At 42.5% G+C, this 72,089-nt stretch overlaps 3 protein-coding genes and 2 long non-coding RNA genes across 16 annotated transcripts in view; 1 reads left to right on the top strand and 4 right to left on the bottom strand.

Annotated features, from left to right (window-relative positions):
- Nucleotides 1-3,081, bottom strand: part of rffl (ring finger and FYVE-like domain containing E3 ubiquitin protein ligase) — an 18,543-nt gene extending 15,462 nt beyond the window's left edge. For 2 of the 6 annotated variants that reach the window (XM_071356510.1, XM_071356511.1), the window contains exon 1: nucleotides 1,111-1,348. The gene's annotated coding sequence lies outside the window, so the exon portion shown is untranslated. Of the gene's footprint in view, nucleotides 1,091-1,110; nucleotides 1,349-3,063 lie in introns of those variants that run through there. The other 4 variants (XM_071356513.1, XM_071356509.1, XM_071356508.1 and 1 more) reach the window with 4 other exon arrangements.
- Nucleotides 3,082-14,310: 11,229 nt separating this feature from the next.
- Nucleotides 14,311-23,258, bottom strand: eif4h (eukaryotic translation initiation factor 4h). Of its 5 annotated transcripts, none has more exons than XM_071356515.1 (8): nucleotides 23,084-23,239; nucleotides 20,525-20,706; nucleotides 20,373-20,437; nucleotides 19,513-19,609; nucleotides 18,622-18,681; nucleotides 17,911-18,066; nucleotides 17,357-17,472; nucleotides 14,311-16,331 (listed from the first exon to the last, which is right to left on the bottom strand). In XM_071356515.1, the coding sequence occupies exons 1-8, from the start codon at nucleotides 23,146-23,148 to the stop codon at nucleotides 16,305-16,307; spliced, it is 768 nt and encodes a 255-aa protein (XP_071212616.1). In that variant the 5' UTR covers nucleotides 23,149-23,239; the 3' UTR covers nucleotides 14,311-16,304. The 5 variants fall into 5 exon arrangements, with proteins under 5 accessions (XP_071212616.1, XP_071212619.1, XP_071212618.1 ...); XM_071356518.1 differs by having other exon boundaries at nucleotides 20,525-20,712; nucleotides 23,084-23,179; XM_071356517.1 differs by lacking the exon at nucleotides 18,622-18,681.
- Nucleotides 23,259-24,366: 1,108 nt separating this feature from the next.
- LOC139547584 (uncharacterized) lies at nucleotides 24,367-24,951 on the top strand. The gene is made up of 2 exons (XR_011669550.1): nucleotides 24,367-24,450; nucleotides 24,600-24,951. It is a non-coding gene; the product is annotated as an uncharacterized lncRNA (long non-coding RNA).
- An 18,447-nt stretch (nucleotides 24,952-43,398) lies between these two features.
- On the bottom strand, nucleotides 43,399-54,300 carry LOC139547586 (interleukin-8-like). Its single transcript, XM_071356519.1, has 4 exons — nucleotides 54,023-54,300; nucleotides 47,888-48,020; nucleotides 47,356-47,490; nucleotides 43,399-45,062 (listed from the first exon to the last, which is right to left on the bottom strand). Exons 1-4 carry the CDS (start codon nucleotides 54,090-54,092, stop codon nucleotides 45,050-45,052), a joined length of 351 nt encoding a protein of 116 aa, XP_071212620.1. The 5' UTR covers nucleotides 54,093-54,300; the 3' UTR covers nucleotides 43,399-45,049.
- A 17,381-nt stretch (nucleotides 54,301-71,681) lies between these two features.
- LOC139547587 (uncharacterized) overlaps nucleotides 71,682-72,089 on the bottom strand; it is a 3,958-nt gene continuing 3,550 nt past the window's right edge. For all 3 annotated transcript variants that reach the window (XR_011669552.1, XR_011669553.1, XR_011669551.1), the window contains exon 3: nucleotides 71,682-72,089. This exon is cut by the window's right edge and continues 670 nt beyond it. This is a non-coding gene — a long non-coding RNA (uncharacterized lncRNA).

Raw genomic sequence — 72,089 nt, forward strand, 5'->3', positions numbered from 1 at the left:
TGTACACCACAGGAGGTTGGTGGCACCTTAATTGGGGAGAACGGGGCTCGTTGTAATGGCTGGAGCAGAAATAGGGGAATGGTATCAAATACGTCAAACATGGTTTCCATGTGTTTGATGCCATTCAATTCCAAAAATTATTATGAGCCGTCCTCCCCTCGGCAGCCTCCACTGCTGTACACGGTTTTAACTGGCAGTTAAAACAGAAAATATTTTCTGACATTCTAATAATTAACACAGTCTTCCGCAAACACACGATGTAACATGGATAGATGACCGTGTGGGAACAATAACTATATAATAGGTGTGTATCAATTTAACGTTTAAAAAAAAAATAATGTTTCTCCCTGATATGAAATTAGTCCTTCTGCTTCCAAAACCGTACCGAATGCGATGCGTGTTAATGTTCAGCCCGAGCGTCGGAGCTCTTAACGAAACTCCATGTACTTAAGACGCATTCGTCCAATGACTATGACTTGTGTACTGTAATGGAACTGAGAAGCCAGAGTAGACTACTCAAAACCCCACACAGCAAGTGTGTCTCAATTGTCCCAGTTTGCACTACAATAGGCTTTACGTATACCTAGTTAGTTAGGTTTAGTGGACACTTATTCAACTTTTGAAAGTTACATTACACTGTGACAGCAATAGTTACAGGGTCGCAAAGTCCAACACAACAAAGACATAGGGTCCACAATCAAAACCAATATAGCCACCCATATATACAGTATGTAGTTAACGTTAGCCACCACACTCAGAACGAGGCACAGAACCAAAACAATTGTGGGGGATGTCCCCGTACAGATGGACACGCCATCATCTTCCCAAATAAATATTTAGTACGACCGGAAAGAAAGCAGTAACGTTAGACTCGAAATCAATGTAGCTAGTTTTTCTCATAATACGTTTTCCCATTAATCTGCTGTTAATCTGCCCATTAGCAGACCACAAAAAGTAAATTCACTACGTTGCGTTACAAATACATTTGAGCTGTTCAGATACTAGCGAACGCAGACCATCTGCCCACAATAGCTGGCTGGTAAACTAACGTTAGTAGCTAGCTAGCTCCTGCTGCTAACTTTATCGAGTTGAAATGATCGACATAGCTACCTCGACACGAAGCCCGGGGTCGTGAGACGCGTGCTAACAGCAGCTGGCAAGTAGCTCGCGAGCTATGGATGACTTTTGTGGAGCTAATGTTCTCAGACACTCACAAAATGACAAGGAATAAATCGAAGTTAGCTAGTTGGAGTGAAACAGGAAGAAAGTGCTTCTAGCGAGTGACACTCCCCCGGCCAGTTTCTATCGCCCCAGAGAGTTGCTGATGCGTGTGCACGTACATTTCGAATCGCTAGTTGAATGCAGACACGTACGAAAGTTTTCATAAGTTTTGCATGCATTTTATTTCCAGGGAAGTAGTGTCCTCTGGTGGACACTAATAAAACGACGGGAATAATGAATAGAGTCCTCAACAATTTAAAGTTATTACATGCTATCAATTACATTGCAAATAAATATCACACATTGTAAACCCATTGGTTTATCCAGAATGTCTCTGCCACTATTTGATTGTAGCAGTAAAACATAGTACTGCAAAGGATGATTATCACGGGTATATCCCCATCATACAGTGCCTTCAGAAAGTATTCATACCCCTCGACTTATTCCACATTTTGTTGTTACAGCCTGAATTCAAAATGGATAAAATTTTCCCTAACCCATCTACACCCAATACCCCATAATGACAAATTGAAAATGTTTAGAGAAATTTGAGCTATACAAAAATATCAAATTTACATAAATATTCACACATTTGGTTGCGATTACAGATGTGAGCAATGTTCTCTCTAAATGTAGCCCCGAGACTGCCGCGCAGAAATATCTCTCATCCCACAGAGAGAAGCACGATATTAAACTTCACTCAATTTTCTAGAGCAGTGGTCACCAACCGGTCGATCTCCAAGCCATTCTTAGTTGATCGCCAAACATTTATGTATAAAACCCAACGACAAAGCCATGTGTTTCTATATTTTTTGTTGTTCTTCTCCTCCTGTTGACGGTAGGTGCACGCGATTCAGCTGCCCTGAACTGTTGCCATTTTGAACCATTTCATGTCTGAAGGTACAAACGTTGCCTTCCCTGCGGGCCCAGAGAGCAAATCAAATTCACTATAGTGCAACCGCTGGCCAAACCGATGGCTCAGATGACCGTGTCTGCAGTAACGTAGCAGGCATAAAATAAAGCTACAGCAAAGTTGATACTGTGAGATTTCCAAACGTTTAAAACCATGACTAGAGGGAGACTGTCAAGGACTACAGCAAAGCGATTCTGTATTTATAAGTGAGTTTAAGTTGTTACTCAGCACTGTCAACACTTTGTATTCAACACTTTTATAAGCCATAAAATGTACATTCTTACTATTTCCACTCAGCGCTACAACAAGCACTGCAGCAGTAATGAATAAGTAGTAAAGTGTATCTATAGGCTTGCATTGTTGTTATTATTAGCGGCTTGGTTCTTTTTTAATATCAAGGAATATTTCACTTTCTCTGTTCATAGGAGTAACAGCATGAATTTGTGCATGAGGCAGAAATAATGCGGTGCGACTCGACTTATGCCATCAGCTGGAAGTCAGTGTCCCTTTTTGGTCAGTGTCAGTGGAGGAAAAGGAGAGTGGAAGGATGTCTCCCTCCACTGAGACTGACCAAGCACCATCAGCCCAGTAAAATAAAAATATTTAAATGTATACTCACTCAGCTGTGCTTCACAAGTAATACTACAACAGATGTGTTACTGGTGTGATCATAGAGCCTACCTCAAATTTTGAAATATAATTTAAAAACATGTCCTGAACAACAATGCATTGGCAGGGCAATTCAAGCAAAGCCAATATGTGGGGATAATGTATTGGGCCTATAGCTTACTTCACAAACCTAATTGCTACAGTACTGTTTTTAATTGGTTAATGTTGAATACGTTTTAAGTCAAGTTTGAAAAAATCTGAGCGGTAGATCTTGGCAATGCATTTGACTCAGCGATCTTTAGTCAGAAGAGTTTGTTTACCTCTGTTCTCGAGTTTTCCCTGTTAACACTCAACGTTTCCCTTTCCTGTGGCAATTGCGATTCAATCAACGAAATATTAGCCACTTTCAGTGCAACATACCGAAACAAAACAAAGTATGCAAGAGATTTTGTTGTAGGCAGAACGCATCTGAGTTTTGAGCTTCCTATACAAAAGCACAAAACGTGTACATCTTTGTAAAGTGAGTCAGGTAAAGAGCTTTAAAAAAAAAAATAATAATAGTCTTGAATAAGCTAAATAGCCAATAGGCAGGGGGTAGCATAATTTGTCCGATTCTCTGTAATAATTTTATGGGAATAATAATGCATTTTATTTTGTAAAGTAATTTCTTGCACCACACAACACAACAATTTCAATCACTTACTTGTCTAAAGGACAAGTCGATAAACAGGTTAATGTCAAGCCCTGCATGTTTTTTTCAAAAGTGTCATGGAATGTAGGCCTACATTGAACACCACACATTGGCTGCTACTGTAGGAAGAATGATAGAACAGCTATTTCCATGTTAAAATGTTATGCAATGCATTTTCTCCATTGTTTTTAATGGTAGGCCACTCTGGTAGGCCTGCATTATGATCAAATTGCCACAGTAGTGTTATATCTAGCTTAGCTGTAGAAGAACGCACATCTACAGGGTTTCACATTGTACATCACTCTGACATTTAATGACATGTGCCACTCATTCTGACAACCCATTCATACGTAAAGCAGCACACTGTCGTAAACCATAACAACGTACAGTACGACGTACAGCACGTCGTACCATACATAACCCCCCCCCCCCCCCCTTTCCAAAACCAGGGACTGATACCATATATAAAAATGTCCATAGGGAAAGAACCTAGAGTGATACCTGTGAGAAAAACATTAACCCGGCAGGGCGAGTTCATGCCCGCAAAGGCCGTTCTTCAGCCACCACCGCTTTTGGCTCTGGCCCTTGGGGAGCCCACAGAGGCTGGCGCTTGGGTTATAGTAGTGGGTGTATGTACAAAAATGTATGCACTCACTACTGTAAGTCGCTCTGGATAAGAGCGTCTGCTAAATTACAAAAATGTACATGTAAAATGTAGTGGAGGAGGTCCATCAGGTGCTGTCCCTTGCCTGTATGTCTGTTTTGTACTGGCCTGTGAGAGAGGAGTGGGAATTTGTATTCCTTGAGGGCCAGGGACTTTTCTGAGGCGGCTGGCGTGCCAGCGCAATCCATTGCTCAGCATGAAGGTGGCGGACCCCAGTTGTCGACTGACCTGCAAGGGGTCCGACCAGAATGAGACCATTTTGTTGCACCGCTGAGGCCGTCGGGCCAAAACCCAGTCTGACACTTGGATGATCGGATTCTTCACCCTGTGTGCCCTGTCGAAACGCTGTTTCATTGCTCTTTGGTGCCTGGTTACTACCTGCTTTGCTTGGGTGTTCTGAGTCTGTCCAGTGGCAGTTCCATCTCATGACCTAGCATGAGAGATGCCGGGGAGACCTGTGTTGTTGCGTGTTTGCTTGCTCTGTAGTGCATTAGCATTTGGTTCAAGGCAGTTTGGAACGTGCACCCCTGGACCAGATGCGCTTCGATACCGTTCTTCAGTGTTTGGTAGAAGCGTTCCACCCCTCCGTTAGCTTGTGGGTTGTAGTAGGCAGTGCAGATCTGTTGTTGCTGAGATAGGAGGAGAACTCGACAGAGGTTAGTTGGGGCCTATTGTTCATGGTGAGGGTGAGGGTTAAGCCCCACCTTGTGAAAAGGCTGTCTAGGATGTCCACGATGGTCTGTGCTGTGACAGTTCCAACACAACTTCTGGCCACTTAGAGTGGTGGTCATACGCCACCACCAGGAAGCGCTGATAGTGAGGGACTGCGTGTCCATGGATCTTGCCAAAGATGTTCAGCTGGATGTGTTTACAGCCGCAGAACAGCCCTGTGAGAGGCTGCATGGGGGGGGGGGCTTTCCTGTATTTCCACTGAGGAGGCATACAGCACAATCCCTGACCAGGGCTTCAATATCGTGGTTGATGCCTGGCCACCACATAAGGTCTCAACATAGCTGCTTGACCTTCACTATGCCCAAGTGGCCTTTGTGTGCCATGGATAGAACATGCGCACGTTGGCCACTCGGGACTACAGTGCAAAACCCTCGAGAGACACAGAACTCTTCCCAGCAAGAAAGTTTGTGCTTCACCCTGGCGAAAGGTACCAGCTCTTCTTTGCACATATGCTGTCCATCCAGTGCATATGTAGGGGCACAGGGTAGACCGTGTGGGGTCCTGTTCCAATGCTTCAGCTCTTCCAGTGAAACAGTTGGCTGAAGGGGAGCGTAGAGCATTTGTACAAGCTCTGTTTCGTTGTCGTCTGGCAAGACGGTCGGAGTAGGAGTGTCAATGGCGCGTGAGAGAAGGTCTGCAGCCGTGCTATCCCTCCCCGGAGTGAACATCAGCAGATAGTCATACTATCTGAGGCGGTAGTCCCATCTGTGCAGTCAAAGTGGCTTGTGGCCAGTTCATGAGGCTGACAGTAGCGTCGTGAGGGACAGGTGGTCGGTTCGGAGCGTGAACAGCCAGCTATACAGGTAGAGGTGCCCCCTTTTGCACACCCAGACACAGGCCAGTGCTTCTCGTTCACCAACAGTGTACCGTTGCTCAGTGGGTTTCAGGGTCTCGAGGCGAAGGTGACGGGCCTCTCAATGACATTCTGCAGCTGTGAGTGCTCCAGCTGAGGAATCACAGGTGGCATTGGTGGGGCAGACGGTGTCAAAGTGAGCCAAGACTGAGGCTGTGGTGAGCTGGCTCTTCAGTGAGCAGGCCGCAGTCCAGGCCCATGGCTCGTCCTTGAAGAGATGGCGAAGGGGCGCTGTGGTCTGAGAGTAGTGGGGCAGAAACCGGAGGTAGTAGGCTGTCATGCCCAAGAATGAGGCCACCTGAGAGGCTGAGGTAGGTTCCGGGATGCGGTGAACTGCTTCAATGTTCAGCATAAGAGGGGCAATGCCTTTGGCCGACAGGCTGAACCACACAAACTTGACGGCTGGAGCTGCAAGGGTGCACTTGCACCATTCAGGGTCAGATTGTTCTGCAGTAGAGTACTGAATAGTCTGTGGAGTCGATGGTCATGTGGAGGTCAGGGCCATGGAACACGATGTCGTCCAGACAGACTGCCACCCGGGTATTCCAGCGAGGATGATACTCATCACGTTCTGGAAGCAGCTGGGGGCGGAGCTAAGTCCAAAAGGCATGTGTGTGTATCTGAACACACCAGCGTGTGTGACAAAGGTCTCTGCTGGCTGGGTGGAAGGGTACCTGAAGATAACTCTGACGTGGGTTGAGCTTCGTTAAGACCCTGGAGCCGTGAAATTGTGCGGTCAGCTCCTCAGCTGTAGGCAAGGGGTACTTATCCGGGACAGCCTTGTTCAGCGCATGGAGATCCACACAGGTCTGGATTCCACCGGATTTTGGTTGCAATGACCAAGTTTGAAATCCAGGGGGCAGCGTTGACTGGCTCAATGATGTCTGCCTCCAACTGTGACTGGAGATCTTTTGTGACATCATCACACAGTGCAAAGGCGATACGCCACAGGGGCTGCATGACTGGGGTCACGTCCAGGTTCAGTAGGGGCCTGTGAGTAAAGGTTGTGAGGCAGCCCAGTTCATCAAACAGAGCTGGCCAGTTCTGTTGCCATGTGCAGGTAGCCTGGTGGATAGCAGACCCCCTGTCATCTCTCAGTGTAAACCCCAAGCCTGTGAAGAGGTCGAGGCCCAGGAGTTTGGCACCGCGCTTTGCAACGTAAAATGTGAATAGAGGTAGTAGATGCTTGGCGCTGTAGTGCACTGGGACCTGGAGGGTGCCGGAAATGTCTATCTTGGAGATACAGTACCCACACAGGGCAGTGGAGAGCTGTTGGAGTGGTAGGTTACTGAACAACTTGTAGTAAGTGGCAAGGTTGAGCAACGACACCGCAGCGCCAGTATCCAGTAGCAAAGGCCAACCCACCTCGCTCAGCTGCACAGTGCATGTCTTGAATGACACATGGTTGGTGGAGACAGTTCGGATTTCTGTGTGTTTATGTTGAGAGCGAGTGGAGAATATGGGCCTGTTCTGAGTGGAGCTAGTACCTGGGGCAGAACGACACACTTTTGCAATGATGGTATTTTGAACCGTTCTTGCATATCTTTCCATGGGCTGGGCAGTTTGGTAATCCGTCTGGCCCAGTAGCCTTGTGAATGTTGACCTGTTTAAAGGTCTTACTCACGTCGGCTACGGAGAGCGTGACACACAGTCGTCGGGAACAGCTGATGCTCTCATTGCATGCCTCAGTGTTGCTTGCCTCGAAGCGAGCGTAGAAGTGATTTAGCTCGTCTGGTAGGCTCGTGTCACTGGGCAGCTCGCGGCTGTGCTTCCCTTCGTAGTCTGTAATAGTTTGCAGGCCCTGCCACATTCGACAGGTGTCGGAGCCGGTGTAGTACGATTCAATCTTAGTCCTCTATTGGCGCTTTCCCTGTTTGATGGTTCGTCGGAGGGCATAGCAGGATTTCTTATAAGCTTCCGGGTTAGAGTCCCGCACCTTTAAAGCTTCACCTCTACCCTTTAGCTCAGTGTGAATGTTGCCTGTAATCCATGGCTTCTGTTTGGGGTATGTACGTACAGTCACTGTGGGGACTAATTGCACTAATTGATAAAGCCAGTGACTGATGTGGTGTACTCCTCAATGCCATCGGAAGAATCCCAGGACATATTCCAGTCTGTGCTAGCAAAACAGTCCTGTAAGTTTAGGATCCGCTTCATCTGATCACTTTTTTTATAGACCGAGTCACTGGTGCTTCCTGCTTTAATTTTAGCTTGTAAACAGGAATCAGGCGGATATAATTATGGTCAGATTTGCCAAATGGAGGGCGAGAGAGAGCTTTGTACTCGTCTCTGTGTGTGGAGTAAAGGTGATCTCTAATTTTTTCCCCCCTGGTTGCGCATTTAACATGCTAATAGAAATGAGGTAAAACTGATTTCCCTGCATTAAAACCCCCGGCCACTAGGAGCACCGCCTCTGGGTGAGCAGTTTCCTGTTTGCTTATTTCCTTATACAGCTGACTGAGTATGGTCTTACGGATTTCGTCAACGATCATCCGTCATTGACGGAAACCCTCTGGAATAGACAAACACATGCATTTTATAGGCCTATTATGAAAGCCACTGCTATTTAACAGAGAACAGATCAGTAACTCAAATATTTGACATATTGGTGTGTAAAAGAAATGGGGACAGAATGAATTAAGTAAGAAAAGTAAATTATCTTTCAGTCAGATAAAGTGAATATTCGTTTGGGTGAGCTGATGCCTATAGAATGTTCACCCTGTAGTTGAGGGCAGTGCACCGGTGATTCCACAAAGTCCAGACACTGAGAAGAAGAGTGTTGGTTAGGGCCCTTGCTCACCAGTTACAGAGATTAGTGTCTAACAGCATTAGCAGCCTACTGGTGCCTGTATTATGACACCATCAGAAATAGTAGAAAAACATTTAAACATTTAACTTACCCACAAACGATGACACTACTATTCTTTCATTGTTGCTGAAAAAGCTCAAGCAAATGTGGTTTTGTTTGTAATTACAGTAATGCCATTCATCTAATCCCACCAATGATAAGAGCACAACACCAAATTCATTAGGATGAGTATTCAAGGAAACAGACTTGACTGCCATTGGCATCTCTCAATGACAATAATACATATTTAAGGATATATATTTTAAACAAATTCATTAGGCTCTCCTTTCAGAGCAGAATAGAATACCTAGCCTGGTCCATAGTGCATTTTCTCTGGACCCAACTTTTCTATTGTATCTACAGTATGTTTGTCATACATTTGGCATGCGAACACAGAGGAGTTGGCTAAATCACAAACATACTGGACAAAAAGGCTACAGAATACCTACTACCACTATTACACTTAACACATTTGTGGATAAAATATTTTATTCTCTTCATGTATTCAGTGGCAATTTTAGCATGTAAATCTTGGTGGGACTAGCCCTCAAATTTTGGGGGGGATGCATAGCCACAACACAACACTGAACATGAATTGCACTATAACGGTGACAAACGGTGCCCACAAATTGTTAGGGCCTACATAAAGTTGTCCAAACAACAGAGCTTTCTTTTCAGCACCATGGAGTGAATCCTTACCACTGCTACACCTGGCTATCAGCGGAGCCTTGTCTGGCAGCGAAACAGTTAATTCAGCCTCATTTACTGCTTAAAAAAACATGGCTGACTTGCTTCAACAAATGTGGTTTCTACTGACAATTCAGATGTACAAACTATGGCATAATGGAACGATGAGCGGATAAGAGGCAATCCATAATTTCGATTATGACATTAATGGGCGAGCGACGACGGACGTAGTCAATATACATACAGTGCATTCAGAAAGTTTCACATTTTGTAACATTACAACCTTATTCTAAAATTGGGTGCCTTGGTCAGTGATGTGACCAAGAACACGATGGTCACTTTGACAGAGCTCCAGAGTTCCTCTGTGGAGATGGGAGAATCTTCCAGAAGGACAGCCATCTCTGCAGCACTCCTCCAAATCAAGCCTTTATGGTAGAGTGGCAAGACAGAAGCAAATCCTCAGTAAGACACATGACAGCCTGCTTGGAGTTTGCCAAAAGGCACCTAAATACTCTCAGACCATGAGAAACAAGATTCTCTGGTCTGATGAAACCAAGATTGAACTCTTTAGCCTGAATGCCAAGTGTCACTTCTTGAGGAAACCTGGCACCATCCCTATGGTGAATCATGGTGGTGGCAGCATCATGCTGTGGGGATGTTTTTCAGCGGCAGGGACTAGTCAGCGGCAGAGACTAGTCAGGATCAGAGAGCCTTGAATCCTTAAAAATCCTTAAAGAGATCCTTGATGAAAACCTGCTCCAGAGTGCTCAGGATCTCAGACTGGGGTGAAGGTTCACATTCCAACAGGACAATGACCCTAAGCACACAGCCAAGACAATGCAGGAGTGGCTTCGGGACAAGTCTCTGAATGTCTTTGAGTGGCCCAGCCAGAGCCCAGACTTGAACCCGATCTAACATCTCTGGAGAGACCTGGAAATAGCTGTGCAGCAACGTTCCCCATCCAACCTGACAGGGCTTGAGAGGATCTGCAGAGAAGAATGGGAGAAACTCCCCAAATACAGGTGTGCCAAGCTTGTAGCGTCGTACCCAAGAAGACTCAAGGCTGTAATCGCTACCAAAGGCGCTTCAACAAAGTACTGAGTAAAAGGTCTGAATACTTATGTAAATGTCTATTTCCTTTTATTTATAAATATATATATACATATATAAAATATTTCTAAAATCCTGTATTTGCTTTGTCATTCTGGGGTATTGGGTGTAGATTGAGGGGGGAAAAACTATTTGATCAATTTTAGAATAACGCTGTAACCTACCAAAAGTTTGGACACACCTACTAATTTCAGAGTTTTTCTTTATTTTTTTTACTATTTTCTAAAAAACTATGAAATAACACATATGGAATCATGTAGTAACCAAAAAAGTGTTAAACAAATCAAAATAGATTTCATATTTGAGATTCTTCAAAGTAGCCACCCTTTGCCTTGATGACACCTTTGCACACTCTTGGCATTGTCTCAACCAGCTTCATGAGGAATGCTATTCCAACAGTCTTGAAGTAGTTCCTTCAAGACTGTTGAGCACTTGTTGGCTGCTTTTCCTTCACTCTGCGGTCCAACTCATCCCAAACCATCTAAATTGGGTTGAGGTCGGGTGATTCTGGAGGCCATGTCATCTGATGCAGCACTCCATCACTCTCCTTCTTGGTCAAATAGCCCTTACACAGCCTGGTCATTGTCCTTTTGGAAATCAAATGATGAAGAATGTGGTGGTTGTCAGGACCCGGTTACGAACTCGGGTCTCCGGTGTGAGAAACAGTCACTTAGTAAACTGAGCCACTAATAGTCGGCAGAACCCAGAAGATGAGGCAGACACAGCAGTACTAGAGACGGTGATTTAATAAAGTAAAAAGGAAAAGATCTTCAGGCAAAAAATATAAATCCACAACGTCAAAAGTAATTCCAAGAGAAAAAATGTATATCCTCCAAGACACAAGGAAAACAGCATGGATAAAACAAACCTCAAAAGAATAATCAAAAATAAACAAGAACAAAACCAGAGTACCTCAAGAAAATCCAACTAGAGAAACAAAAGTTCACAGCATGGCTGGGGCTGGGTGCTAACATACAAACACAGAGCAAAGAACTGAGGAACACTAAGGGTTTAAATACTTTCAAGGGAAATGAGGCACAGGTGCAAATAATAACTGGAACAAGGGAAAAAACAAAAGGGTCAAAAAAGCACAATGGGGGCATCTAGTGACCAAAACCTGAACAATCCTGGCCAAATCCTGACAGTGGTAGTAATGCTGGTTAAGTGTGCCTTGAATTCTAAATAAATCACAGACAGTATCACCAGCAAAGCACCACCACACCATCACAGCTCCTCCTCCATGCTACATGGCGGGAACCATACATGCGGAGATCATCCGTTCACCTACTCTGCGTCTCACAAAGACACAGCGGTTGGAACCAAAAATCTCAAATTTGGACTCACCAGTTCAAAGGACAGATTTCCACCGGTCTAATGTCCATTGCTCGTGTTTCTTGGCCCAAGCAAGTCTCTTCTTCTAAGGGGTGTCTTTTGGTAGTGGTTTCTTTGCAGCAATTCAACCACGAAGGCCTGATTCACACCTTCTCCTCTGAACAGTTGATGTTGAAATGTGTCTGTGTGAAGCATTTATTATGTGTCTGTGTGAAGCATTTATTTTGGCTGCAATTTCTGAGGCTGGTAATTCTAATGAACTCTGGGTCTTCCTTTCCTGTGGAGGTCCTCATGAGAGCCAGTTTCAAATTTTCCGTATTGACTGACCTTCATATCTTAAAGTAATGATGGACTGTCGTTTCTCTTTGCATATTTGAGCTGTTCTTGCCATAATATGGACTTGGTCTTTTACCAAATGGGACTATCTTCTTGTCACAATACAACTGACTTGCTCAAACGCATTAAGAAGGAAAGAAATTCCACAAATTAACTTTTAACAAGGCACACCTATTAATTGAAATGCATTCCAGGTAACTACCTCATGAAGCTGGTTGAGAGAATGCCAAGAGTGTGCAAAGCTGTCATCAAGGCAATGGGTGGTTACTTTGAAGAATCTCAAATATAAAATATATTTAGATTTGTTTAACATTTTTTTTGGTTACTACATGATTATATATGTGTTATTTCATAGTTTTGATGTCTTCACTATTATTGTACAATGTAGAAAATTGTTTAAAAAAAAGAAAAACCCTTGAATGAGTAGATGTGTCCAAACTTTTGACTTGTACTGTATGTATACTGTAGCTAAAAAAGTAATACTAAGTGTATGTTGTGTAGTAAGCTGTTAGTAGCCCATGTGCCTCACCCTAATAATTTAGTCCCTTTTAGCCTACTGTTCTGACTTGGTGGTGGACATGTAGCCAATAGCCTGTTTTAGAGAAATGTCATTGAATATTGTCAGAGCTTTCTTTGTCTGCTTATATACCCCCTTTATTTATCCTATGGTTCTCACTTAGTGTACAGGGAGAATACTGTAAGAACGGCCCATGTTCTGAATTCTGTCGCTGTACATTTCAAAAGTGCTGAACAAATAGTTATATTGACTAATCGAAATTACGGATTGCCTCTTATCCGCTCATCGTCCGGTTATGCCGTAGTTTGTACATCTCAATTGTCAGTAGAAACCACATTTGTTTAAACAAGTCAGCCATATCAGAAATGTTTTTTAAAAGGCAGTAAATGAGACTGAATGAACTGGTTCGCTGCCAGGCAAGGCTCTGCTGATAACCAGGTGTAACAGTGGTAAGGTGTTGGGACTGCTGTTGGGACAGCTTTATGTAGGCCCTAACAGTTTGTGTGCACTTTTTGTCACCATTATAGTCCAATTAATATGTTATGTAGTGGCTTTTCTGGCATGCATTAAAAAAAAGACTGCTCAATAAATCATTTCTATTTAAAGTGCTATATCCAGGAGTATTTACTCTAGGTACAGGAAACCGTGCACCAAAACCTCTGGGTTAAAATAAAGTCATGTGGTCAGATAATTCTTGCTTACCTCTGTTTCCACTGGCTGGGTCTGGGTCCACCTCTGTATCCATGCCTGGCTGACCAAAGTGACTGAGCCAAAGAAGCAGAGCACACTTCCTCTTTCACATTGAACTCCACGCTACATCTGCGGTCCACTACAGAGCAGACTCTCTCAGATACTTCATTAACTGTATGTGTACCTGCCTAGTTTGATTACCAAAGGACCTGCAAGTTGATCACTGAACCAGTAGGCTATATAACTCTCCTTGCACTTTTATGCAAACACACTGTTGTGGGGTTTACCTAGAGGTTGCGATGCATCCCCATACATCTCATTGGAAGTGTGCAATCTGCCTTTTATTGCATTTTCAATTCCAGGCCGTCCACCATAGCCGATGACAACCAGTTTGCATTCAGCAGGACACAACGTTGTGCAACATTCAGATGGAAATACAGCATGTAGAACAAACATCCTTCTCAGATATGTAAAATAAGAAAGTGCCAGACCTATTCATGACATTTGTATCTGCACCTTTCCACGTTTGCCTATTTGTGGCCCCGGTATTGTGCATACAAATGTGTACTCTGAGTGCTTCACATTGGGTAGGCCTATATTCACCATAGGCTTATTCAAAGGGTTTGAAACTAGCAGAACATAACGGCTTCTCATGCGGAATATACATCTGTCAAACATTTCCATCTAGCCTGGTCCCAGATTTGTTTGTGCTCTTGCCAATGCCAACTCCATTGCTGTATATTTTGTCATGACAATGAGTTAACATGACAGCACATACTGGCACTCAGGCTAATTTTAATCTGCAAAACTGAACTATTTGATGCTAAATATGCATTAGGGATTCATCTTTCAGAACATTGTAGACAGGAATAAATAAAAAATACAGCAAGACAAGTTTATTATTTCATACTACCTCAACTCTACTGCATCCTTCCGGATATTCATTGGATCCTCTTTCAGCCAGCCATTCAAAGGTTTGGCAGAACATATAAATTCTTAACATTACAATCTCAGTATGGTCCTCACTCAGATGTCACCAAGAACACAATGACATTATGCATGACAAGCCATGTAGGTTATTGGACAAAGAGTCAGTAGGCAATGAAATGTGTTGTACTTGACACACCAAAACGTGTTTAGTGAAGATTTATTGACAAAATGTGGTCAACACAGTGGCCTAATACTTTGAACTGTCTCAAGATTGTTCCCCAAAGGACTAAATGTGAAATTGTTTTCCATGCTAGAACATTTGATACTGGTACTTCCTTCAGATAAAACAAATACCCAACCTTTTCATGTAAGCAGTGACAGACAATTCAATTGTTTTATTAAAAAGACTGTTCAAAACACCAAACCCTGTAATTTTCAAGCTGTATCTACTCTGCAAAACAAAATGGCCAATTTAAAACCAATATTGGGTTATTCAAAATAAAGCAAACATTCTTGCTCGGGGGCATATTCATTACACCGATTGTTGCAATACGTTTCTTAAAACGGAAGCAAACAAAAACAGGACGGGACCTACCTGAAATTTGTCCAATAGAAACAATTGTTTCACTCAGTTTGCTTCTTAAAACAGTTCATAATGAATACACCCCCTGTTCTCAAAGTTCAACTAACCATGAAATCAGAACAAAGATTCTGTCTGGCATTCAGACACACACCAAAAAGGATCCGATCCCTGCACCTCGAGCACAACAGCGAGGCCTCCAAACGGTATTCTACATATACTCTGCATTATGTTGTAATCCTGTGGGGAAAGCATTGAGGATGAGGAACTAGGTTCTCTGCATGCAATACATTGTTTCTAAATGTGGGCAGAAAGACACGTGCGAACATAGAAAGAATGTGTAGGGAATAATCAATAACTTAAAATGGTCTGAAACTGAATATGTATGCATGTTCCTTACAGAGCCAACTTTTTCAAAACACCTGCCCTGCTCCATTAAATTAAAATGTTTTTCCTTCTATGTTCACATTGCTTTGTGTTCTCCGAGAACTACTTCATTGCCTTTACTTATTCACCCATCCCATTCAAACACATTAAGAATTAATGTAAGATGATACATTTTATTGCCATAAACAGTGTAGGAAAAAAACTAAACAAAAAAAAACAGATCTTTCTATAGTACAGTAAGAACAAGGTATCACTTACTAAAATTTCATAACCAGTAAAATGTAAATAAAAATGGTTGCAACACATTCTCAAAAGCATCCTCCTACACAATCTACTGGTAGGCAGACTAGATTTAGCCGGTCTCCATGGGACAAATGAGAGCAGGTGATTTTTGTTCAGTTTCCTGTTAAAGTAGTACATTTTGCAGTGTTTAAGTGATCCATTTTTTTGTTGATAAAATGCATATAACTATTAAGATGTGGAAGTCAAAAGTTGCCAGACATCAAGACCGTTGCAATAACCCATGTTTCTGATTTAATCTAGTGTGCGCTTCAGCCACTCCTCTAAAACACTTTCGGCATCGCTCCATTATGCAGGAAGCCATTTTGCCTGGATTTAACAGACTAAGATCAAAAATCTTTCAAAATCAGGTTCCAGAAATACACATTGAGAGACAACAATAAGGATTCAGTTCTCTTGGCAATGTTATCATTTAATATTTAAGACAGTGGAAATTTGAAGCTGAAATGATAGTCATTTCACAAATAGAGCAGAAATTTTGGAGGAAAAGATATAAAAGACACCAAAGGAACAGCCCTTTTGACAGCTGTATGTCTAAAACGGAAAATCATTTGGTGAACACAAAAGGATGCCTTGGGAAAGGTAAGAGAAAATTACACAGCAAAGTCCTTACCCAAAGGCAACAGAACCAAACTGAAGCCCCTGTCCCGAGTTCCTTTTGATGTGTGTGGGGTACGGGTCAGGTTGACATAGTCCTGGCCCCTGCCCCTCACAGCAGCCTTGGGTCCAACTGCTTTTTTTACCAATTAGATGAAGGCCTGCCTTTGTGTTAGCGAGCAGAAAGAGGAACCCAGCGCCCGACTCCCCAGCGAGCTCTTTGGGAGAAGTCTTTGAAAGATTTTTGGTAAACAAAGCCAGTAGATCCAGAGTAGACTTCCAGAATAATGCAGCCGCGTGGATATATCTATTCCTTTTCTGCTTCTTTTTCAAGCTTTGAGAATGGGAAACAAACAAAAAAAACATTATGGTTAGACAGGTTCAATTCCAGGGGAAATGTCAAATGATTTAATAGGAGAAATAAAATAGTTTTAACAACTTCTACACCACAATTGGATGGTTAAGCGGATACAATGACCTTAACAGCTCCACGAATAAAAATGGTTTGTTACTCTCTGCACTGTTCCCAAACTGAACATATGGCTGAACAACGTGTTTTAACGTAACGCCAATTTACATTTGTAAGTCAAGGGGGTAAAACTGAAACAAAAACAGCACATTTCTGACCAAGCTTTCTTGTTGGTGTGTGTGTGTAGGAGGGGAGCAGACAACGAAGGCGTTGTGTAGACCAACAGTGATAACAAAACCTTCTGGACTCCCTACAGAAGCTCAGCCACAACTGCCATGAACCAAACCACCAGCGCAAACCATTCTATTCTAACAATTCATGTTATATTGATTTTGTAAACAGGGGCAGACTTCTTGTGGGGATCAATGCCTACCCACATGGAAGCATAGCAACCACTTCAGAGTTGGGGTCAAAGACACACTTCGATTCCAACACACAGAGGGTCGAATATCGTAGTGAAATACACTACTAAATAAACTGAAATGTTGGTTACTTTTCAGCTCAATTGTATTCATTCTTCACTGCAATCAACATGTGAACGGACCTTCCCAACAGAGCTACAGACAACGCAGGCACTAATCACAGAAGCAGAGGTGTACGTAAAACCCATTGTAAACAGTTTGACATGCATTCACAAGCTGCTCTTTGGGTGTTGGTGTGTTGTATTATTTTTCCAAGAGTATGTGTGTTCTCATCGTTTTTTATTCCGTCTCGAATAAACATTTCACTCAGAGTATTGTTCAGTTTGTCATCTCCGATAGAGGATTGCTAACGGAAGGCGTTAACGTATGCCATTGGCATCGTTTCATTTTTCATACACCGTCCCCTGCCCTTCCCTCCCGGGCTCTTGAGGCCTGGTCAATCTCTTAAGGTTTGTCTTTGGGAATTACCTCCTCTCTCGGCTTGGCGCCGCCAAATATGGCAGAGTTGGGGTTGGCGACTTGGTTTAGCGGGGCAGCCACCGTGCGTGGTTTCAGCTGAAGTCGCGGTCTCTGTGCCCTCTCCTCTGTGGAAAGCAAAGGGGAAAAAATGACTAACATGATTAACTGGTCAAGTCAAATGTTATCACATCAAATAGGTGGCCACTGGGTTCAGGGCTTTTCGGTAGATTAAATGAAGGGGGTCAATATTGACACCGTCACAAAAAGCTGTACTGTAACAAAAACACAAAGTCTTCAAAAATCCATTTAAACGGATCCATTCTTCCATGACTAAACATTGCCTAGGGTGCTTTTTCTCAAACCTTGATGCCAGAAGTACTGCTTATTTTCATTTTCTCCTCTAAATCAGGCATGGGACACCAGTTGAGGAGTCTGCCCAATCAGTGACATCTATCAATCAATTAACCAACCACAGTGGAGAAGAATAAAAAACCTCTAAACTCCACACTTGGGAGTACCTCTGGTCTAGAGTGTTTTATATGAGATAAGAGAGATTGTGACACCGTCAGAGGGTTCTCTGAAGTCATCCGCTCCAGCGCGCGGTGGTGGTCCGCCGTCCCTGTAGCGTCCCCCCATGCCTGCTCCTCCACCGCCTCCCCTTCGGTCACCACCGCGGCCACCTCCTCGGCCTCGTCCGAAGTCGTCATCTCCTCTGTAGCCTATACGAGGAGATGCAGAGGGAAAATACATTTTAAAGACAGTCGTGGGCTCATGCAGGAGTGCAATGTTACAGAACGTTCAGATAAAGTGTAGTGTAGAACAGACATGATTATCTCGTAGAATAAAGATAAGGAATCCTGTGAGCTCTAAACACCACATTCCTATCAGTAACATTCTAAACTTTGCTGATCTGAACAAATTAAATCTCCTCCGTCCTTGCCCAGCACCTGGAGCAGCCCTGTAAGGTGACAAATGAGAACGAGGAACCTCCTGTATGAGTGATAACAAACAAAATGCACCAAGGGACAAAAAACCTGTGAAATCGCAAAAGAAAAACCTGTGAATTCCTATGAGGGGAGGAAATTACATACTGCTTTATATCAAACTATTCTGCAGATTCAAGCATCAAAAAACAGGAGCAATTGGTTTGCTTCCTTAGCTTGGTGCCCACTCTACCAACTGCACTGCTTGGATCTTAAACTGCAGGACTCAAACTGGGCCTGATCTAATGACCGGGTTGGGAACCGGCTAAACCAGCGGAACGCTCATCCCACCTCCTTCATAGTCGTCTCTGGAGCCTCCTCTGGGACCACCTCCACGAGAGCCCCCTCGGCCTGCAGGGGACAGGGCTCAGTTTTAACAAGAGTGGCGAGTGGTGCTTAGGGCTGAGGCAGGGGTGAGGAAGCCAAGGGTCTAGTGCTGGTTAGCCAAGGACCTGGGTTAGTAGCACTGCTTCTAGAGACAGCTAGTTGAAGTCTTTGGTTAGGAAAGTAAAGAAGGTAGGAACTATCTAGTTTAGCTGCTCAAACTCGTAGGGCTGTAGAGCTAAACAGGTCAAACACCATTTACTACAGAAAAGGAAGCAGGAGAGAAAGGTGGGTGAGTAAGTGTGAATGGATACATTATGAATAGTGCCAGAAATTCTCAAATCCCAGTATGTAGTGACATACAACAAGAACAAGGCCAGAGGCAACAGTAGTGGTAGTAGTACTAGTGCAATGCACACTTATAAGCACTGATGATTTGATTATAGCAGATTCCATAATCCATTGATCTATACATTTAATGTACAAGCATCTTGTCATGTTTTTATGACCACAAATGTTTAGCAAACTCAAACAGAACAGCCAAGCTTCTGATAATTGACAGATTTTAAGACAGCCTTGCATTTAAGTAGGATGGCAAAAGATGAGACTCAGGGCAATATTAAAGACGTATAATTATTCAAATCTAGGCCAAGAGTTATTGCTACTTCATATTAATATTTACGGTCAAGACAATCCACAAATCAATTCATCAGAGAATGTAAGAGATCAACACTGAATCAGCTGACGTAAGTAATTGACATTTCTTTGTAGTTGTAATAATATACTACATATGAATAATTAATAAGTATACTAAGCAGTAGGGGGAACAAACAAGTTAGCATTCCAGTGAGCAGGTACCTCCTCTGTCGTTCCCCCGGAAGCCGAATCCTCCGGCGCCCCTCTCTTGCTTTCGGCCCTCTGCTATGTCAACCCTGAGTGACCGGTCTCCAAGGAGCTGGGGAGGGGGAAGGCACAAATCAACGAGGTCCACTTCTCTGATAATGCTTCCAACAGTGTTTATGTCCTACTAATATATCACTGTTGGACGCGTCACTGTATTTAATTGTTCCTTTTATAAAACGATATTTGTCACTGTACTAATGTTTAAAGCACGTTGGACAGCAATCTATTTCATGAAAGGTGCACAACAAACTAAGTCGATCAGTGTTGGAGACAGCTCTATTTGTTTTATGAAAAAACAGCATCATTTATTCCTTTGTCACGATACCCATAATCACAATATTCAGATTTTCTATACGAAGCAGACGGAACTATGGTCCTTTTAAGGGATACTCGGTAATGCATGAATAAACAGAAGTATCGGGATGATTTCCAAAACAAAAAAAGGGCAATACCAGAGGATGATCTCCTCCGCGGTTGTCACACAGCCATCACGTTGTATGAAAGTGTGAAAGTGAACTCCTATGCACATGCGCAGATGCTCTGAGTGAAAGCTCACAAGCGGAGCCTCTTGCATCCGTGCCACTCTGCAATATCTTTGGTTTACATTGCTGCTCACGTCATAACGCTGAGGTCTCAGTTTAAGAACCTGTTTAAATGTTAAATAGTTTGTGCTATAGCTTTAGTTTCCATAATTTCGACAGGAAATTCAGTCCTGCGGTACTGAATATTGTGACAACACTGAACCACAGTATCCCTTTTACATTTATGAACCAGATACAAATGAGGACCTGAGAAAACTAATTGTGGGTACTCACAGCACCATCATACGTCAAAGCTTCTTTAAGGGATTCCAAGTCATCAAACTCTACATAACAAAAACCTGAAAGGAGAAAATTGGTTACGAAAAAGAAAACTGTTGCCGTGGCTTGTGATGTTTGTTATGCTATACAAACGGGTGCTTGCTCACCTTTAAACTTGTCTGTTTCTTTGTCTCGGACTAGTCGAACACTCCTGACGTTGAGGTCTTTGAAAATGGCGTCTATGTCTCCTTGCACTGTGTTGAAGGGCAGGTTGCCCACATAGGCTGTGTATGGGGGCTCTGTGGGTAGATCCTTTTGCTTGCGGGGTCCACCAGGTCCACTGCCACCTCTGGGTCTACCAGAAACGAACACCTCCGTGAGAGAACAGACTACAACAGATAGCCACGCCCTACGTACAGGACCCCGAGTTTTTCCTGGTCAAGAATTACTAAGGACTACTGCATCAATGGCTGAGAGTCTGAGCTGGAGATTATGGTTGATAATTGGGACATTAACTGAGTCACGGGCAAAATTGTGGCACAGGGGTAGTGCAGTGATACTTTTCAGCTGGCTTTCTCTGAGCCTTTGATAAATTATGTACACTTGGACAGATCCATTAACTATCAAAATACCAAAGATCTACAGCTCAGATCCCATAGGAAAATACATAATGTTGCACATACAATACAGGAAATAGGACTAGGCTGTCTGGAAACTGGAGAAAGAATTGACAAAGAAAAATAATAATCTGTTCCATTTCAATGCCAACCATGTTAGCAGCACACAGAAAAAGATGGTAGCCCTATTCTGCTAAATACTGGTAAACAATAATACAGAGATCCAAGTTTTTTACCCTGAAGAAGGCATATATGGAGCTATTTTTATAGCTTACAGCTTAGTCAGCACCTCTACAAAAAAATATTTATCTCTGGGTGTGCACCAGCTTTTAATTCTGCTCAATGAACAGCAGAAGTTCCTGTGCACTGATAACAGCCATTTTGAAGAAAGGTCTACTTGCAATGAATGTTCTATGTAGTTGTTTTTCCCTACTGAACTTTTCCCTATGAATACACTGGATAAGAACGTCTGCTATAATGGTTTAAATGTTTAAAAAAAAATTATGATCCTCATGAGGAGTGGTGGGGCACTGCCAAAACTTCAAGGAACTTGTTCCCATGCTGGCAACAGCACTCCAATCTGACAGGGCTGAGAGAAATGCAGATGGGGTACTGCATGCCTGCAGCATTCCTTGGGTGTCAAAGCAAACTGAGCGACCAGGCTGAACCAAGATGTACAGCCACCTAGCTATAGGCCCCAACAGGGGAAACGGGATATCAGTTGCATAACTGAATGCATTCAACTGAAAAGGGTCTTCAAAAGAAGGGAGGTTTGGGCATATAGATCTTTCCCACAATTAGCAAGGAGAGCAAGCGATTTTTTGTAAAATAACCATGTTGGCTGTTGTGATCTTACATAGCATTTGATAAGAGTTAAGATGATAATCTGTAGTTATTTGGTGTCAAATTAATTTATGTCAAGTAGCCCAATAGATACAACACTAGTTTAGGTATTTCAGGATCAGTGGCTCCAACTCCTTTCCTGTGTGAATCAAGTAAAGCAGAATATGATTACAACAACTAACGTTAAATGTTATGAGTCACTGACAAGGGGTGGCAGACAGATAAAACCAAGATCTTCATTATGACCATATATACGTGTATCCTATCCAAGGGATCATATTTTAACTTGATGTACTTTATGCCGGTAGCTACCTAGTCTAATGTCTAGTGTTTTCGTTGATTAGGCTACTTCTAATTTATGGCTAGCTAGCTAAATTACCTAGCTGGATGGAGTTCCAGAATATATTTCAGTATCGCCGCAACATCGTCAGCACGTAATGTTTACAATTTCCTGTATTGAATGCCTGGCGTCAACGCACGAGTTAGCACCACGTTATGTTAGTTAAATGCATTGCTAATCGTTCAAACCTAGCTGGCTAGCTGACGAGTGCGCGCATCAAACTAGATAGGAATGGATGCAGGGTGCACTGGGCCCAAACTAGACTAGCTAGCAGAGTTAGCTAGCTAGTTCTCCGCATAAATCGTCATGCAATTAGCACAAGCTAATCTAGCGAGCGCACTAGCTAGCTAACGTGACCACTAACAATGCATCAAAATACTTGTGCATTGAATAATGATTACTAACCAACTACCTAAACATGCTATGTATTGATAATGATTTCGGGGAATGGCGCATGTTGACATCTCGAGCTGTTATCACCCGATTTGGCCATTCAACGCAGTCCCTGACTTGCTAGTAGTAGCACAACATGTAGCCCATGTGGGCTGCTTTTTAACGAGATGCTGGCGCCAAGTGCCATGCTGGCAGTCTGAGAATTATAAAATGTCTTGCAATCATAACCATGTCATAATATGTATTGTCAAACCGACATTACATTCTGTAATGGAAAATCTCACACGCACATCTGGAAGTAGCTAGCTATGGTCAATCCACCAGTTTTCCCCGCCCTCAATACCGGCTTCCCATTCATCAAAGCGGCGGTGAGAGCCTAGCCACTGGCACTGTCTGGCCCGTGTTCTGAACCCAGGCCTATCTTTCAGAAGAATTTCGAACAAGCCCCTGCATAAAAGTGAGGCATCGGTGCGTTTTCTTGCATCACCATACGGTAATACTGACACATTCTATTCGTCCAGGTATTTTCTTACCCTCTGCCTCCACCAAAACTACCGTAAGCCCGATCTCGGTCATCGTAGTTATCGTAATCCGCCATTGCCGAGATTGCTGTCGGAGAAAGCAGTTGGGTGTCGAAAGGTCCTTCAATATAGGGGTAGCCCAATTTTAGTTGTCCTTTCAGTGCCTGAACCATAAAACACTTTTTGCACAGTCAGATAGATACTACAAGTTAGCTACCCTCAAATCCCCCAACTAAATTAAATATCAGTAAAATAACAAGATCCAAACCGTGTCATTCGTTTTTTGCATCTGGATATTGGTATTTATCCTGGCGGGGCATACTACTACTGTAAGAAACAGGTGCATATGATGTTAGACAATTTATACAGAAGCATAGTCCTTTAGCCAACACTATCTCCTTGCTATTATCCACAGGAATATCAATGTGGCCTACCACCAACCCAGCTAGTTACACCATGCCAACCTGGTCTCAAAGCATTTCGTATTATTCTTTACATAAATCCGAGACATTCCATTTAGTATGATATGTTACGAATTACAATTCGTATTATGTGATGCGAATTTACCAAATGTAAAATATGTTACGAATTTGCGAAACGTATCATACTGTAAGTATCAAAAGTAAAAGTGAAAGCTGACAAGGCAAAAATCTGTAGTTCTGCCCCTGAACAAGGCAGTTAACCCACGGTTCCTTGGCCGTCATTGTAAATAAGAATTTGTTCTTAACTGACTTGCTTAATTAAATAAAAGTTAAATAATGTTTTTTTAGGTATAAATAATTTCAAATTGCTTATATGAAACAAACCAGATTTATTTTAATTTTACTTTATTTACGGATAGCCAGGAGCACACTCCAACACTTAGACATCATTAACAAACAAAGCATTTTTGTTTAGTGAGTCCGCCAGACCAGAGGTAGTATATCTCCGCTGGCTGCCCCACCACCACAGAAAGCACTGAGCTAGGCTGAAACACCTGCATTTTGGAGCTCCCTTACTCACGAAAGCAAAAAAGAGACCATGTTTGTATGAGGTTTTATTAACTCAATATATGTATATTTTTTACATTGTTTGCAAACTGATATGCGACACGTATTAATGCCAAAATAACATGCAAAACAGCCCCCCCCCCCCCCCCCCCCAAATATAACTGCCCCACCTGCCCTGAATGATGCGTCGCCACTGTTTGTATTTGACACCATGATACATTTTGCTATCCCTGCTCCCATTCAACACTCATTCTAACATTACACCTTTCAACTGCCTTTTTCAATTCTTGATTGCCTTTTTTTGCAGGAATAATCTAGCTCGGATGGAAGGATGGAGAAAGGAACAAAGGGAAAGAGTACAGAAGTTATCCAGCCTGCTGACTAAGATATGTAAATAGCCTATGTTTTGCTGTATATCTCTCCATCTCTTTCTGTCTGTGTGCCTGAGAGATTGCTGAGGGACAACATAGTCAATGTACTTGCTAGGATAAGTCTAATTAAGTGAAGACCTTAATCATGATTTTGCTCCATCTTTACAGTTCCTGAAACATGTCAATGACCTGATGCATGGCCTCTACAGCAATGCGTGGCCACCCAATTAGTTACCAGTGACCTATTCTGCCACATCCCAGTCAAAGGAAAGAGCAGAACCCTCCTAAATTCAGAGTCTATAGTTAGGTTTCCATCCAATTGGCGACAGATGTTCACTCAAATATTCTAAAATCCGCATAAAAACAATTTGCACATTTTCCCACCAGAAATGTTTCCATCAAATTGATTTTTACAGATAAAAGGCCTTGTGAGAGGACGTAGTGCATATACAAATAATCTTTTGCAGTTAAATTCCCATGTAACTAATAAAAAATACAATTTCAATGGGTTACCATCGCATTTTCAACTCTACTGATGGTTTTGTCATAAAAAATCCTTAAAGTACTACTTAAATAGTTTTTGGGGGGTATCTGTACTTTTGTAACGATCGTCTGTTGAAGAAGGTGTGGACCAAAGCGCAGCGTGGTAAGTGTTCATGCTTTTATTTCAACTGAACCCTAATAACAAAAATAACAAAGAGAAATGAACTAAAACCGAAACAGTCCTGTCAGGTGCAGAAACACAAAACAGAAAATAACTACCCACCAAGCATCGGTGGGGAAAAGCTACCTAAGTATGGTTCTCAATCAGAGACAATGATAGACAGCTGCCTCTGATTGAGAACCACACCCGGCCAAACACAAAGAAATACAAAACATAGAAAATGAACATAGAATGCTCACCCAAATCACACCCTGACCAAACCAAAATAGAGACATAAAAAGCTCTCTACGGTCAGGGCGTGACAGTACCCCCCCCCCCATTTCTCCGCGGTGGTGGCTCTGGTGCAGGACGTAGACCCTGCTCCACCTCTGGCTTGGCCCACTTGGGTGGCGCCTCTAGAGCGGGGACCCTCGCCTCCGACCCCGGACTGGGGACCCTCGTAGCGGGCCCCGGACTGGGCGCCCTTGTAGCGGGCCCCGGACTGGGGACCCTTGTTGGGAGCTCTCGTACTGGAGGGCGTCGCTGGAGGCTCCGGACTGGAGGGCGACACTGGAGGCTCCGGACTGGAGAGCGTCGCTGGAAGCTCCGGACTGAAGGGAGCCTCTGGAGGCTCCGGACTGGAGGGCGACACTGGACGCTCCGGACTGGAGGGCGTCGCTGGAGGTTCCGGACTGGAGGGAGGAGACGCAGAGACTGCCTGGTGCGTGGGGCTGCCACAGGGCCCACCAGGCTGGGGAGACCTACAGGAGGCCTGGTGCGTAGAGGAGACACCGGATGAACCGGGCTGTGGGGGAGCACTGGACCCCTGGTGCGCAGCCTTGGCACCACTCCTCCAAGCTGAATGCCCACTTTAGCCCGGCCCCTCCAGAGTGCAGGCACAGGTCGAACCTGGCTGTGGGGGAGCACTGGAGATCTGGTGCTTACCACTCGCACCTCTCCATTTGGCTCAATGCCCACTTTAGCCCGGCACGGGCGGAGCGCAGGCATAGGACGAACTAAACCGTCCCAGTGCCCCGGAGACACAGTACGCAGAGCCGGCGCAGGATACCATGGGCCGAAACGGCACACCGGAGACCAAGCGCGCTGAGCTGGCACAATCCGCCCTGCCTGGATGCCCACTCTCGCATGGCACTTGCGGGGGGCTGGCATATAGCGCTCCGGGCTATGAGCGCGCACTGGAGAACCCGTGTGCTTCACCGCATAACACGGTGCCTGACCAGTACCACACTGTTTCTGGTAAGCACAGGGAGTTGGCTCAGGTCTATCGCCTGACTCCGCCAATCTCCCCGTGTGCCACCACCACAAGAAAATTGGGGTCTGCCTCTCGTGCCTGCTGCGCTGCCTTGCCTCATATCGCCACCTCTCAGCTTTCACCGCCTCCAGTTCTTCTTTTGGGCGGCGATATTCCCCAGCCTGTCTCCGGGGTCCCTTACCGTCTAATATCTCCTCCCAAGTCCAGGAGTCCTGAACCCTCTGTTCCTCGTTACCACGCTGCTTGGTTCGTTTGTGGTGGGTAGTTCTGTAAGGATTTTCGTCGTCGGATGAAGAGCAGTCGGACCAAAGCACAGCGTGGTAAATGTTCATGCTTTTATTTCAACTGAACACTAATAACAAAAATAACAAAGAGAAATGAACGAAAACCGAAACTGTCACGCCCTGACCTTAGAGATCCTTTTTATGTCTCTATTTTGGTTGGTCAGGGCGTGAGTTGGGGAGGGCATTCAGACCCGCAACTCCCAGGCTTTTGCAAAAAAAGCAAAGTCTTGACTCGTGAACTGGGGCCTGTCATGCCAAATAATGTCCCCCGGCCAAAAGTGTCCCCCTCTGTGTCACAATGGGATTCAATAAACTATTAGCGTCCGTATCAAAGGACCAAGGGTGTGACAGATATAGGGAAGATAATCAAGGAGGTGATGGAGTCCAGGTGAGTGTCATGAGGCGCTGGTGCGCGGGACGATGGTGACAGGTGAGCGGGATAATCAGCAGCCTGATGACCTAGAGGCTGGAAAGGGAGTATAATCAGCAACCTAAAAGTGATAGACACATTAAAGTTACTTACATTACAGATCACGAAGTCAGCTAATTTCCTATCCATTCATATGCAAATCCATTTGATTCATAAACTGGCTTGTCTGGCTGTCATGTTTTTATTTTAACCAGCCATTCCTTTATCTAAACTGAAATAATATAATTTCAGTAGTCCTCTATTATGATTTAATTTTTTTTTTGCATAGCTCATTAGTACACCCTTGTGGTTGAATATATATGTATCTATTTGTAGGTCCTAGGATACAACAATAAATAATGTGGAACAAATAAATACCATCAAAGGATACGTTACAACTTACAATAATGAACACATTGTGTAACAGTCGTGAAAACCAACCTGGCAATATTTAAGATTTTGTTTTACACTCACATGGCAATCATAGACTAAAATACTGAATTCTGGTGTGTGGAATTTCGAGGGGGTGGTTGCTGTGTGGGTGGGATGTTCTGCCTGTCACTTGTTGTCAACAGGCAGCCAGTCTCGGAAGGGGGACTTGAAGAGGGAGACTGCAAAGTCCAGACACTGCTGCTTTCTTTGTGCCGAGTGTTTGCAGTGCTAGTGTTTTTAGTTAATCTGTGCATCTCACATATGTGCACAGTATGATAGAGCAAGAAAACTTTCTGAGTAGATAATGACAACATGACGATAATATGTAGCTGTAGACGATGTAATGATAAGTTAGAGGGTGCTTGGTAATGGAGGACTTCAGGTGGATCAACATCTGGGTGTGGGGCATTACCCCTAGGTCCCGGAGAACAAGAGCAGAGTTAAAGGGAACAGGGTAGGAGACAGAGATGTAAACAAGAAAACACACAGGTTATACTTTACTGTGAGACAATTTGATGGCTTAGTGCAGTGTTATAAATGGGAGAGGTATTTTTCAACACTTTTGGAAGGTATAGCCTACATCAAGCTGGTACCCCTCCGACTCAGAGCACAGAGAATCAGACTGATCCAAACTCACTGGTTCTGGTGGATGGGATACCTCCTGGGGCGCTTGGACAGTCGATGGTCCTAAAGTCATTTGGAGAGGTAAACTGAAGAGGTACATTTTTTTTAAAGTTCAGCATAACTACCATTTCTTGCTTTCTCAAATGTCAACCAAAGCTTAACATACTTTGTCTATTGGGCTTCACCGAAATGTAGGGCGTCAGTGCTTTCAGTGGTTGACCGTCCAACTGCTCCAACTGGAGAATATTGTTGGCTTCCACCGAGGTAACCCTAGGAAGATAAAGACAAATATCAGTGTTACGGAAACCAAAACTAGATTCAGGTTATTTTGTGTGCAAATTCAAATAGTTATTATCTGAGATTTGTTATATTCACCTTAACTGTAACGATCTTCTTCATCTGAGGAACAGGAAAGATCGGACCAAAACGCAGCGTGGTAAGTGTCCATGTTAATTTAATATAACTGAACACGAAATACAAAATAACAAAGTGAAACAACGAAAATCGAAACAGTCCTGAAACGTGACACAACACAAAACAACTACCCACAAACCACAGGTGGGAAAAGGCTAAGTATGGTTCTCAATCAGAGACAACGATAGACAGCTGCCTCTGATTGGGAACCATACCAGGCCAAACACATAGAAATAGAAAACATAGGGAAAAAAACATAGAATGCCCACCCCAACTCACGCCCTGACCAACCAAAATAGAGACATAAAAAAGGAACTAAGGTCAGAGCGTGACATTAACAGATGGTGACCCCAGCTAGGAGCGAAAGAGCAGTGAGGTTTCCCAGGTCTCGCCTTCCTTTCGTCCTTCTTCTAAACCAGGGGTGTCAAACTCATTTCGCATCGTGGGCCACATACGGCCTAGGGAGATGTCAAGTGGGCCGGACCATTAAAATTATACCATACTCTGCTATAAATAACCAAAATATCATGTCTTTCCTTTGTTTTGGTGTAAAGAAGCACAAGAACATTAGGAAAATATTGAAATTTAATGAACTATCCTTTTACAAAACATTTCATGAAACACCTCATATTTCCTTAGACAAATGTGCAATTTACTTTTATCATTCACAAATATGCATTGCAACTGATCCCACTGATTGTACAAAGGCACAAAACTTTAATTGGTACTGAAAAATATAGTAATGCACTTTAAGATTAAATGAGACTTTTAAAGAAAGGAATTTTTAAACCACTTACACATACGCATATAAAATCTAAATGTAATCCCTGCGTACACCTTACAAACTAAGGAGAGTGATTTTAAATGTGTAATGAAGAAAGTGTTCGCCTGTCCTGTAAATCTGTAAACTTCATACATGAAACATACATACACATACAATACATACTGAAAATTTATGGAGTTGTATGAACAGTAGAATTCCATCACACAACTTTTGTTTTGAAGCTGCTGACTAACATTAAAGTGCACATTTTTTAAATCACCACAGTAAGGATTCATCTTCACAGAGCTGTATTCTTTCAATGCAAACAGTATCTAAGGCAGCATTTTAAAGGTACCGAAATACCGAAACTTGTTGCAAACACACCAAGCACGAAGGTTTTCCGTGCATCTCTGTAAATAAATAGGACGTGGTCCATTTTTCTTTGAAAATTCTACACTCCTTATCTACTTTTCTCCGTTTGGATAACGACATTTTGGCTAATGAGGGTGTAGCGGAGAGGTAGAGACCAAGGTATTAACAACGTCGTAACAAGCAGCAGATGGCGCATTGATACCGTCTGCTGTTTTCAGTCTGTCTCAGTGATGCGGCTTGTCTTCTACTCTGATGGAAAGAGTGCGCCCCTTAGCGGATAATCCATGAATTGCAGCAAATTAAAAATATTAATTCCATGTCTTTTATGCATTTTTTCCACTTTCAAATTATCCTGCGGGCCTGATCGAACCTCCTTGGGGGCCGGTTCCGGCCCGCGGGCCGTATGTTTGACACCCCTGTTCTAAACCAAGTAATTCTCGCGGATGTCATAGCATATGGTCCCCTTCTTGATTCTGCTCCCGTAGCTCTGTTTCTCCTGCGCCTTGTCGATGTTCAGTCTCACCTAGACTGATATTAGAAATAAATGCAATTATATTTCATATTACAAATACATTTCTTATATTTCTCTTGAAGGGCCAGAAAAGAAATTAACAGTGGACAATCCTTTTAACCTGGTCAAAAACCTCCACATCCTTCTCAGTCCGTGCCTGAATGTGGTCCTCGAAAGCGCTCTGATCTGATTCGACAACTTCCACCACATCACGTGGGGTTTCAGTGATCTGAAAGTATGTTATGCAAAAATAGCAATAGACAAACAACAACACTAAGTTAATCATGTGTGAACCGTGGGTTGAAGATGTCCATCATCGCCTTGGAGGTGACCTTGTTAGTCTCGTCCTTTGGACGAGTACCCTTTTTAATGGGTTACAGAAGGGAATTTATAGTTAAGCGTGTACTCATTTACTGACCTTAATGGGTATTGCCTCCACCCACTTGGTAAAGTGATCAGTAGCAGTCTGACACCAGCTGTTGCCATTCCTGGATTAAGATGAGGTCCACCCCTAACACTTAAAGTGTTAGAGAGAAGATTACTTTTCTTTTTTCTTACCTTTATCTGTGTCATACAGTATGCAGATTTTCATATGTGTAAGGATCCTGACACACACGCACACACACACACACACACACTATAATATTGAACTCTGCTGTGGTCAACTAAAGCAAGCATTACAAAACAACTTCTCAGGGCAAAATTTGAATTTGGGACACTTACCGATCATGTGCCATGGTGAAACAACTTGATGGGCTTCAACTCCGGTGCCACTGTCTTCGCCCTCTAAAACGTTTGGCAGCGTAGACAGGGTACTGACCTTCAACTAAAAAGTGACAAATGAAAACATGCTGTACTCTCTGATATGACATTCACTGCAGTCATAATAATTTCAGATATAATAGAATGTGATTGATAAACAAAAGGTTATATCACTTGCCCAGCTGTCCACCTCCTTGACAATTCCCTGTCAGAAGAAGTGTAGGTTGATTTTGGCAATCATGCGCTTCATTCCAAAATGGCCAGCATGCATCTCTGTCAGCACGGCCTCCTTCTCCTCCTAAGTGAAAATCACCCTCCTGTGTGGCTGGCCATCATTTCCCCGTACGTACATATGATTGCCTAACAAGTTGGAAGGGAAGAGTTGTCGAAGTACTCTAATCTAAGTCCATTTGCACTGCTGTCTTTCTCTCTCTGTTTCTCTCTCTGTCTTCCACTCTCTTCCCACCTCTCTCACTTTCATATTTTATTCATCAATTTCTTCCTCTCTCTCCCCCCTCTCTCTCTCCGTGTCTCTCTAGCGAAGACACCTAGTTAAGGAGCATTTAGAATTACCATACTTGCTTACACCCAGTGGCGATTTTAGCATGTAAATCTTGGTGGGGCAAAAAAATACATGTGAGATGTATACCAGCAAAGCCACTACACAACACAACACTAAACAATACATTAATTGCACTATAACAGTGACAAACAGTGCCCATAAACTGTTAGGGCCTACATAAAGCTGTAGCAACAGCAGAGTCCCAACAGCAGTCCCAACACATTAGCACTGCTACAACTGACTATCAGCAGAGCCTTGTCTGGCAGCGAAACAGTTTATTCAACCTCATTTACTGCCTTTTAAAAAAACAGAGCTGATATGGCTGACTTGCTTAAACAAATGTGGTTTCTACTGACAATTGAGACGTACAAACTATGGCATAAGGGGACGACAAGCAGATAAGAGGCAATCCGTAATTTCGATTAAGACATTAATGAGCGAGCTAGGACGGACATAGTGAATTTAACTATTTGTTCAGCACTTTTGAAATGTAGAGCGACAAAATTCAGAACATGGGCCATTTTTACACTGTTCACCCTGTACACCAAGTCAGAACTGTAGGATAAATAAAGGGGGCATATATAAGCAGACAATGAAAGCTCTTACAGTATTCAATAATTACATTTCTCAAAAACAGGTTTTACGCTACTTGTGCACCACCAAGTCAGAAAAGGAGACAAAATTAAGAGGTGAAAATAGACCAAATTATTTGGGTGATGCACATGGGCTACTAACAGCTTACTACACAACATACACTTAGTATTACTTTCTTAGCTACAGTATACATATCTCCCTGGCATATTACATAATTTATGCAGCAGTATACAAGACATTTTTGGACTCACCTTGTTGTGCTGTGCTCACATGAACAGGAAGGTGGCGCGGCAGTCCTTCGTGGGCCAATTTTGTCATCAAACTTTGTCATTAAGGTCTGGCATTCTCTGAGTTTATGGTGCTTTCAAAACAACTTGGATCTCGAAGAAAAAAAAGGTTGAATCATGATGACGTCAGAGTTGGAATTCAAACTTATTTTCCCAGTCAAAGCTCGTTTTTCCCGAGTTCCCAGTTGTCTTGAACTCTCTAAAGTCAGATTTGGCAGTTCCGAGTTTTAACAGTTGTTTTGAGCGCGGCACAAATCATGCTTCATTGACAGCATGGCCAATGTTGAATGTTTATCATTTTAAACTGGGAAAAGAGACCCTTAATCTTAGTCTTGAGACCACAAAGTCACTCCACTGAATAGCAGGCTAATGATTGGTTTGCAATGCTTGCAGTTAGCCACTGATTCCTTACTAACCACTCATTGTTGAATTTGCGATTTTCAACTTGTTGTGTAATGTTTATGTCCAATGGCCGATGAGCACCAATAAGTTTCATCTATAATTTCTCTTCATTATTTCTCTTCATATGATAAGGATTAAAAAGGATTTGCCAGGAATATGTGTATGTGAAAAACTCACGTCAGAGAGTTTGGTAAAATGCAAGCATAATCCTTTACTCAGGTATTACATGTTACAGATCCCGACATCCTAATCAGACACTCATAATGAACCTGTTTAACCTGTCACCATCATATACAGTTGAAGTATATACAGTTGAAGTATATACTGTATTTCACCTGAATTCACCTGAAAAGAGGTGTTCATGATAAGGTGTTCATAATGTTTTGTACACTCAGTGTACATACGTATGGAAATGAAAAAAGGTTCATATGAATGGCTTTTTGGAGGGTTATTGTCTCAAAAAAACATTTCATTTAAGAAAATAGACATCCATGACAGGCACATGGGCCCCCCCAGTGATTATCATTCTTTCTTGCATAGCTTGTGCCATTCTATTGTACTCAGCAGGGGCACAACTTTCACTGGGGACGGGGGGGACATGACCCCCCACATTCTGAAATTGCATATTTGTCACCCCAGTTTTATCATTGCACTGTGATACAAAATGTGGCACCGGTGTGCTTTAGGACCTTGCAGACCCCTCAGAGCGATCAGGTAGGCTGTTTTCCGGTTTCAGGCAGCAGAATTTAGGACCCCAAAGAGAGTGCAGACAGGCTATGTGAAGGCAAAGCTTCTGAATGGCTGGCATATAGGACCAGCACCGGAGAGATGAACAGAGGCAGCTGCTGTCTGTGTTGCACTTTTTCTCAGAGTTGTAAAAGCAAGCAGAGGAGAAACTGGCTACTCTTTAGTTGACTGATCTAACTGACATGTTACGTTAGCTAATGTTTCATTCCCTCTCTACTGAAGTAATTGAACTCGCTACTAGAAGCTAGTTAGCTAGCTAGTAGCTACCACAGCCAGTTCAGCTCTAGCTTCTAGCTATCAGTATCTAACAGCTGTTGTATGTATGTTTTGTAACCTTTGTTTTGATCCGTTACAACAGAAGTACATTTTATGATGTACAGTACATTATACCGTTAGCTAGAGCTAGCCAAAAGTTGGTTAAAGCTAGCTAGAACAAACTTTATCTATTATTTTTGCCTCAACCACACCAGACCTGAATTAAATGATGAAACCAGCTGCCAAACGATTGAAGACCAATATTCTGATGTTTTCTTCAGTGCTATTTGAGTTTTTATTTGTCAGTATAGCAACGTAACGTTATTGATCTGTCAGTTTCCCTCGTTATTTCCCCACTTTTCACACTGACACGATATGAACAGCTCTACAGACTTGACTGTCATGGTGCACAGTCAGTACACAACACTATGCTCGTCATGTCTTAGCAGGATCAGATGGTGACAGGTGTTCCTGCAGGGTCAGACAGCCAGGGAAGACCAGTCTATGGAGCTCAAGTGAATTTTGCAGTATATTATAACAATCAATGAATGGATACAACATTTCATCATGAGTTGATGGGTAGACTACAGTCTGGGATCTGGAAATAATGGTCATTTCAATTATTGAACCATTGATTCTATCCATGGATAATATAATGTATAAATGTACACCAAGGTAATTATTTGTCATGCCTCATCTGAGCAGGATCAGATGGTGACAGGGGCCTCATCTGGGTCTGACAGCCAGGGATGCCAGTCTGTGAGAGTGCAGAGGTGAACTTTTGCCAGTACAACACTTGCTTCTCTCTGTGCAGCAAACACTGGACAAACAAGAAGTTTCAAAGATTGAAACTATTTTAAGGCAGTCGGAAACCTTTAAAGCTCATTTCCAAACTGCACCAAGGGTTGATAGAGGCCTTTTCCGGATGACAAAAAACATGTAAAACATAAATGTGAGGAAGACCTGGGAGACGCCATTGAAGATGGTGAATGGATACAGATATGTTATATATTCCCAGTCACGTTCAAATCATCTCAGACATAAATTACTGCAGTTTAAGACCATCCATAGAACGTACTATATGCCAGTGAAACTGGATATCATGCACTCAGCAATGTTATTCTTCTGCTGGAGGTGTAAAACATTAAAGGGGACATATTTGCATATGTTATGCTCTTGTGAAGGCTGGCTGAATTCTGGCAAAGAGTTGATCTCAGCATGTCTACAGATTCTTCCTTCTCCCTGTTTCTGTTTGCTTGGAAATGTTGATACTGGAGACTGTTATCAGAAGAAACTGTTTAACCTAGCATTTATAGCGGCAAAGAAATGGAATGCCATTAATTGGGAAACTTTACATTTCTTCCCAAATTATGTATCACTAGATCATATTTACTACAATATTAAGGTTATACTGTAAAACCTTCCTATGCTCTGGATGCCTTATATAGAAAACTGTATGACAAAAGGAGTTAGTGTAGAAAACATGCCCACGTCTACCTATTTAGGAAAGCCCTGGCCCTGGGGGTCTGCCGTACTGTTGGTTGTCACTCTGGCCTTGGCCTAACACACCTGAAACCAATAATGAATGTTTCACTAAGATCCTGAAGCTGAGTGGGTGTGTTGGGTTGGGGCACTGCAGGGCTGTGGACCCCTAGGGGTATGACAGGGTGACCCAGCTATATTGTGTACAAGTAAAAAGAGCTCTACAATAGGACTCTACAGTAGGACTATGATATGAATTACACTGAACAAAAATATAGTTCAGTCGTATAAATCACCTAAACATATTTAATAATGATCTCTTACCTAGCTTGATGACTGTGGGCATTTTTGCTTACTTTATGTCATTCTAAATAGAGACGTTTAGAAGGGCCATGGTTCATATTAGATTGTGTAGAAATGGATGAAATTAGCTTTAGATGCCCCCAAACAATGGCAGTTATGTCCATTTCTAAAAAGTTGCGCACCTGCTTATATCTATTCAGGCCAGTGTATTTATCTCCTGTATAGCATATTTATTATCTCTCTGTCTCTATACCTTTCCAGAACCATCTCCATGTTGCTCTTCGTCAGTGTGTGTAAATCAATTCCCTGGGTGTGTTTACTCTTGGGCTGCCTTATACCCCTCTAACCGGGGGCGGTGTCAGTGGGTCACAGGTCAGCAAATACGTACATCTGGGTTGCTCTCTTTCAAACAGTGTGCTTCCAGTTTTGGACAATTTCCTGTCCAGGACTGTTGCAACCTGAACCGAATATCCTCGACCATCACCTGATACTGAGCAAGAGCCATATTTACATGTGGTAGACGAGAGATATCCAAGCCTGAAGGACTGTAGTACTGTTGGTTTTCTTTTCTGCCTGTGTTAAGAAATCACATACAGTCGTGGCCAAAAGTTTTGAAAATGACACAAATATTAATTTTCACAAAGTCTGCTGCCTCAGTTTGTATGATTGCAAATTGCATATACTCCAGAATGTTATGAAGAGTGATCAGATGAATTGCAATTAAATGCAAAGTTCCTCTTTGCCATGCAAATGAACTGAATCCCCCAAAAACATTTCCACTGCATTTCAGCCCTGCCACAAAAGGACCAGCTGACGTCATGTCAGTGATTCTCTCGTTAACACAGGTGTGAGTGTTGACGAGGACAAGGCTGGAGATCACTGTCATGCTGATTGAGTTCGAATAACAGACTGGAAGCTTCAAAAGGAGGGTGGTGCTTGGAATCATTGTTCTTCCTCTGTCAACCATGGTTACCGGCAAGGAAACACGTGCCGTCATCATTGCTTTGCACAAAAAGGGCTTCACAGGCAAGGATATTGCTGCCAGTAAGATTGCACCTAAATCAACCATTTATTGGATCATCAAGAACTTCAAGGAGAGCGGTTCAATTGTTGTGAAGAAGGCTTCAGGGCGCCCAAGAAAGTCCAGCAAGCGCCAGGACCGTTTCCTAAAGTTGATTCAGCTGCGGGATTGGAGCACCACTAGTACAGAGCTTGCTCAGGAATGGCAGCAGGCAGGTGTGAGTGCATCTGCACGCACAGTGAGGCGAAGACTTTTGGAGGATGGCCTGGTGTCAAGAAGGGCAGCAAAGAATCCACTTCCCTCCAGGAAAAACCTCAGGGACAGACTTATATTCTGAAAAAGCTACAGGGATTGGACTGCTGAGGACTGGGCTAAAGTCATTTTCTCTGATGATTCCCCTTTCCGATTGTTTGGGGCATCCAGAAAAAAGCTTGTCCAGAGAAGACAAGGTGAGCGCTATCATCAGTCCTGTGTCATGCCAACAGTAAAGCATCCTGAGACCATTCATGTGTGGGGTTTCTTCTCAGCCAAGGGAGTGGGCTCACTCACAATTTTGCCTAAGAACACAGCCATGAATAAAGAATGGTACCAACACATCCTCCGAGAGCAACTTCTCCCAACCATCCAGGAACAGTTTGGTGACGAACAATGCCTTTTCCAGCATGATGGAGCACCTTGCCATAAGGCAAAAGTGATAACTAAGTGGCTCGGGGAACAAAACATCGATATTCTGGGTCCATGGCCAGGAAACTCCCCAGACCTTAATCTCATTGAGAGTTTGTGGTCAATCCTCAAGAGGCGGGTGGACAAACAAAACCCCACAAATTCTGACCAACTCCAAGCATTGATTATGCAATAATGGGCGTCCATCAGTCAGGATATGGCCCAGAAGTTAATTGACAGCATGCCAGGGCAGATTGCAGAGGTCATGAAAAAGAAGGGTCAACACTGCAAATATTGACTCTTTGCATCAACTTCATGTAATTGTCAATAAAAGCCTTTGACACTTATGAAATGCTTGTAATTATACTTCAGTATTCCATAGTAACATCTAACAAAAATATCTGAAGACACCGAAGCAGCAAACTTTGTGGAAATTAATAGTTGTGTCATTCTCAAAACTTTTGGCCACAACTGTACACACACACATACATTCACATTCCTTCACGCATTCCTGCTGCTACTCTGTTTATTATCTATGGATGGTCACTTTACCCCTACCTAAACTCAGCAAAAAAGAAACGTCCTCTCCCTGTCAACTGCGTTTATTTCAGCAAACTTAACATGTGTAAATATTTGTATGAACATAACAAGATTCAACAACTGAAACATAAACTGAACAAATTCCACAGACATGTGACTAACATAAATTGAATAATGTGTCCCTGAACCAAGAGGGGGTCAAAATCAAAAGTAACAGTCAGATTCTGGTATGGCCACCAGCTGCATTAAGTACTGCAGTGCATCTCCTCATCATGGACTGCACCAGATTTGCCAGTTCTTGCTGTGAGATGTTACCCCCCTCTTCTACCAAGGCACCTGCAAGTTCCCGGACATTTCTGGGGGGGAATGGCCCTAGCCCTCACCCTTCGATCCAACAGGTCCCAGATGTGCTCAATGGGATTGAGATCCGGGCTCTTCGCTGGCCATGGCAGAACACTGACATTCCTGTCTTGCAGGAAATCACTCAAAGAACGAGCAGTATGGCTGGTTGCATTGTCATGCTGGAGGGTCATGTCAGGATGAGCCTGCAGGAAGGGTACCACATGAGGGAGAAGGATGTCTTCCCAGTAACGCACAGCATTGAGATTGCCTGCAATGACAACAAGCTCAGTCCGATGATGCTGTGACACACTGCCCCAGACCATGACGGACCCTCCACCTCCAAATCGATCCTGATCCTGCTATATCCTGCTGCATTCGTGTGAAACTGAAAGCGCGAACCACTGCTTTTAACCAGGGCAAGGTGACCGGAAACATGACCGAATACAAACAGTGTAGCTATTCCCTCCGCAAGGCAATCAAACAAGCTAAGTCCCAGTATAGAGACAAAGTAGAGTCGCAATTCAACAGCTCAGACACAAGAGGTATCTGGCAGGGTCTACAGTCAATCACGGATTACAAAAAGAAAACCAGCCCCGTCGCGGACCAGGATGTCTTGCTCCCAGACAGACTAAATAACTTTTTTGCTCGCTTTGAGGACAATACAGTGCCACTGACACGGCCCGCTACCAAAACCTGCGGGCTCTCCTTCACTGCAGCCGAGGTGAGTAAAACATTTAAACGTGTTAACCCTCGCAAGGCTGCAGGCCCAGACGGCATTCCCAGCCGCATCCTCAGAGCATGCGCAGACCAGCTGTCTGGTGTGTTTAAGGACATATTCAATCAATCCTTATCCCAGTCTGCTGTTCCCACATGCTTCAAGAGGGCCACCATTGTTCCTGTTCCCAAGAAAGCTAAGGTAACTGAGCTAAACGACTACCGCCCCGTAGCACTCACTTCCGTCATCATGAAGTGCTTTGAGAGACTAGTCAAGGACCATATCAACTCCACCCTACCTGACACCCTAGACCCACTCCAATTTGCCTACCGACCCAATAGGTCCACAGACGATGCAATCGCAACCACACTGCACATTGCCCTAACCCATCTGGACAAGAGGAATACCTATGTGAGAATGCTGTTCATCAACTACAGCTCAGCATTTAACACCATAGTACCCTCCAAACTCGTCATCAAGCTCGAGACCCTGGGTCTCGACCCCGCCCTGTGCAACTGGGTCCTGGACTTCCTGACGGGCCGCCCCCAGGTGGTGAGGGTAGGTAACAACATCTCCACCCCGCTGATCCTCAACACTGGGCCCCACAAGGGTGCGTTCTGAGCCCTCTCCTGTACTCCCTGTTCACCCACGACTGCGTGGCCATGCACGCCTCCAACTCAATCATCAAGTTTGCGGACGACACTACAGTGGTAGGCTTGATTACCAACAACGACGAGACGGCCTACAGGGAGGAGGTGAGGGCCCTCGGAGTGTGGTGTCAGGAAAATAACCACACATTCAACGTCAACAAAACAAAGGAGATGATTGTGGACTTCAGGAAACAGCAGAGGGAGCACTCCCCTATCCACATCGATGGGACAGTAGTGGAGAAGGTGGAAAGTTTTAAGTTCCTCGGTGTACACATCACGGACAAACTGAATTGGTCCACCCACACAGACAGCGTTGTGAAGAAGGCGCAGCAGCGCCTCTTCAACCTCAGGAGGCTGAAGAAATTCGGCTTGTCACCAAAAGCACTCACAAACTTCTACAGATGCACAATCGAGAGCATCCTGTCGGGCTGTATCACCGCCTGGTACGGCAACTGCTCCGCCCACAACCGTAAGGCTCTCCAGAGGGTAGTGAGGTCTGCACAACGCATCACCGGGGGCAAACTACCTGCCCTCCAGGACACCTACACCACCCGATGTCACAGGAAGGCCATAAAGATCATCAAGGACAACAATCACCCGAGCCACTGCCTGTTCACCCCGCTATCATCCAGAAGGCGAGGTCAGTACAGGTGCATCAAAGCGGGGACCGAGAGACTGAAAAACAGCTTCTATCTCAAGGCCATCAGACTGTTAAACAGCCACCACTAACATTTAGTGGCCGCTGCCAACATACTGACTCAACTCCAGCCACTTTAATAATGGGAATTGATGGAAATTATGTAAAAATGTATCACTAGCCACTTTAAACAATGCCACTTAATATAATGTTTACATATCCTACATTACTCATCTCATATGTATATGTATATACTGTACTCTATATCATCTACTGCATCTTGCCATCTTTATGTAATACATATATCACTAGCCACTTTAAACTATGCCACTTTATGTTTATATACCCTACATTACTCATCTCATATGTATAGACTGTACACTATACCATCTACTGCATCTTGCCTATGCCGTTCTGTACCATCACTCATTCATATATCTTTATGTACATATTCTTTATCCCTTTACACTTGTGTGTATTAGGTAGTAGTTGTGGAATTGTTAGGTTAGATTACTTGTTGGTTATTACTGCATTGTCGGAACTAGAAGCACAAGCATTTTGCTACACACGCATTAACATCTGCTAACCATGTGTATGTGACAAATAAAATTTGATTTGATTTGATTTGAACAGCGGAAGCGCTATAGGTGAGCAAAGGCACTATTTGTCAATTAACTTGTAATTAAACGCTAGCAAATCTTGCATGTTGTTAGTTATGATGCATTTTATTGTGTTGCTCAATTTACTTTTTTTCATATTTAGCAAAGAAACTAGCTAGCTACATTAGCCAACTATAAACTTTAGCAGCCTCGTCTTACTAGCTAGATAGCTAGCTTAGCTGGCTAACGTTAGCTAACCTAGCTAGGCGAACTGTTATCTAATTACATTTGTTTTGTTCTATTTTAGGATTTAACTAGACCTACTCATCTGTAATGCTGCTGAGCGATACATAGAGAAATTCTAAAGACAAATTTGAGAGCCACGTGATCAAGAAGAGAGAGGCTTGGGAAATTGTAGCTTGAATGCTGCAAGAGAAAAGTTATACTGCAACCTGGGAGACATGCGATGCGAAGTGGAGGAGTCTGAAGCACAAGTGTGTGTTGCTATGTATCATCAACCTCTCTTTGTCTTTCTCCTCTTTCCTTTCTCCTCTTTCTTTCCTATTGTTGGCTTGTTCGCTCACTATTTAAATTACTTACTTACACACGCACGCACACACACACTGAAAGAGAGAGAGAGCAGCTGCTGGTGCTTAGTGTCATGTAACTATTGTTCATGTTCACCCATGATGCCAAATTGTGTCACACAGGTACAAGGTAATCATTGATGGGCATTAGAAGACGGGGCAGGGGAGAAGGAAGTGGGAGTTCTACACCATCATGGAGGTGGTCCTCTTTGGTGATCCTGCGGTGACCCCCGCAGTCATTATATCATATTTTCCGACACGTAACCCTCACACTGTCACCCACAACACTCACACTACAACCCACACCCACCAAAACATCACTACATACACACACAACATACAGCATACAATACTAATTACACTGTCACTAAACCCAGCACATCCACAGACACCCCACACAGAGCACGCCAACACTGATACCATCTCCCTCTACTACAACACAGGTAAAATAAAAAACACCACTCCCCACACTCAACCCCAAAAGAAGACCATTGCCATTGAGGCAAAACTGGACAATATCCTCGCACTTCAGAAACAAATACTTCAAGCACAGAGCGAGAGGAACGATATTCTTAAACAGTTCACCACTGCAATACAGAATTTCGAAGAACAGTAGCCTAAATCGATTTATTTATTGTACACTAATAATTAATTCTCCTGAGATTTTCCTTGATTGTATGTTTAACTGAATTCTGTAATAACTAATTGTCATGTCTATTGTGATTGGTTAATTGTACACAAATAATAAATTCTCCTGAGATTTTTCTTGATCGTATGTTTAACTGAAATCGTTCATAACTAATTGTTTTGGAACATGTTTTGTTCAAATGGAAACTTAAATAACTGGCTTTGTTACCTTGGGTGTGCACACAAACATTTTTGTAATGTTTTCCAATATATTATTGATTAAATGTGGTTATGTACCACTAATGTGTGCGGTTGAGTAATATATGTGTTTTTGATTTTTAGATGTGTATTGTAGCTCAGGTTGTCCCTCTTCAGCATTGCTGCCTGTCGAACAGCTGCCATTGGGGTTCTAGTGCATGGTCAGGGAAGGGGTCAATGGGGGCCTCCACTGGTATTTCCTCTGGGGTCCCTTCAAGGATCAGGACCAAGTTGTGGAGAACACATGTACTGGCAATCACATAGGGTACTTTGTTTAGAAGGAACATGTCCAAGTGCTGCAGGCTCCTCCACTTGAGTAGCCCAAACGCCCTCTCAATGTGTCCACCTGTTGAACTGTGGACCTGGTTGAAATGCTTTACTCATCTTCAAGGTGGCCGTTGTTTCTGATTGGGACAATTAAGTCCACACTCAGGGGGTACGCAGAATCCCCGGGGAGATGGTATTGGGCCTTGAGGTCGATGGTCCTGTACACTCTGGAATTGTGCACAGAACCAGCAATCCCTGTGCAGATGTTTGTAAACATGAGCTGGCTGTTGCACACTGACTGGAGTTGGAAGCTTAAGACTGAGTGTTCTCAGCTGAAAGACAGAGCTAAATTATTCTTAATTTTCTTTGTTTCAGATAGTGTGTGAGGACTTGGCTCCTCCAGTTCCTCATAGAGGTGGACCCATTGAAAATAGGGTATTGGCCTTCCTGTGGCTGATAGCCAACCAGGAAAGTTTCATGGGAGTGGCGGACTGTTTCATCTTTCACTTCATTCAAGTGGTCACAGACCATACCTAGCTGGTATCTGACTATGTGAAGTGGCCTTCTGTTGAGCAGCTGCCAGTGGTAGAGGCCGCATTTGAGAGAAAGGCGAGGTTCCTTGGGGTGATTGGGTGTATAGATGGCACCCAGATTACCGTCAGGGGATGCCTACATAAACAGAAAGGGCCATGCCAGCAAGTAATCTGTTATTCATTGGTGTTGTTGCATTACTGCACAATTTCAATGCAACATTTGCCAGTAGATGGCGTCATTAGCCTATTGATAGGCAGTAGGTTTACGGTGCAGTGTCTTAATATTATAACTTATGAGGATGGTGTTACTAAATTAATGAATTATTGGAAAATGAAACCATGTATTGATCTATATTGTGATATATATGCAAATATATACAGTACCAGTCAAAAATTTGGACACAACTCATTCAAGGGTTTTTCTATATTTTTACTATTTTCTACATTGTAGAATAATAGTGAAGACATCAAAACTATGAAATAACACATATGGAATCATGTAGTAACCAAAGAAAGTGTTAAACAAATCTAAATATATGTAATATTTTAGATTCTTCAAAGTAGCCACCCTTTGCCTTTGTGACAGCTTTGCACACTCTTGGCATTCTCTTGTGTGATAGTTGTGATAGTCTGTCAGCTTTGGAGGATCAGTCAAAAGCAAAAGGTGTAAACCTGCACATTGTTTTAATATAGGGAATACAATTATCCTAATCTACACTAACTTGTGGTAGAGATGTACACAATGCAACTTTGGTTCATATTGCAGGAAAAAAGGGCAAAAGACAAGTACAATAGCTAACCCAAAAATACTTTTATAAAACAGTAAGCTACACACAAGGTTCAATTGTTCTATCAATATAAAAACAATTAGGATATTGATTGTAAGATGAGAAAATTGACATTGAAGAGTGCAGGGAGAGCATTGAATACATTCATTCAATTTGGATTTAATGTTTGAGAATAGTGAATCCTAAGAAACAAAGAAAAGCAGCCTTAATGTTGTATATTTTCTTCACTCAAGTACAGTGCAAGTATTTCTACATTTTCTGTATTCTGAAAGAAAAAGCAGATCAGGAAACGATGACTTAACGCCACATTTTGACCAGCAGCGAAAAATTGAATTAGATATGAGTATGTTGGAAACATACATTTAAGTTGAAAAAATATAGAGTAGAAAGGATTTTGTTATGCCAAATAAATGTTGTTCAAGTGATAGTTTTCCAAATTGTAACCCAATATTATATGAAACAGACAAATAAGTCAAACACAGATATTCTTGGGTGATATTGTGGTAATATATGTTGAAAGGTTTAGGCCAATTTTGAGACATAGCCATGGAGTATTTTTCTGTGTATTTCTACTTCAAAAAAGGGAACATAAAGGCAACTTCTGCTGTGAGGTATACATTTGCTACTTCTGTAACCGGTGGGAATCGAATCCAAGTCGCTTGATTGCCAACCACATAGTGAGGGGTCGTTCTTAAACAAACCACTCTTTTTGAATGTGTCTTCTTGGTGAATGTTTGCAACCAAAAAGTATTTCATTACTTTACCAATATCTTTGTCTTTTGATTAAACATAATACACATATCAAGATCCAAAATCATTTACTTCTTTCAATTCTGAATGAAACAGCCACTGTTGTAGGTACTGTACATGCAGTAGATGTCAGTAGGATAGATTCTGTGACCCCAACTCTGAACACTAGACTCGATTCAACAGTATTCAATTCAAGAAACGTTATTTATCTCTGATGGGCAATTACTTTCTGGGCACGTGAGTCAGCAACATAACAAATGACAAACCACATACAGCAACGTGACACCCATCGGGTGAGATGCAGTGTAAGAGAGTCCTGTCACAGAGTGTAGGATAAATGATGGCAACTTAACCAACTTAAAGGATGCTACACATTGGTAGTGGAAAAGGTGGGAACTTCCAGCACTAGGTAAGTACTATGTAAATGCAGTCCATCCATTTTAAAGGCAGTAGCACTGAAATCTCTCCCTGTGTGCGAAGTAGCTCTTGATAGCATTGATCAAGTCAATGAAAGTCTGGGTTTCAAGGCTTCTTGCTGTGGGTAAGAAACAGTCATATTTAGGCATATTTTATTACATAAGTATGGTGGTTGGATGAATGGATGGATAGATCTTATATGATCATGGTCTACTTCCTATTAAAAAAACATGCACAGATGTGGTAAGATATATTGCCACCATTGTACTTTACAATGGAGTGCAACGGAGCAGAATGTTCCGTTTTTTTATTTTCAAAACTGTCTGAAGGGTGTTTTTACCTGTAGGCACCTGTAACTTACCACAGGTGAGATAAATTACACAATAAACAAGAGTCATTGCCTCCAAGCTAATTTTAAACAAGGCAACAGTAAACTTGTCGTCGCCCACGAATGATGCAGAGCCCCCGCCCCCTTGGGCCAATTGAAATATCGTGTGTAACTAACGATTTTCAGTTAATTACTATACTGTAGCTCCCGCCTTGGGCCAATCATTGTAATTTTGTAAATGTCGGATCTCTATGGCAAAATGCATCATTCACCCAAGTTTCGTCAAAATTGGGCTAGTGGTGTCTAACGAGCGGATGGAGATCGATCCATAGTCCCAGGCCATTTTCTGAATTTGAAGTGAAAAAAATCTAAATTTCAGTTTAGACATTTTTTTCTTGGTCCTGTGCTGTTGTAAATCAAACAAATGTATTTTAGAAGAAATAGTCAATCATGAAAGGGTGCCAATATATTTGACTGCATCTGTATTACATTTTTAATGTGAAATGTGAAAACATAAATAAAACATCTGGTTCTTGTATTCTGCCTGTGTACGATTGTGGCCTACTTCATATACCACGTATATGTTACTTACAGTTGCGGACAAATATATGGGCACCTTTGCACTTTTTTAATTCCCTATTTCTTTTAAAATAAGTTTTTTTTTGTCTCCACACCTTATTGTATTTTCACACATTCTTATTGTAGCATTGCACTCCAACACACCTTGATAATCTGATGATTTCACACATTAATAAAGGCTCTCAGTACCAGAGGCAGAAAAGCAACCCCACAGCATTATTGAACCCTTCTTATAATTGATTGTAGGGAAGGTGTTATTTTCTTTGAATGCTTCATTTGGTTGTTGGTAAACATAGGAAGACCCCACTACTGAAGGAGGCACCAGAAAGCCTGAATAAACCTCTCAAAAACCCACTTAACAAGCCTAAATCCTGGGGGAAATGTTCTGCGGACCAGTTAAACAAAATTAGAGCTCTTTGGCGATACAAATCAGTGTTTACTGACGAGAAATTCAAGCATTCAATGAAAAGAACACCCTCCCTGCAATCAAAGAGAGGGGAGGTTTGATAATGCTGTGGGATTGCTTTGCTGCGTCTGGTACAGGGGGCATTGAATGTGCGCAAAGCATCATAAAATAAGCAGATTATCAAGTGTTTTCTAGTCCAATGTTCAAGCCAGTGTCTCCATTGAAGGTTGTGGGTCTTCCAGCTGGAGAACGACCCCAAACAACACACATCAAAAAGCACCCAGGAATGGTTAAGAAGCGATGCTGGACTGTTCTTGTCACGCCCTGATCTGTTTCACCTGTCCCTGTGATTGTCTCCACCCCCTCCAGGTGTCGCTTATTTTCCCCAGTGTATTTATACCTGTGTTTCCTGTCTCTCTGTGCCAGTTCATCTTGTATGTTTAGTCAAGTCAACCAGCATGTTTTTTTCCCCCTGACCTTGAATCTACCTGCCCTTCGGTACCTATTGGACTCTGAACTGGTTTTGACCTTTTGCCTGTACACGACCATTCTCTTGCCTACCCCTTTTTGGATTAATAAACATTGTAAGCCTCCTGTGTCTGCATCTGGATCTCGCCTTGTGCCTTGATAGTTCTGGTGGCCAGCGAAGAGTCTAGATCGGAATCACATCCTTCGGCGAGATCTGAAAACAGCAGTTGGTGGAGGGCACCCCTAAAATATTTAAGAGCAGTTTGCAGCTGAAAAGTGGGCCAGATTGTCTGTAGAAAGGTGCAGCAAGCTAATTGATGGCTACAAGAAGTATTTGTCTGCGCCAAAGTCTGTGTAACCAAGTAATTGCTCCGGGGTGCCAATAATTTTGTCTTTATTAAATAAAAATTGTAAACTTAAGTTTACAAAAATAAAATAGATTCTCTTATGTTGGAGATCAAATAACAAGGTGTGGTGACCCAGTTTTCAACTTATTTTAGAAGAAATAGGGAATTTAATAAAAGTGCAAGGGTGCCAATATATTTGCCAGCATCTGTATATGATTCATATACTGTAGACCCTTTTCCAAATGAGTGGATAGGTAGACAGACAAACATTTTGTTGTTTTACCTGGCTCGTTTATTCCAGGTCTTTGGGCTGTATGAGTTTCTCTTGTGCTTGGCCAGTATCTGCTCAATGATCTTCTTGACCCAGGGAGCGCTGACGTCCAAACATATCTCCTTACCGCTCCCCTTCAGAGTGGCTCTGCAAGACAGGCACACAGTACAGTCAGAAACAGAACTAATATTACCACAACCTGGAACTAACATTATCACAACCTAGAGCTAAATCAGCTTTTGTAAATTAAATAGGACGTTAGTAAGCAAGGACTCGCATAGAATAATTTAAGGTAAATATCTGAATGTGAACATTGTATAATAACCATATTTTAGAGTCGGTGTTAGTGTTATAACTCGACTATAAGCATCATTTAAGATAGTCAACATAACATATTTTTGTCAGCACTAACTTAATTAAATATGATTCATATAAGATGGCCATAGTTGATATCAACATGATTTAAAACCCATATCAATATCAACTTATATATAACAGTCATATTTTAGGGTTAGCATGATTTAAGTCGGTAGTCTGAACTCACATGATCTCTGTGTCTTTGCAGTGAGAGCTGGGAGGGGACATCTCTACCTTGTCGATGAGTTTACCAATCCGACGCCTCTCCATCTGGATGCAGCGACAACGTAAGTCTGACCCCAAGTCACTTAGGCTCATCCCTGTAGAAGGTCAGAGGTCAGTTTTAGACTACATCATATTGGGTGTGAGGGGTGGAAGTCACAAAAATGTGAATGAAAGAAGCGAGCTTTTAATTGTTAAAGACTCCAGACACCGACGCCCTAGACTGATAACTCTGATTCCGCACGGCAAGCGGTACCAGAGCAACAAGTCTGACACCAACAGGCTCCTGAACAGCTTCTATCACGGCTCCTAACAGCTTCTATCGCCAAGCCATAAGACTGCTAAATAGCCAACAACATGGCTACACAGACTATCTGCACTGACCCTTCTATTTGATTTTTGCACTGACTGTACGCACACTCATACGCTCACTCACACTGACACTCCAACACACACAAACACTAACACACACACTTCACTTGCTCACACACACACACAACACGCGCACACGTTCAAACTGACTCTACACACATGCACATACACACATACAATCATAATATACGCCGCTGCTACTCTGTTTATCATATGTCATGATGCCTAGTCGCCTTACATATCTAACACTCCCACTCCACTGTAAATACGGTATTGGCACTGACCCTGGAACTGACCTTGAATATATATATATGTACTGTAGCTTACTTACTTTCTTCTTATTTCTGTTTCTCGTGTATTTCTTCTACTTTACTTGTTTTACAGTACTACTGATATTGTTGGAAAGAGCAAAAAAGAAAGGCATGACTGTTTTTGTGCATGTGACATTAAAAACTTGAAACTTGAAAAGCTTCGAATCAAACGATACACTGTAGTCCAGTCTCTTTCATGAACAAATTCATCTTTCACATCAAATCATTAACAGTTAGTTCACATGACCACGGTTCAACTCATGAAAAGCCCAACAGTCAAATGAAATGCACACCTCTCATGTAATGTAATTGGAGTGTAAGTCAAATCAAAGGTAACACTGTCTGTTTGTTCAGAACTTTAGGCTGATTCAGGCGATGTCTGTTCCATTTGAATGGTGGGACTTTCATTTTAAAGCTGTCGCTTGCCTATAACATGTCAATCATATTGCTCCACCCAGGATGCCGCAGTCTAGGGATGCTTTCGATTTAGTTTAGCTCACCCGGTGCCCCGGTTTGCTAAATATGCTGAAATCAATTATCATAAGTTTTATCCTTCAATGTTTCTCTTTGCCACGTGTCTTTGTTGTTTTGTTTTCAATTCCACCCCTAATAGCCAATATCGCCATAGGTTCTGAGTGGGGCATTCAGAGTTTCTCTACGTTTGAAATCGAGTGCTAACTCTGCCCACCTGGCAAGGACCGAGCATCCCCGCTTGCAAAACGAGCGTGCAGATGCATGGGCTGGGCAATTGGACTGACATGTTAGGAAGTGACAGCTTTCAAAGAATCGTCCCACCGTTCAAATGAAACGGACTGTTACGTCCGTCGTCGGAATGAGACCAAAGCGCAGCGTGGGAAATGTTCATCGTACTTTATTTGAATGATCACAAAAAACAACAAAGGAAAAAAACAAAATTTATGTTCTGCAGGGCTATACAGCTGCTCTGCAAAAACAACATCCCACAAGCTAGGGTGGAAAAACAGGCTGCCTAAGTATGATTCCCAATCAGAGATAACGACAGACAGCTGCCTCTGATTGGGAACCATACCCGGCCAACAAAGAAATAGAAAACGAGAATGCCCACCCAAATCACACCCTGACCTAACCAAATAGATAAATAAAAAGTCTCTCTAAGGTCAGGGCGTGACACAGACAAGGCTTGAATCAAATCCTAAAGAGCTGAATAAACAGTCACACTATGTTTCACCTTTGATTTGAATTACACTTCCATTATAAATTGACCTCATCCCATCAGTAGAGGATGCCTGGTTATTCTTTAAAAGTGCCTTCCTCACCATCTTAAATAAGCATGCTCCATTCAAAAAATGTAGAACCAGGAATAGATATAGTCCTTGGTTCCCTCCAGACCCGTCTGCCCTTGACCAGCACAAAAACATCCTGTGGCGTTCTGCATTAGCATCGAAAAGCCAACGTGATATGCAACTTTTCAGGGAAGTTAGGAACAAATACACACAGGCAGTTAGGAAAGCTAAGGCTAGCTTTTTCAAACAGAAATTTGCATTCTGTATTACAAACTCAAAGTTTGACCGGTGACGTCGACCGCCGAACGTCGCCCAAACAAGGAGAGGGACCGACTTCGGAGGAAGTCGTGACAGTCGCTCTTGCTGCTGGTGATTCTCTGATCCACCTCTACGCAGACGAAACCATTCTGTATACCTCTGGCCCCTCTTTGGACACGGTGTTAACAAACCCCAAGACAAGCTTCAATGCCATACAACTCTCCTTCCGTGGCCTCCCAACTGCTCTTAAATGCAAGTCAAACTAAATGCATGCTATTCAATCGATCCCTGCCCACACCTGCCCGCCCGTCCAGCATCACTACTCTGGACGGCTCTGACTTAGAATGCGTGGATAAGTACAAATACCTAGGTGTCTGGTTAGACTGTAAACTCTCCTTCCAGACTCACATTAAGCATCTCCAATCCAAAATTAAATCTAGAATCGGCTTCCTATATCGCAACAAAGCATCCTTCACTCATGCTGCCAAACATACCCTTGTAAAACTGAACATCCTACCGAACCTCAACTTCGGCGATCTATAAAATAGCCCCCAACACTCTACTCAACATATTGGATGCATTCTATCACAGTGCCATCCGTTTTGTCACCAAAGCCCCATACACTACCCACCACTGCGACCTGTACGCTCTTGTTGGTTGGCCCTCGCTTCATACTCGTCGCCAAACCCACTGGCTACAGGTTATCTACAAGTCTCTGCTAGGTAAAGCCCCGCCTTATCTCAGCTCACTGGTCACCATAGCAGCACCCACTCATAGCACGCACTCCAGCAGGTACAGTATATCTCACTGGTCACCCCCAAAGCCAATTCTTCCTTTGGTCGCCTTTCCTTACAGTTCTCTGCTGCCAATGACTGGAACGAACTGCAAAAATCTCTGAAGCTGGAGACCCTTACCTCCCTCACTAGCTTTAAGCACCAGCTGTCAGAGCAGCTCACAGATCACTGCACCTGTACATAGCCCATCTGTAAACAGCCCATCTACCTCATCCCCATACTGTATTTATTTATTTATCTTGCTCATTTGCACCCCAGTATCTCTACTTGCACATTCATCTTCTGCACATCTACCATTCCAGTGTTTAATTGCTATATTGTAATTACTTCGCCACCATGGCCTATTTCTTGCCTTATAACTCCCTTATCTTACCTCATTTGCGCTCACTGTATATAGACTTTTTGTTTTCTTTTTTCTACTGTATTATTGACTGAATGTTTTGTTGATTCCATGTGTAACTCTGTGTTGTTGTATGTGTCGAATTGCTATGCTTTATCTTGGCCAGGTCGCAGGTGCATATGAGAACTTGTTGTCAACTAGCCTACCTGGTTAAATAAAGGTGAAATAAAAAATTATACAAAAATAAACTCAGCAAAAAAAGAACCGTCCTCTCACTGTCAACTGGGTTTATTTTCAGCAAACTTAACATGTGTAAATATTTGTATGAACATGATGAGTCAACAACTGAGTATGAGTCAACAACTGAGACGGAACAATAAACGTTTTCCATAAACGGAACAAGTTCCACAGACATGTGACTAACAGAAATTGAATAATGTATCACTGAACAAAGGGGGAGGGGGGGTCAAAATCAAAAGTAACAGTCAGTATCTGGTGTGGCCACCAGCTGCATTAACTATCTCCTCCTCATGGACTGCACCAGATTTGCCAGTTCTTGCTGTGAGATGTTTCCCCACTCTTCCACCGAGGCACCTGCAAGTTAGTGGACATTTCTGTGGGGAATCGCCCTAGCCCTCACCCTCCAATCCAACATATCCAGATGTGCTCAATGGGATTGAGATACGGGCGCTTTGATGGCCATGGCAGAACACTGACAATCCTGTCTTGCAGGAAATCACGCACAGAACGAGCAGTATGGCTGATAGCATTGTCATGCTGGAGGGTCATGTCAGGATGAGCCTCTCTCAGCCTATTGCGGACAGTCTGAGGACTGATGGAAGGATTGTGCGTTCCTGGTGAAACTCGGGCAGTTGTTGTTGCCATCATTTACCTGTCCCACAGGTGTGATGTGCGGATGTACCAATCCTGTGCAGGTGTTGTTACACATGGTCTGCCACTGCGAGGACGTTCTGCTGTCCGTCCTGTCTCCCTGTAGCGCTGTCTTAGGCGTCTCACAGTACAGACATTATAATTTATTGCCCTGGCCACATCTGCAGTCCTCAATCCTCCTTGCAGTATTCCTAAGGCACGTTCACAGAGATGAGCAGGGACCCTGGGCATCTTTCTTTTGGTGTTTTTCAGAGTCAGTAGAAAGGCCTCTTTCGTGTCCTAAGTTTTCACAACTGTGACCTTAATTGCCTACCATCTGTCTAATTGCCTACCACCCGTTCCACAGGTGCATGTTCATTAATTGTATATGGTTCATTGAACAAGCATGAGAAAAAGTGTTTAAACCCTTTACAATGAAGATCTGTGAAGTTATTTGGATTTTTATGAATTACATGATAACTGATGTATGTTTGAAAGGTGAGCATTATTCATTCAATAGACTGGTCTACAATTAGAAATGTGATCTAATGCTTGTTTGTTTCATTCCTTGCTTGTTACTGTAATTTAAAAAAAAACTTGTGAGTTACAACACTTTTAATTGGGAGCCATGATTAGCTTGATTGAAAGTTATATTTAAATAGGTAGATGTAGCCGTTACTCAAATACGCACATACTGTACATTCAGAAATACAAATTCTCTCTAAAAGGTATTTCTTCACTTATTGTTGCTATTGTCTACCCTTGACTCTTGCCCGATGCCCCTTAAATGCAGAGAACTTTTCATATTTTTCTGTGTTTTGTCCTGGGATAAATCATACGCTTGCCCCGCTATTGCACTGGAGAACTCTGTGCGTTTTTCCCATTCGACATAGGAGAAACCGCACGCTTGCATGTCTGGATTGTTATTTCGGTACTTAACCATGTCTCTGGATTGTATATACCTTTTGAAATATGCTGTGTTAAAGACTCTGGTTCCTCTGGACTATGGTTTTAGTACTGTCTGTAAAAATCCGATCTAGACTTGCCGTTATTTTGCTGCTTTTACTGTCAGGAAATGGGCAATTTAACCCAGGTCCTTACATTTCTACCCAATCTGAATTAGAAAGTCAGAATGGTCTGACGTTTCTGCACATAAATGTAAGAATTCTTCTTCCAATTTTGTGAATATTAGGATAAAAACCACAGACCTACATGAATTTATGCTTTCTGAAACCTGGCTCAAAAGATCTATCACTGACAAAAACATTGGCATTGATGGTTACAATGTTTTTCAGTCATATCACAAATTTAAGGGTGGTGGTGTTGCTATAAAAGGCATGTTTTCGGCAACCATTCTGACTTCTATTTCCAAACCCAAGCAATTTGAATATCTGGCTTTGAATATAAATCTTTGCGCATCCTTAAATTGAGTTGTCTCCTGTTGTTATAGACCCCCATCTGCTATTGCTAGCTCTCTGGGTTGTATTTTTGAATTGTTATCATAAAATGTCACATCTGAATTTGTGATTAAGGGTGACCTGAATCTAGACTGGTTGACATCGAACTCTGATCAACTCAATAATCTATGTAATAATGACTATAATCTTACTCAGATTGTTAACAATGTAACCAGGTTTAATGCAAAGTGTGTTCTATAAAATCCTCTTTGGTTGATCTTATTTTAACCAACACTTCACATCATTTTAATACGTCTGGTGTTACCATTTGTTCTTAATTGACTTGCCTGGTTAAAGGTTCAATAAAACAACATGTATAACATTATATTTTGATACCTTTACTTATTTTACTGCGCATATGAATTATATTCATGTCCATAGGGTGTCAATGCATTGAGTCAAAGTAATAATAGAGTAAATGATAATATAAACTCACCCTCGGTGATGGTCAGGAGGGCCAGGAGCACACCGATAGAGCTGTCTGACATTCTGATGCTCATCTTCATTTTGGCGAAAAACTGGAGTTCCAGTAACTAGACGACAAGGTAGTATGATCCTAAGACAAGCTGGAGTTACAGTAACTATGGTCCTGCTGGAAGCCTAAGCTCGAATAACAAAATAAACTATTAGTAGTTTATTAGATATTACTCTGTTTATTGTTATGAGATTGTGTCCTTGTCTCTTAGTATGATTCAGTCTCATTACTGTCTGTCTCCCTGTATGGAGAGGCAACATTCCTTTATATACAAGCAGTAAAGTGAGTCACTAGTCAGGCCAGGGTTGGTTGGACCATCTTTGGAATCCACTCTTATCTAAACCGGTTGTCGGATTACGGCAATTAAAGTAAAACCACAGAAATGTCTTCAGTTTACTTTCCATGACCATCAGAGGTTCATCAGACCAGCTAAATTCCAAGAAAACCCTGTTCTTACACCATCTGGTCTGGTATTTTACGCAACCTGGGAAAAGTTGTAGAGGCCCTAGGGGTACTGGGCATTGATCAGGCCAGTTTTAGAAAAGCCAGTTCAACCACAGACAACATTTTACCGTTTTTTTTCAATCGCTTGAACACTTTTCTCGATTCAGGGATTACTTTTGCGAAACAGCTAATGCAGCCCACTAAACTGCATTTCTCTTGCAAAATCAAAACTTTAAATATATTTTTTATAACTTCATCAAACAAGTATGTGTCATCTAATGAGATTTATTTTACAATATGAACTAACACCATCTCAACTTAAAATACATATTACAAAAGCAGCGAACTCAATCAAAACAGTATCATTAGTCATCAAATGAGATCTCACAATTGATTTAATTTTACCTTTATTTAACCAGGTAGGCCAGTTGAGAACAAGTTCTCATTTACAACTGCGACCTGGCCAAGATAAAGCAAAGCAGTGTGACAAAAACAACAACAAAGAGTTACACATGGGATAAACAAACGTACAGTCAATAATACAATAGAAAAATCCATATATAGCGTGTGCAAATGTAGTACGATTAAGGAGGTAAGGCAATAAATAGGCCATAGTGGCGAAATAATTACAATTCAGCATTAACACTGGAGTGATATATGTGCAGATGATGAAGTGCAAGTAGAGTAGTCCATAGGGCGTCAATCGTACTACACCGGCTCCGACGCTCGTCTTATGTGGCAGGGCTTGCAAACTATTACAGACTACAAAGGCAAGCACAGCCGCGAGCTGCCCAGTTTCACGAGCCTACCAGACGAGCTAAATAACTTCTATGCTTGCTTCGAGGCAAGCAACACTGAGGATTGCATGAGAGTATCAGCTGTTCCGGACGACTGTGTGATCACGCTCTCCGTAGCCGACGTAAGACCTTTAAACTGTTCAACATTCACAAGGCTGCGGGGGATTACCAGGACGTGTGCTGACCAACTGGCAGGTGTCTTCACTGACATTGTCAACATGTCCCTGATTGAGTCTGTAATACCAACATGTTTCAAGCAGATCACCATAGTCCCTGTGCCCAAGAACACGAAGGCAACCTGCCTAAATGACTACAGACCCGTAGCACTCACATCCGTAGCTATGAAGTGCTTTGAAAGGCTGGTAATGGCTCACATCAACACCATTATCCCAGAAACCTTAGACCCACTCCAATTTTCATACTGCCCAAACAGATCCACAGATGATGCACTCTCTATTGCACTCCACATGTCATTCAAATGTACTTTTTATTATATTTTATTTTTACTTAAAAAAAAAAACTTTTATCTTTGACCATCATTCAATCCCCCACACAGCAACTCCACTTCCACATACCAACCCTCAGCCCATCCCATCTATCTCTGCTGGCCACCCACTTTGGGTTTCTACGCAACACATATCTTTAAACTATGATGTGATGCTTAACGTACAATTTCAATCTATCTAATCAAATAGAATCCACAGATTGCGAGTTGAAGATAAATACTTTTACTAAGAGTATTAGTATATTAGTAATTGACTGACCCGGTCTCTCCAGATCTCCTAACAGTACTATTTCTAGGGTCAATTTTAGATCAATGCTATGCACTTTCAGCCATTCCTGAACCTGAGACCAGAAACAGGCTACCTTTGAAAAAGGTACAATTTTCAATTAATTGAAAATGAGACATGGCAATCGGCACAAAGGCAAAAAGGGCATTTTTAAACAATGGATGAGCTTTTCTTAGTAATCTACTTGAGAACCATTTAGGGTTCAAATAAAACTTTTGAATTAGTGAAGCTTTTAGAGAGAGGTTTAGTGCTGTTATATTTAATCATCTCAACCCACCCAATTCATATTCATTATATAGATAGGCACGCTTTATTTTGTCTGGTTTAGCGTCTCAGACAAAGCGAAAAAAAAATTGCTCATATGATTTGAAAAACGAATCATCAGGAGTAGGCAGCGCCATAAGTAAGTGAGTAAACTGAGATATGACTAAGGAGTTAATCAGGGCAATTTTTCCATAAATAGGCAGGTATTTACGTCTCCATGGTTGCAGGATCTTGTCTATTTTTACAAGTTTTCTATTGAAATTCATTGTGGAGAGCTTATTTATATATTTTGTGATATGAATACCGAGTATGTCTACTTCACCATCAGCCCATTTTATAGGTAAACTGCAGGGTAATGTAAAAGTTGTATTTTTTAAGGATCCAATACGTAATATTGTGTCACGTTCTGACCTTTATTTTCCTTTGTTTTGTCTTTAGTTAGTATGGTCAGGGCGTGAGTTGGGGTGGGCAGTCTATGTTATGTGTTTCTATGTTTAGGTTTGTCAATTGGCCTGATATGGTTCTCAATCAGAGACAGGTGTTTTGCATTGTCTCTGATTGGGAACCATATTTAGGTTGCCTGTTTTCACTGTTGGTTTGTGGGTGTTTGTTTCCTGTGTCTGTGTTCATGCCACACGGGACTGTTTCGGTTAGGCTACTTTGTTATTTTGTATTTTTTGTCGTGTCCAGTGGATTATATTAAAACATGGACACTTACCACTCTGCGTCTTGGTCCGATCCCTGCTACACCTCCTCTTCTCCTCTTCAGATGAAGAGGAGGAAATCAGCCGTTACATATTGTACACTTATCATAATTAGGTTTAGTCCAGAGAGTACAGAAAAGTCATCTAGCTCTTCAATGAGACATTGCAGGGATCTAGCTTGCGGACTTGATATAAAACTTGAGTCATCGGCATACATGGACACCTTTGTTTTTAAGCCTTGGATTTCTAATCCTCTAATGTTGTTATTGGATCTGATTTTGTTCTTGTTTAACTCCTCTTGACAATTCAAAACTCTCTGAGAAGTAGTCGTTATTTACTATTTTACACCTGGGGTTGCTATACATTATTTTTACCGAAATTGAAAAAAATCCAGGCATTTATAAATAAAATCCAGCCTTACTTTATCAAATGCATTTTCAAAATCAGCTATAAATACCATTCCTGGCTTCTTATATGTTTCATGATGTTGTATTATTTCTAGTAGTTGTCGTATATTATCTCCAATGTATCGTCCATGTAAAAAACCTGTCTGATCAGGATGAACAATACCTGGTAAAACCCTTTTAATTCTAAGTGCTATGCATTTTGCTAGTATTTTTGCATCACAACATTGAAGTGTAAGGGGCCTCCAGTTTTTTAGATAGACTGGATCTTTATATTTGCCATCTGGGTCTTGTTTTAATAATAGAGAAATCAGACCTTCCTGCTGAGTACCTGACAGACTACCATTTCTATAGGAGTAGTTAAAACAATGGAGCTATTAGTATATAAAAAAATACTTCATTTACTGGTATGCCATCAAGCCCTGGGGTTTTTCAGGACTGAAAGGATTTAATAGCCTCAAAAAGTTCTTCCTCTGTATTTGGTCTTCACACTGATCTTTCTGTACATTTGTTAATTTTCCATTTTGTATATTATTTGGAAAGAATTCCTTGCCATAATCTTCATTCAGTGGGAGAGGATGAGATGGAAAAGAGAACATCTGCCTAAAATAATTAGCTTCCTCTTTTAAAATATCATTCGGAGAATCAGAGATGACTCCGTCTTCAGTAATGAGTTTCTGCAATCTCTTTTTTTAGCGTCCCTGTATTGGAGATTCAGGAAGAATTTTGTGCATTTTTCTCTAGATTCCATCCAGTTTGCTTTATTTTTATAATAGATTACATTAGATCGTTCTAGATCGTTCTTCAAGTTTTTTTTCTTTTTTTCTCCAACTTATTTTGTACCTCTGTAGTATTGCTTTTATTGCTATCTATCTGTACTATTAATTCATGGATTTCCCTTGTTAGTCTTGTCTCTTTAGCCAGAAACTGCTTTTTTATTATTGATGAATATAGAATTGAATGACCACTGAAGGTACATTTAAAGGTATCCCAAACAATAAGGGGACTTGCTGAACCTATATTATACTGGAAAAATTCAGTTATAAATTATTTTGTCTTAGTTAAAAATAAGTTGTCCTCCAGTAAACTTTAATTACATTTAGCCTCCCGGGTGGCGCAGTGGTGTAAGGCACTGCATCACAGTGTGCCACCAGAGATTCTGGGTTCGAGCCCAGGCTTTGTCGCAGCCGGCCGCGCCCGGGAGGCCCATGGGGCGGTGCACAATTTGTCCGGGTTAGGGAGGGTTTGGCCGGCAGGCATATCCTTGTCTCATTGCACACTAGTGACTCCTGTGGTGGGCCGGGTGCAGTGCACGCTGACCAGGTCACCAGGTGTACGGTGTTTCCTCTGACACATTTGTGGAGCTGGCTTCTGGGTTGGATGGGCAGTTTGGGTTGTGTTTCGGAGGACGTATGCCTCTCCCGAGTACGTACGGGAGTTGCAGCAATGAGACAAGACAGTAACTACTACCAATTGGGTAAAACATTTTTTTTTTATTACATTTCCAATATCCCCGTCCACATGGAAAATCTATAAGTTATGTGAATGCCAATTAGATGATGATCCGATCGCATTCTGTCTCCTATTAAAACTTTTTAAACCTTTGATGCAAGAGAGAGAGAGACAACAAAGTAGTCATGACGACTATGTATAGGTCGGGGTTTTTTAGTCTCCAAATATCCACTATTTCTAATGTGTCCATAATATTTGTGATTTCCTTAAGGGCACGGTGATGATAGTTTGTAGTGATTACCTTTACGGTCCATTGAGGTACTATAGTCTCCTACCATAATGATTAGATCATTTGTTGCCTGTAAGTTCAATAAATTGGTATAAATGTTTTTGAAGAAGTGTGGATCATCCAGATTTGGACCATATTGATTAATGAGCCAAATCTCTGTTTGGTCCACTTTCCTATTCAAAAGGATCCACCTTCCTGACTATTTGCACATTCAGATCGAAATTTTTGTTAATTAATATCATCACACCCTTTGAGTTCCTTTGTCCATGACAGAAAAATATTTCATCACCCCATTCCCTTTTCCACGCAACTTAATCTAAGGATGTATAGTGAGTTTCCTGTAAACAGTATATGTTATATTCCTTTTCGCCACGTAAAGACTGATCCTCTTTTTTATAATCTGCTAAACCGTTACAATTATAACTGGCTATACTTATTTCACCCCTTATCATAACTAGATACTATTCGCAGTCTAAATTGACCATAATTTGTGCTTTTAAAGTTACCGCCATCAGAGGTATTATGAAGGTCAAAACTAGAGCTTTCAAATGTCTGATATTTAGAATTCAAGAAATAGGTTCTAGCAATATTTGTTTTATTCCCTTGCCTGTTTTCCTGTGAGCCAATGCCACATATGTTAGAAAATTGAGACAAGATATTATGTGTTTAGCAAATCTGAGTAGGTTGATGTGTATGATATTGGATGTGTTATAGTGAGAGTGTGTACGATGTCTGTAAAAGAGTAAGACTAAAATGTGTGATGTCCAAATAAATAACTGCCAATTTGCATGGTTGAGTGTCTATGTGTGTAACATGTAGTGTGTATAGCCTTAATATTCATGATGATAATTGTAATCCATATCGTATCACCATCATAGTTGCATCATAATTACCTTTAATATAATTGAAAAACACATCCCAGCATTTCCATACCAATTGATGTTTCACATGATCATGAAAGAGACCTTGCATTACTCTAGAGACGGCTTCACTACAGTACAAATGTATTCCGTACAATATGTTATTATTCCCCAATGCCCCTATTCTGATATCTTCCCCTTGCTTGTTGTAAACATATATAAACTTGTAGACAAATACATAAAAAAGACAGACACACATTCAATTATAAAACAATTCTCGACAATAGGGAGAGGGAGAGAAGAGAAAAGAGAGAAAGAGACTGAGAGAAGAGAGCGAGATCAGGTGTGTGTGTATGTATTAGTCCGTATGTGTAAGCAAACATGTAATTGAATACGTGTGTGTTCATATCCACTTCATAATGTTCAGATATTTTTACAGTTCCCATACCTTCTTTTTTTCGTAACCTGAAGTCCCTGTAGAATTTAGTACAGCCACGGTGTTGTGGAGCTCTCTCAGAATAGCTGTCCATCTATAAAGTTTGTCCACAATGATAAAGGCACACTTACCATTCTCCCTTTGTTGTCTTTGTACCAGATACAGTCTCTTACAACATTCATTTATCTCCCTTGGAAATTGGTAATTGACACCGAATTTGGTCCCTTTAAGCTCCCTTCCCCTGCTTTTGATCAGCTCCTTTTGTTGGTTGTGTTCAAACTTTGCGATGATCGGTAAGGGACCCTTGGTCTTGTCGCTCCGAGCTCCAAGTATGTGTACTCAGTGGAAAGCCACCCTGTTTACAGTCTCAATAGGAAGTTTCAAGGCGGATTGCATGAATTCTCTGATCGCGCCCTCTGAATTATTGGAATGCGTCTTCAGGAATCGCAGAAAATAAAATATTTAGGCTTCTACTTCCAACTGGAACACGCTGTCGTACACATCAATCCAGAGCATCCCAAACATGCTCAATGGGTGACATGTCTGGTGAGTATGCAGGCTGTGGAAGAACTGCAAAATGGCCAGAAACAAAGGACTTTCTTCTGAAACTCGTTAGTCTATTCTTGTTCAGAGAAATGAAGGCTATTCCATGTGAAAAATTGCCAAGAAACTGAAGATCTTGTACAACGCTGTGTACTACTCCTGTCACAGAACAGCGCAAACTGTCTCTAACCAGAATAGAAAGAGTGGGAGGCCCCGGTGCATAACTGAGTGCATTAGAGTGTCTAGTTCGAGAAACAGACAAGTCCTCAACTGGCAGCTTAATTAAATAGTACCTGCAAAACACCAGTCTCAACGTCAACAGTGAAGAGGCGATTCCAGGATGCTGGCCTTCTTGGCAGAGTTGCAAAGAAAAAGCCATATCGCCGTAAAGCCTTTTTGAAAACCGACGATGCGGTTAGATTGCCAAGACTCTAAGCTAAATAATCATGTATGACACTTGTATTTTCATGAAGGTTTACTATTACGTTTTCTGTATTTTGAATTTAGCGCTCTGCAATTTCCCCGGATGTGGTCGAGGTGGGTCGCTAGCGGGACCCCTGCGCCAGAAAGGTAAACACCCCAGCCATCCTACAATCTAAGCTTGATGCCCTCAATCTCACACAAATTATCAATGAACCTACCAGGTACAACCCCAAATCCGTAAACACGGGCACCCTCATAGATATCATCCAAACTAACTCGCCCTCCAAATACACCTCTGCTGTTTTCAACCAAGATCTCAGCGATCACTGCCCCATTGCCTGCATCCTTAATGGGTCTGCGGTCAAACGACTACCCCTCATCACTGTTAAACGCTCCCTAAAACACTTCAGCGAACAGGCCTTTCTAATCGACCTGGCCGGGGTATCCTGGAATGACATTGATCTCATCCCGTCAGTAGAGGATGCGTGGTTATTCTTTAAAAGTGCCTTCCTCACCATCTTAAATAAGCATGCTCCATTCAAAAAATGTAGAACCAGGAATAGATATAGCACTTGGTTCACTCCAGACCTGTCAGCCCTTGACCAGCACAAAAAGATCCTGTGGCATTCTGCATTAGCATCGAATAGCAAAATCTGGACCCCTACAAATCAGCCGGGCTAGACAATCTGGACCCTCTCTTTCTAAAATTATCTGCCGAAATTGTTGCAACCCCTATTACTAGCCTGTTCAACCTCTCTTTCGTATCGTCTGAGATTCCGATCGATTGGAAAGCTGCCGCGGTCATCCCCCTCTTCAAAGGGGGAGACACTCTAGACCCAAACTGCTACAGACCTATATCTATTCTACCCTGCCTTTCTAAGGTCTTTGAAAGCCAAGTTAACTAACAGATTACCATCTCACCGTACCTTCTCCGCTATGCAATCTGGTTTCAGAGCTGGTCATAGGTGCACCTCAGCCACGCTCAAGGTCCTAAACGATATCCTAACCGCCATTGATAAGAGACATTACTGTGCAGCCGTATTCATCGACCTGGCTAAGGCTTTCGACACTGTCAATCACAACATTCTTATTGGCAGACTCAACAGCCTTGGTTTCTCAAATGATTGCCTCGCTTGGTTCACCAACTACTTCTCCGATAGAGTTCAGTATGTCAAATCGGAGGGCCTGTTGTCCGGACCTCTGGCAGTCTCTATGGGGGTGCCACAGGGTTAAATTCTCGGGCCGACTCTCTTCTCTGTATATATCAATGATGTCGCACTCGCTGCTGGTGATTCTTTGATCCACCTCTACGCAGACGGCACCATTATGTATACTTCTGGCCCTTCTTTGGACACTGTGTTAACTAACCTCCAGATGAGCTTCAATGCCATACAACTCTCCTTCCATGGCCTCCCAACTGCTCTTAAATGCAAGTAAAACTAAATGCATACTCTTCAACTGATCGCTGCCCGCACCTGCCCGCCAGTCCAGCATCACTACTCTGGACGGTGTCTGGTTAGACTGTAAACTCTCCTTTCAGACTCACATTAAACCTCTCCAATCCAAAATTAAATCTAGAATCGGCTTCCTATTTCGCAACAAAGCATTCTTAACTCATGCTTCCCAACATACCCTCGTAAAACTGACCATCCTACCGATCCATGACTTCGGCGATGTCATTTACAAAATAGCCTCCAACACTCTACTCAACAAATTGGATGCAGTCTATCACAGTGCGTTTTGTCACCAAAGCCCCATATACCACCCACCACTGCGACCTGTATGCTCTTGTTGGCTGGCCCTCGCTTCATACTCGTCGCCAAACCCACTGGCTCCAGGTTATCTACAAGTCTCTGCTAGGTAAAGCCTTATCTCAGCTCACTGGTCACCATAGCAGCACCAACCCGTAGCACGCGGTCCAGCAGGTATATCTCACTGGTCACCCCCAAAGCCAATTCTTCCTTTGGCTGCCAATCCTTTCAGTTCTCTACTGCCAATGACTGGAACCAACTGCAAAAATCTCGTAAGCTGGAGACCCTTACCTCCTTCACTAGCTTTAAGCACCAGCTGTCAGAGCAGCTCACAGATCACTGCACCTGTACATAGCTCATCTGTAAATAGCCCATCCAATCTACCTCATCCCCATACTGTATTTATTTATCTTGCTCCTTTGTACCACAGTATCTCTACTTGCACCCATCTTCTGCACATCCTACCATTCCAGTGTTTAATTGCTATATTGTAATTACTTCGCCACGATGGCCTATTTATTGCCTTACCTCTCTTATCCTACCTCATTTGCACATACTGTAGATATATTTTTCTACTGTATTATTGATTGTATTTTTGTTTATTCCATGTGTAACTCTGTGTTGTTGTATGTGTCGAACTGCTTCGCTTTATCTTGGCCAGGTCGCAGTTGCAAATGAGAACTTGTTCTCAACTAGCCTACCTGGTTAAATAAAGGTGAAATAAAAAAATAAAAAAATGTTTGGCCATAATGACCATCGTTATGTTTGGAGCAAAAAGGGAGACGCTTGCAAGCCGAAGAACACCATCCCAAACATCTCAAGACATCAGTCAGGAAGTTAAAGCTTGATCGCAAATAGGTCTTCCAAATGGACAATGACCCCAAGCATACTTCCAAAGTTGTGGAAAAATGGCTTTAGGACAACAAAGTCAAGGTGTCCATCACAAAGCCCTGACCTCAATCAATAGAAAATTTGTGGGCAGAACTGAAAAAAACATGTGCGAGCAAGGAGGCCTACAAACCTGACCCAGCTCTGTCAGGAGGATTGGGCCAAAATTCACCCAATTTCGTTCGTACATTACGGATGGAGATGTGATGTGGATGTGGAGAAGTCAGATTTGAATTGAGATTTACATCTTTACACTACTGAAATATGTGTATGCCAAAACTCTCTCATGAGTGTCAACATACAGTTCAATGGAACTGAACATTTACACAGTCTTTGTTTATACTATAAAAACTACTTTTTTTTCAGGAAACTGGAAGCATATTCCTAGCAGTACTGTAGTTGTCTGAAATTCTTATCTTTTTACCATAAAAATAACTGAAAATAGTTTCTGGCCCAGCTTTAACATTATGCAACAACTTCTGGGGAAAAGCATCATAACTACAAACTGTAGTGTTTACTGTCATGTAGACATGCAAGGAGTAGCCATCCAAAACTTTCCTCTCAGGATCAGTTTTCCAGACACAGAGTAAACCTACTCTTGGACTAAACTGCAAATAGTCTGGGTAGCCATTTGACTATATGTTCAGGAGTCTTATGGCTTGGGGGTAGAAGCTGTTTAGAAGACTCTTGGACCTAGACTTGGAGCTCCGGTACCGCTTGCCGTGCAGTAGCAAAGAGAAGTGTCAATAACTAGGGTGGCTGGAGTATGTATGTACGGTCACTGTGGGGAAGACGTTATCGATGCACTTATCAATGAAGCCAATTACTGATGTGGTGTACTCCTCAATGCCATCAGAGGAATCCCAGAACATATTCCAGTCTGTGCTAGCAAAACAGTCCTGTAGCTTAGCATCTGCGTCATCTGACCACTTTTTTATTGATCTAGTCACTGGTGCTTCCTGCTTTAATTTGTGCTTGTAAGCAGGAATCAGGATAGAATTATGGTCAGATTTGCCAAATGGAGGGTGAGGGTGTGCTTTGTATGCGTCTCTGTGTGTGGAGTATAGCTGGTCCAGAATTATTTTTCCTCTGGTTGCACATTTAACATGCTGATAGAAATTTGGTAAAACAGATTTAAGTTTCCCTGCATTAAAGTCCCCGGCTATTAGGAGCGCCGCCTTTGGGTGTGCGTTTTCTTGTTTGCTTATAGCGGAATACAGCTCATTCAATGCTGTCTTCGTGCCAGCCTGACTGTGGAGGTATGTAAACAGCTACAAAGAATACAGATGAAAACTCTCAGTAGGTAGTGTGGTCTACATCTTATCATGAGATACTCTACCTCAGGCAATAGCTCAAGACCTCACCCATCAATCCTATTACAATGTTTTTTAAATGACACTTCCTCTCATAGATTGGGTCTACATGGTCATATATGGTTTCGTAGTCGTACATGAGCCAGATGTGTTGGATCATGTTGAAATATGTTTGTGTTTACTGCACATGGCGAAGTGAGTCTCTGGCACCATGCATGTTTGTCTGGAGGAATGCAGAGCTTGTACCAGATGTGAATTTTCTTTTTCAAAAGATTGTCTTTAACCTCGAAGAGCTCAGGTGCTAAAACACAAATCAACATTTAAAAACTGCACTTTCAAGGAGTAAGGACATTCAGGATGTGTATATTTATCTTGACTGTATATTACAGTATTTTTTTAACAACTAATCTATTCTGAGAGTTCACCCTGCCCGCTGTGTGTATAACTAAAGCCAATCGTGGTTTAGGGAACACTCTTTTCCTGCAACACATCCAAAGTAAGTTTTTTCCCCCCTACTGTTTTTAGTGCTGTTTGTATTGTTGTAGCACTGGTGAGTAAGATTTCCAAAGAACTTATTGTATATATCCACATCCAAGGATGCACATCCATCCAAAGTAAATACTAATTCAGGGCTGGAATGTGTGCAAGTGGTTCAAATATATACAATTGAAGTAGGAAGTTTACATACACTTAGGTTGGAGTCATAAAAACTATTTTTTTCAACCACTCCACAAATCTCGTTAACAAACCAGTTTTGGTAAGTCGGTTAGGACATCTACTTTGTGCATGACAATAATGTTTTCAACAATTGTTTACAAAAAGAATATTTCACAGTATCACAATTCCAGTGGGTCAGAAGTTTACATACACTAAGTTGACTGTGCCTTTTAACAGCTTAGAAAACTCCAGAAAATTATGTCATGGCTTTAGAAGCTTCTGATAGGCTAATTGACATAATTTGAGTCAATTCAAATCAAATCAAATCAAATCAAATTTTATTAGTCACATACACATGGTTAGCAGATGTTAATGCGAGTGTAGCGAAATGCTTGTGCTTCTAGTTCCGACAATGCAGTAATAACCAACAGTAATCTAACCTAACAATTCCACACTACTACCTTACACACACACACAAGTGTAAAGGGATAAAGAATATGTACATAAAGATATATGAATGAGTGGTGGTACAGAACGGCATGGCAGATGCAGTAGATGGTATAGAGTACGGTATATACATATGAGATGAGTACTGTAGGGTATGTAAACATAAGTGGCATAGTTTAAAGTGGCTAGTGGTACATGTATTGCATAAAGATGGCAAGATGCAGTAGATGATATAGAGTACAGTATATATACATATGAGATGGGTAATGTAGGGTATGTAAACATTGTATTAAGTGGCATTGCTTAAAGTGGCTAGTGGTACATTTTTACATAATTTCCATCAATTCCCATTTTTAAAGTGGCTGGAGTTGGGTCAGTATGTTGGCAGCGGCCGCTAAATGTTAGTGGTGGCTGTTTAACAGTCTGATGGCCTTGAGATAGAAGCTGTTTTTCAGTCTCTCGGTCCCTGCTTTGATGCACCTGTACTGACCTCGCCTTCTGGATGATAGCGGGGTGAACAGGCAGTGGCTTGGGTGGTTGTTGTCCTTGATGATCTTTATGGCCTTCCTGTGACATCGGGTGGTGTAGGTGTCCTGGAGGGCAGGTAGTTTGCCCCTGGTGATGCGTTCTGCAGACCTCACTACCCTCTGGAGAGCCTTACGGTTGTGGGCGGAGCAGTTGCCGTACCAGGCGGTGATACAGCCCGACAGGATGCTCTCGATTGTGCATCTGTAGAAGTTTGTGAGTGCTTTTGGTGACAAGCCGAATTTCTTCAGCCTCCTGAGGTTGAAGAGGCGCTGCTGCGCCTTCTTCACAACGCTGTCTGTGTGGGTGGACCAGTTCAGTTTGTCCGTGATGTGTACACCGAGGAACTTAAAACTTTCCACCTTCTCCACTACTGACCCGTCGATGTGGATAGGGGGGTGCTCCCTCTGCTGTTTCCTGAAGTCCACAATCATCTCCTTTGTTTTGTTGACGTTGAGTATGAGGTTATTTTCCTGACACCACACTCCGAGGGCCCTCACCTCCTCCCTGTAGGCCGTCTCGTCGTTGTTGGTGATCAAGCCTACCACTGTAGTGTCATCCGCAAACTTGATGATTGAGTTGGAGGCGTGCATGGCCACGCAGTCGTGGGTGAACAGGGAGTACAGGAGAGGGCTCAGAACGCACCCTTGTGGGGCCCCAGTGTTGAGGATCAGCGGGGTGGAGATGTTGTTACCTACCCTCACCACCTGGGGGCGGCCCGTCAGGAAGTCCAGGACCCAGTTGCACAGGGCGGGGTCGAGACCCAGGGTCTCGAGCTTGATGACGAGTTTGGAGGGTACTATGGTGTTAAATGCTGAGCTGTAATCGATGAACAGCATTCTCACATGGGTATTCCTCTTGTCCAGATGGGTTAGGGCAGTGTGCAGTGTGGTTGCGATTGCGTCGTCTGTGGACCTATTGGGTCGGTAAGCAAATTGGAGTGGGTCTAGGGTGTCCGGTAGGGTGGAGGTGATATGGTCCTTGACTAGTCTCTCAAAGCACTTCATGATGACGGAAGTGAGTGCTACGGGGCGGTAGTCGTTTAGCTCAGTTACCTTAGCTTTCTTGGGAACAGGAACAATGGTGGCCCTCTTGAAGCATGTGGGAACAGCAGACTGGGATAAGGATTGATTGAATATGTCCGTAAACACACCAGCCAGCTGGTCTGCGCATGCTCTGAGGACGCGGCTGGGAATGCCGTCTGGGCCTGCAGCCTTGCGAGGGTTAACACGTTTAAATGTTTTACTCACCTCGGCTGCAGTGAAGGAGAGCCCGCAGGTTTTGGTAGGGGGCCGTGTCAGTGGCACTGTATTGTCCTCAAAGCGGGCAAAAAAGTTGTTTAGCCTGTCTGGGAGCAAGACATCCTGGTCCTCGACGGGGCTGGTTTTCTTTTTGTAATCCGTGATTGACTGTAGACCCTGCCACATACCTCTTGTGTCTGAGCTGTTGAATTTCGACTCGATTTTGTCTCTGTACTGAGACTTAGCCTGTTTGATTGCCTTGCGGAGAGAATAGCTACACTGTTTGTATTCGGTCATGCTTCCGGTCACCTTGCCCTGGTTAAAAGCAGTGGTTCGCGCTTTCAGTTTCACGCGAATGCTGCCGTCAATCCACGGTTTCTGGTTTGGGAATGTTTTTATCGTTGCTGTGGGTACGACATCGTCAATGCACTTCCTAATGAACTCGCTCACCGAATCAGCATATTCGTCAATATTGTTGTTGGACGCGATGCGGAACATATTCCAATCCGCGTGATCGAAGCAGTCTTGAAGCGTGGATTCAGATTGGTCGGACCAGCGTTGAACAGACCTGAGCGCGGGAGCTTGTTGTTTGAGTTTTTGTTTGTAGGCTGGAATCAACAAAATGGAGTCGTGGTCAGCTTTTCCGAAAGGGGGGCGGGGGAGGGCCTTATAAGCGTCGCGGAAATTAGTATAACAATGGTCTAGTGTTTTTCCAGCCCTGGTAGCACAATCGATATGCTGATAGAATTTAGGGAGTTTTGTTTTTAGATTAGCCTTGTTAAAATCCCCAGCTACGATGAATGCAGCCTCAGGGTGTGTGGTTTCCAGTTTACAAAGAGTCAGATAAAGTTCGTTCAGGGCCATCGATGTGTCTGCTTGGGGGGGAATGTATACGGCTGTGATTATGATTGACGAGAATTCCCTTGGTAGATAATGCGGTCGACATTTGATTGTGAGGAGTTCTAGATCAGGTGAACAGAACGACTTGAGTTCTTGTGTGTTGTTATGATGATCACACCACTTCTCGTTAATCATAAGGCATACCCCCCCGCCCCTCTTCTTACCGGAAAGATGTTTGTTTCTGTCGGCGCGATGCATGAAGAAACCAGCTGGCTGCACCGACTCCGTTAGCGTCCCTTGAGTTAGCCATGTTTCCGTGAAGCAGAGCACGTTGCAATCCCTGATGTCTCTCTGGAATGCTACCCGTGCTCGGATTTCATCAACCTTATTGTCAAGAGACTGGACATTGGCGAGTAGTATGCTAGGGAGTGGAGCGCGATGTGCCCGTCTCCGAAGCCTGACCACGAGACCGCCACGTTTTCCCCTTTTTCGGCGTCGCACAGGGTCGCCGGCTGGGATCAGATCCATTGTATTGTGTAGAAGGCAAAACACTGGATCCGTTTCGGGAAAGTCATATTCCTGGTAGGAACGATGATGAGTTGACGTTAATCGTATGTTCAGTAGTTCCTCCCGACTGTATGTAATGAAACCTAAGATTACCCGGGGTACCGATGTAAGAAATAACACGTAAAAAAACAAAATACTGCATATTTTCCAAGGAACACGAAGCGAGGCAGCCATCTCTTTTCGGCGCCGGAAGTAGGAGGTGTACCTGTGGATGTATTTCAAGGCCTACCTTCAAACTCAGTGCCTCTTTGCTTGACATCATGGGAAAATCAACAGAAATCAGCCAAGACCTCAGAAAAACCACAAGTCTGATTCATCCTTGGAGCAATTTCCAAATGCCTGAAGGTACCATGTTCATCTGTACAAACAGTACTGAAGTACAAACACCATGGGACCACGCAGCCATCATTCCGCTCAGGAAGGAGACGCGTTCTGTGTCCTTGAGATGAACGTACTTTGGTGCGAAAAGTGCAAATCAATCACAGAACAGCAGCAAAGGACATTGTGAAGATGCTGGAGGAAACAGGTACAAAAGTATCTATATCCACAGTAAAACGAGTCCTATATCGACATAACCTGAAAGGCCGCTCAGCAAGGAAGAAGCCACTGCTCCAAAACCGCCATAAAAAAAGCCAGACCAAGGTTTGCAAATGCACATGGGGACAAAGATTGTACTTTTTGGAGAAATGTCCTCTGGTCTGATGAAACAAAAATAGAACTGTTTGGCCATAATGACCATCCTTATGTTAGGAGGAAAAAGGGGGAGGCTTGCAAGCCAAAGAACACTATCCCAACCGTGAAGCACGGGGGTGGCAGCATCATGTTGTGGGGGTGCTTTGCTGGAGGGACTGGTACACTTAACAAAATAGATGGCATCATGAGGAAGAAAAATGATGTGGATATATTGAAGCAACATCTCAAGACATCAGTCAAGAAGTTAAAGCTTGGTCGCAAATGAGTCTTCCAAATGGACAATGACCCCAAGCATACCGCCAAAGTTGTGGCAAATTGGCTTAAGGACAACAAAGTCATGGTATTGGAGTGGCCATCACAAAGCCGACCTCAATCCCATAGAACATTTGTGGGCAGAACTGAAAAAGCATGAGCGAGCAAGGAGGCCGACAAACCTGACTCAGTTACACCAGCTCTGTCAGGAGGAATGGGCCAAAATTCACCCAACTTATTGTGGGAAGCTTGTGGAAGACTACCCGAAACGTTTGACCCAAGTTAAACAATTTATAGGCAATGCTACCAAATACTAATTAAGTGTGCGTAAACTTCTTACCCACTGGGAATGTGATGAAAGAAAAGCTTAAATATATCACTCTACTACTATTATTCTGACATTTCACATTCTTAAAATAAAGTGGTGATCCTAACTGACCTAAGACATGGAATTTTCTCTGATTAAATATCAGGAATTGTGAAAGACTGAGTTTAAATGTATTTGGCTAAGGTGCATGTAAACTTCAACTGTATCTGGTGTAAACACATTTAATATGTGTCACGGCTCCTCCTCTGCAGTGCAGGGGCGGTTCCTCCTGCAGGCAGAGGAGGGTCGTTAGTGATTGGAGTCACCTGGGCTCTAAGTATTTAAACTAATCACTTCTCTCTCTCTCTGCTCCTCCAGGTATGATCATGTTTTGTTTGTTCCTTTGTAGTTTTGCATAGTTTTCACTCAGTCATGTTCACACACACATATTCACACATCCATGCACTTTACATTATGATACTTCCACACCTCATTCCTTTTTCTTAGTTTAAAGTTAATAGTTTTGTTTATAATAAAGAACACTTTTAATTGGCCTATACCTGTTGTTCGTGTCCCCTCATTTTTGTCACAGGCTATGAGCCGGCTTGTGACATATGACCTAAGAAAATAAGCATTGGCTGTGTACAGATAACCGTATTTGGTTCTAAATAGTAGGCATTGAGTATGTGAAAATAGTACATTTGTGACCGACCGCCTTGCTTAGGCCTTAGCAAAATTTTAAATAGTGTTTATTTATTGTTACATTGGATAACAGCAGAGACACAGAGCTACAAAATGGTATATAATACTGCATTTGAGGAACAATGGGAAGAAATTCCGCTTCGAAAGTTGAAACTTGTAATCCCATTTTTGAGAAAATGGCCCTTGAATGTTTTGGTAAACCTACTGGAATACTCTTCTTTGTCTACACCCATTCAGCATTGTTCCCAACCGCTTAAGCCAGCCCCACCTATTTCTTTAAGGATTCACATGTGAGGTCATGTGCTTAACAGTGAGTAGTGTAGTAAAGATTAAGACTAAGTAGTAAAAGTAGTAGCCTACAATAATGAAAAATTCCAGGCAAGCAGAAAGTGTCCAGAAAAATATTTTTAGAAATATTAGATGATGCTTACCCAGACA

This window comes from Salvelinus alpinus, chromosome 21, assembly GCF_045679555.1.
Source record: "Salvelinus alpinus chromosome 21, SLU_Salpinus.1, whole genome shotgun sequence".
NCBI lineage: Eukaryota > Metazoa > Chordata > Actinopteri > Salmoniformes > Salmonidae > Salvelinus > Salvelinus alpinus.

What these genes read in the sequence shown, in the direction of transcription:
- eif4h (XM_071356514.1), bottom strand. Translation starts at nt 23,244, where the DNA reads ATGGTTCAGGCACTGAAAGGACAACTAAAATTGGGCTACCCCTATATT. An exon ending in CAGAGACGACTATGAAGGAG is followed by an intron (nt 18,067 to 18,621) that starts GTGGGATGAGCG and finishes CTCCTCGTATAG; the next exon opens with GCTACAGAGGAGATGACGAC. An exon ending in CTTCAGAGAACCCTCTGACG is followed by an intron (nt 17,473 to 17,910) that starts GTGTCACAATCT and finishes TGCTTTCCACAG; the next exon opens with AGGAGAGGGCACAGAGACCG.
- LOC139547586 (XM_071356519.1), bottom strand. Translation starts at nt 54,092, where the DNA reads ATGAAGATGAGCATCAGAATGTCAGACAGCTCTATCGGTGTGCTCCTG. An exon ending in CCTCCTGACCATCACCGAGG is followed by an intron (nt 48,021 to 54,022) that starts GTGAGTTTATAT and finishes GACCTTCTACAG; the next exon opens with GGATGAGCCTAAGTGACTTG. An exon ending in TGCAAAGACACAGAGATCAT is followed by an intron (nt 47,491 to 47,887) that starts GTGAGTTCAGAC and finishes CCTGTCTTGCAG; the next exon opens with AGCCACTCTGAAGGGGAGCG.